Raw genomic sequence first — 58,279 nt, 5'->3', positions numbered from 1 at the left:
TGGGTGGTCACAATTTTGTTTTTTTACTACACTACTTTGACCTTTCAGCAATAGCAGAAAGCAAGTTTATTCCGTCTTCCATTTTGTCACTGTTCTCATCATCACGTGGACAAAGCAGAAGTTGCACGGAGAAGCTGCATGGCAGTCATATGGAGCATCTTTGGGGAACAATCTCTTCTGCAGCTGCTAAAATGTCCTCTCTCACTTCTGGATTCCTAGATCCACTTTGACACTTGTTGGTTTGTTTGAATTTGTAGCCTGCCGTTCACTATAAGGTCTCAGGGCAGGTTATGGACATCTCCAGAACACAATTTAAGCATAGCTATCAACTTTTCCCTTTTCTTGCGTGGAATCCTATTCGGAATAAGGGAATTTCCCTTAAAAAGGGGGGAAAGTTGACAGCTATGAATTTAAGTAATTAAAAATAAGTTTAAAACAGTATTTTAAAAGAGTTTTACAATAAAACAGAAGCGGGTACTCCATATCACTCAGCTGTATCCAAAGGTTTGGGCAAAAAGGTGCATCTTGACCTGTCAATGGAATTGGACAGTGACAGGGCCAGGTGCATCTTGGACAAGAGGGCTTTCCATGCACTGAGGGCCACCACTAAAAAGGCCCTTGCATATGTTGCCGCCCTGTAAACCTCAGAGGAGGACCCCACCTACAGATCTTTACAACTGGGCAGGTCTAAATGGTAGAACAGGGTCCTTGAGATATCTGGGTTAGACTCAATACTCATGTTGTTCTTGCAGGTTTTTTTTAGCGTATACTGCTACCACAAGTAGCTCCAGACCACATGGGAGGAGCTCGTAATATTGCTATTCTGCATCTCAGCATCATCCTTTGGACTACTGGCATGGGCTCCTCCTGAGTGGTCCTGGGTTTCTTGTGCTACCTGCAAGCACAATATGGAGCAGCACTGCTGTGATTTCACACTACTACTACAGCATAAATAGTGTGCCTTAGATCTGCAGCTCCCATCATCTCTCACCATTGGGCATGCTGGCTGGGCTGATGGAGTCCAGCAACATCTAGAAGACCACAGGTTCCCAATCTCTGCTTTAAATTGATAAATGACTCCTGGCTGACATAGCTTGCAAGAAAAAGGCTAGATAAAAAAACATGTTTGAAAAATAGATATGTTGAAAAGGGTTAGACAGAAGTGTGGGGAAATAGAGACTAGTAGTGTGAGGCACCTTTAATGTCTAAAATGTAACTTTCCTCAAGATATCAGATTAGAAAAGCATAATTTTGTAAAAATAAGAATGAGGTTTGAGAAGCAATACAAAGGACAGTGTGCATCTTATAACCATACCTACCTACATTCTTAGATTTTTCAAATTAAAGACAGATTTGATTTTGAATGGAAGGTCATTTTTTATAATGAATTTACATTTTATTCAATCCAACCATTGGGTATTGTTTAGTTGTACTACTCACCAGACAGTTTTCTTAAATTCAGTGGAAGAATATGCACTTAATTTTTTATTATTTCTGATTTCCTGTTGTTTTCTCTTTGAGATGCCTAATAATGTTGCAAATAAATACACTATGCAATATATATTGGTTCAGTTTTAACTTAGTTGGCCTAAGCAGAATAGCATCATCACAAAGACATGAACTCTCCAAGGCAATGTTTTCTGGCCTTTTCACTTTTTCTTGCTTGGTAGCCAATATCCTAAGAGAAATAGCTGGAGCATGTCAGCAAATTTGTGAGGTTGACGCAAGCAACGAAAAGATCAGTTACTTACCCTCTAGCACTGATTATGTTTTGTTAGGAACACACTTTTCATAATACAGTGTCCAGTTCTAGCATTGCTCTGTCATGTGGTGAGATTATTGCAGTTTGCACAGTAGGGAACATTAGGAAGTTTACAAAACAAGGGCTCCCTAAATTGTGGGAGGCTTATTTGTGTCATTGAATTAGAAACTGGATTACCAAGGAAATGAGACGGCTTTTTACAAGGCACATACAGCTCTATTCCCACCTTTGTTCTTGTTTGTATTAATTCAGGTCTGCCTTCCCCTCTGTTGCTCCAAGCCCAGTATTAACATTAGTCATGATAAATAAAAGAAAGGCACCCTGTTTCATTGGATAGCGAATGGATTTTTTTGCTCTGGCAGGTATGTGCCAGGGATTTTCATAGAACTTACAAAAGAGAACAAAATTGCTTGAGGCAAGTTAAGGGTGAAGGCAATGTGGTTGAAATAAACAAAGCAGCAGCAGCAAGGTTTATTACGTGACTTCTCTGGCTACTGGGAAATGCACAGGAAGGAAAAAACCCAAGAGCGACTGTTTAAAGTATTTACAAGTGTGCCTGAAGCTAAGCTTGTAAGAACTGGAGGATACACACGGGGGGGGGGGGAGTGTTCTGAAGAAATGTACAAAGTGAGCTGGGAGGCAAAATTTCAGGCTCTGTCATGATGGGTCATACAGCAAGATGATGGCACCCAGTCAGAAAAGATAGGAAAAGAATAAAATCAATAATAGGCACAATACAGCGTGGAATTTATTAAATGGATAGGAAACTCAGCATCTTTCAGCCTGAGGAAGGTTCCAAGTTAGAGGAGAAAATCAGTTCAGAAGACTGGTTCAGGCATAATAACCTTGGACTTATAAACCATGGCTGATCAACCCAAGAACAAGCTATATATAGTACCCCTGGGTATTCTTTTCTCCCCCTGACCCCCTCCCCCTGAGTGGGTGAGATCTGAGACCATGACTCTATTACATCCAAACCAGGAAATTGCTTGAGTCCCAGATTATTCACCAGGATATGAATCTGGGATTTGAACTTTGTTTCATATCCTGGTTACTAAAAAGGGATTGAGCCACAGTTTCCCAGTTTAGATTTACCTGAAGGTCAACCATGGTTTAAACAAGCCACAGTCTCAGCACCAACACTTCAGGTAGTCTGTAGAGATTTGATGTAACTAGGGTAAACTGCTTTTCTTGTGAACTACTTAGAGGTTTAATTACAATCAAGCAGTACATAAATTTTGTTAAATAAATAAAATGTAACTCATGGGCGTTAATCTGATTCATCTGCAACTAAAAATAGAATCCTAGACTTGCGTACCCAGAAATAAAGTCCCTCTTTCTTCAGGGGAGCTTACTTGCAGGTATGTGGGTACAGGATTGCAGCCTAAAATCCTTATTTAGAATTAAGGCTATATAAGTCATGTAGAAAGCTCCCTCTATTATTGCTTCCTCAGGCCTCAACCCTAAATGATGACTGATTTTTGTAAGCCACTCAGATATTTTTTAACTAAAGGCCAGTATATAAAGGCCATAAATAAATAACTTCAGTTTCTCCTGTGTTGTGAATGATTATTTGTCTGTGGTAGAGCAAGCAGCTGGGCTTTTTCTGGGGGCAAAATCTGAGTTTCTGAATGGGACAGATTTAGGAAGTAGCCCATTAAGAAGTGGGCAATCCCAAATATCTCATTGACACAACTTCTCCCTTTTAGAGGAGGAAGTGCCAATCTCTCTCTGGTTTTTTTACTCCCCTATTCGTATTATGTCCTATTAAGACATATTTGAATGAAATAAAGCACACATTGTATGGAAAGCAATTTTTGTTTATTTTCATAACCACAAATCATAGATTGTAAATAATTGGGACATGAGAAAAGTGCACCCATAATTAGGATTACACTGGTTTACATGTTTAATATGGAAAACTCCAGGGAATAACACATTATGCAAGCATTACATAGTATCAGTCCTGCCTTTTCACCCACCTGTGGGAAACTGCATTACCATAGATTAGGAATGGTATTGATAGCCACCTTTTTGTGCAATTATCGAGGTAATAATTTGGTTCTTCTGCTTGGAGTGTAAGAGGATCCAGTTCCCATTAAATTAAGGTCCCCTTGCATTGGGTAACATCCACACCATATATTTAAAGCATTTGGCTTTCCCCAGAGAATCCTGGGAACTGTAACTGGTTAAGGGTGCTGTGAATTGTAAGTCTATGAGAAGTAAACTATAGTTCCCAGGATTCCTTCAGGGAAGCCATGGGCTTTAAATGAGCTTAAAGTGTATGGCATGAGTGACTTTTGGAGGGCTTGCTAATACAATGGCTGCCTATTCCCTGTTGATCCAAGTTCAAAGTTTTGTTGTTGACATTTAAAACCCCTAAACAACTTGGGATCAGGAGACCATCTCCCCTGCTAGAGAGCAATCTAATCATTAAGCTCTTCCAAGGAGATCCACCAGCAGATTGTCACAGGTGACAACACAGAAGCAAGCCTTCTTGGTAGCAGCACCCATCTACTTAAATGCCCTCCCATGAGTAATTCGTGAAGCGGAGGCAGTAATGACCTCTCTCTCTCTCTCTCTCTCTCTCTCTCTCTCTCTCTCTCTGTTTACCCTGGCTTTCTGAATGCTTGATTTTTGTTTTATTTTGTACCCTGTGCTATTTGTGATGTTCAGTTGCATTTTGTCTTTATCTGCTTTAATGAAATGTTATCGAATATTGCTCTTTATTTATATATTTCTTACATTTCTATCCCACCCTTCCTCCCAAAGGAGCTGGGGGGCGGGGGGCAAACATCAGAAAGTTGAAACAATGCAATGATGATGATGGTGATTATATTAAGTGGTGTAAAACTTTCTAAGTAAATAAATAGGCCCATGGAATCTCTGTGAGTCTTACTTCTGGGTAAACATGCAAAGGATTGAACTCCATAGTCAATTCAGTTCACTCTTGAAAACTCCACAAACGAGCTTGTTTGCCAGCATGCAGCTGCATCACAGATAGCATGTGTACAATATCAGAGACATGAGAAACTCAGTGCGAGAGCAGGATTAGGATGGTCATAGTCCTGCATTAAAGAGGGTAGTGAAGGTGACCTATATGAGGAGGACGGTCTGGTCCCAAATGTGATTTGAAAATAATCCTAAAAAGGGAGACTAGGGAAGCCTGGAAGTTGCCCATCAACAAAGAAGAAGAAGAAGAAGAAGAAGAAGAAGAAGTTGTTTATTTATACCCTGCCCATCTGGCTGGGTTTCCTGGGGAGCATACTGGACACACACACAGCTCACCTGGCCACAGTCTTGTTCACCTCTATGGTGAGATGCATTTCTTTTGAAATTATAGCAATTATTTTGTATCTATGCATATACATTAACTCATGCAAATTACATACAAATTGGTGCCATCCTTAAGTCTCTCTTTTGTTGGTGATGCATTTCCTCTTTTTTGGCGAAAAATAACTGGCCACCTGAAGCATTATCTAGGCACTGCTTTTTATTATTATTATTATTATTATTATTATTATTATTATTATTATTATTATTATTAGCTGCCCATCCAACTGGGTTGGCCCAGCCACTCTGAACAATCTAGAATGGTTTGCGATGATTGTGGTTTGGACAAAAGGTTGGGAGGGGACCCAATCATGGTGAATGCTAGAAGGAAATGAGTCGTCTGCATGCAACTGAAGCAAAAAGCAAATCAGGAACCAGGCTGGAGTACAGTTGGCGGCGTCTTGGTCCAGAGAAGCAGAAGCAAGGGACAAATCAAGGCTAGAGGAAATGTAGGAGGCCTGAGCAGCAAGTAGGAGCTGGTGGCTTCTTGCCTAGAGAAGGGATCAAAGGATGATCTGGGAGCCAACAGAGAGGCTCTGCTCCTCCCTTTGCAATCAGGAGTTGTTATGAGCTAATAGTGCTGGGACTCTCCTCCCATCTGTGGACATGTTTTCATTCCCCAGTGGCTTAAGAGCTCTTACAAATTGGTGCCTGCTTTATTCTCCAGAGCAGTGTTGGTTCCTGGTGCTCCTTCACAATAAAATTAGAACTTGAGGTCTGTGAATTTACAGACCATATTTTGTAGCGCAGAAGTTCAAATGTGACCTGTGCGTGTATCCTCCGTAAAAGCAGGGGAAAAGGCGCATCCCATTCATTACTTTTATGGTGTATTCTCATTTGTTATCCATTGATTCAACATTCTTCCTCCTTCACAAGTTTCACATTCTCTGTTTCACACGTATCACGTAGGTGACCACGTCATTCACCTGATGAAGTGGGCTCCTGACCATGAGCAAGCTTACATCACAGTAAATTTGCTCGCCTTTCAGGTGCCGCAAGACTTTGTTGATACTCTTATTATGTCACCTCTATTGCACCTGGTCCTCGTTTCACTATTGACGCAGCAGCATGCATCACTATCACAGCAAAACTGGTTTTGAAAACACAAGTCTCCTAAAGCATTTCATTTACTTAATCAATGCTTAACTTACAGATGATGTCACTTTTATAAGGCCTGTCACATGTAGATATTACTTGTGCAACTGCATATCTCTGCCAACTGCTGGGGATCCCAGCCATGTGCAGATCCATACACAAATAAGATCTGCATGATGCTATGATGCAAACGACGTCTTTCCTGACACATGGGACCTCAGTGTCTGCAAGCATCTGCAAGAGTATAATGTGAGCATCAACCTGAAGGCTGATGGCAAATTTTGTTTTAAAGTGCACTTTCAAAATTGATCTTATGCACACAAAAAGTTATTAAAGCTGCAAACATTCACAATTGGCTTAATCAAATTAAACTTATATTAAAATGCAACTTTACACTGTTTTGGAAACAATATGCAAAGGTTTTATTGTCTCTAATATACATTTTTAAAAGATTCAATTGCCGTATTTTTTGCTCCATAAGACTCACTTTTTCCCTCCTAAAAAGTAAGGTGAAATGTGTGTGCATCTTATGGAGCGAATGCAGGCTGCGCAGCTATCACAGAAGCCAGAACAGCAAGAGGGATTGCTGCTTTCACTGCACAGCGATCCCTCTTGCTGTTCTGGCTTCTGAGATTCATAATATTTTTTTCTTGTTTTCCTTCTCCAAAAACTAGGTGCATCTTGTGGTCTGGTGCGTCTTATAGAGCGAAAAATACTGTAACTATTCCTTCATGCAAAACATGCTACTTTCTGAATAAGGAATTAGCATTGTTCTTTGATATATATTCCCTTATTTTACTTTAAACATGATCTAGTGCTTTTTTGGTAAAATTTCAGTCCATTCTTGTATCATTCACAGCAACATTTTATGCTAATCCTATGCTGTTAAACTGCTGTATGTATCGGTCAAACAAACATATGTGTTTATACTGGGAGAATTTCTCAAGCATTTAATCTTCTATTTTGTTTTATTTACACATATTGTTTTTATTCCTGTTTGTATAGACACACCTTGTTCAGAATAACACTCAGTAATAAATTGATTTTCACAGAGGATGGCAGAAGACCACATTTCCTTCATAGAATCAATAGCCAAATATTTTTATTTCAGTTCTGCCAATATCTCTGTAAGCAAGTCTGCCCAAAACAGAATTGACAAATAAACTAGTAACATGAAAGAATATTTTTTATCACTTCCCCTTTTAATAGGAAAATGCAACAATGTAAAATCAAGCCAGATATTATTTTAATAAACAGAAAGAGCAAAAAGGAGCTAGAGAAATAAAAGAGAGAGAGGCAAAACTAGTTTTTCAAAGGTAATGGGCAAGTTATTTTATTTGTGTTAGTAGAACAAACTTAACTTCAGAAACTGTTAACAGCATCAGATGGTATTACATTTTAGCTGCATAAGAAAATGATGTAGCACATGTTGAAAGATCAGAGTATCACCAGACTGATTCTGATGTGTGTGGAGTGCTCCACTCTCTCTTCACAGATCATCTGTTTCTGGAACGCCATTTACCTCTGTAGGGTGTATAGTTATCATTATGGGAATATTCTCAGAGGTCCATCCTTTAGGAGTCCTGTTGAAAGACCGCCTGGTAGAAAGAGGATTGGCAAGGACCATAAATCGTGGATCATTTAGCAGGAGGAAGTTGAAATCTGGTACCTTGAACTTAACCAGTTTCGATGCTCTCTCAAAACCACCAAAAGGAGTGGCAACTCTGGACGACGGGGACAAGAGTAAAGGAAAGGTGAATCAAAACATATACTGTACTCACTCTGCTTTGAACCTACAATTAAAAGGGGTATTTCAGAACATTCATATGGTTTTTCTTTTGAAGCACTTGTTACTGGTTTCCTCTGTAGTACTTTTTAGTAGGTAGGTAGCTGTTATCTCACTAATCCTCATGGCAACCTTTTGAAGTAGGGCACTAGCGTTCCGATTTTACACCTGGGGTGGAACTGTGGTAGAAGGAGTGTGAGCTGACCAGGGTGATGCAGATATCTCATCAAGTCTAGCAACACTGGAACAAACCACTTCACTGAGAGAAGGTAGCAGGAGTTCAGTGTGCATCAGACAATAAACCACTGCAAGAACTGTAGATGTAAGGGATTTACTATTCCATTCTCTCTAATAATAATGATTTGAATGGAAATCAGCATGCTACCTTACAGAAAAACCTTGAACAATTCAGCTGAATTGCTTTAGAGAAGTTAATACTGTAGTTGAAACTCATTGGTGCATAGGTGTGTGTAACTACAGTGGTACCTTGGGTTAAGTACTTAATTCGTTACGGAGGTCTGTTCTTAACCTGAAACTGTTCTTAACCTGAAGCACCACTTTAGCTAATGGGGCCTCCCATTGCCGCCATGCCGCCAGAGCACGATTTCTGCTCTCATCCTGCAGCAAAGTTCTTAACCCAAGGTACTATTTCTGGGTTAGCGGAGTCTGTAACCTGAAGCATCTGTAACCCAAGGTACCACTGTAATCTCTTAATAGAAATGGTCAGAGACGACAGTCCTAGTCTAGATGGAGCAATGCTTTGACTCATTTTAAGACAGCTTCATATGTAAGTTCTATTTCATAACATATTGTCATTGTTTCCTAATGACATTGCCAAAAATATACACATGAGCTGTCTGGCTCCTCATAACCTTCAGTCTTGGATATTACAGGCAGATTTCTGAATGGTCAGGAAATAGCATTCTAATATTTTAAAAGAAGTACCTTCTTAAAAACAAAATGTGTTACAACTAGATCAAATGTTCGGAATACACGTTTTCTGGACAGGGATCAACATAAAGAAGAGCAGAGTAATTAATTAGTTCAAGTTCAAGAGTAAATCTTCTGAAGCAATCATTTGGATGATGTCAAGGAGTTGTAATGCCCTACATTTTATGAAAGCAAAACATGTAATTTGAATCTGACTCATTGTATACAATCAAAACCCAGCATAATAAAGCTTGTTGATTGTAATAGAGAAGTGCAGGTCTTTTACACAGCAAAAAAAAAAAAAAAAAAAAAAAAAAAATTAGCCTGAGCTTAGGTTCATTTCCCAGTTTTGTGACTTGCGAAAGCAGGTGACCATACATATGCAATGCAGTTACACAACAACCAGGAATGATTAATCACATATAATTGTAGGTTAGAACACAATCATTGTTGTGTGTTTCATGAAATGCAGTTCAGTTCCTATGTTTCAAATCTAGCCCAGAGAGCCCCAGTGTTGGTCTTTGTGAACTGATAAAATATTTGAAGGAGGTGGTATCCAGTTTTAACTTTTTTCTTCTAATAGAAACATGGGAAGCTGGCTGATACAGTGGTACCTCAGGTTAAGTACTTAATTCGTTCCAGAGGTCCGTACTTAACCTGAAACTGTTCTTAACCTGAAGCACCACTTTAGCTAATGGGGCCTCCTGCTGCTGCCACCCCGCCGGAGCACGATTTCTGTTCTCATCCTGAAGCAATGTTCTTAACCTGAAGCAGTATTTCTGGGTTAACAGAGTCTGTAACCTGAAGCACATGTAACCTGAAGCGTATGTAACCTGAGGTACCACTGTACTGGATTAGATCATGGATCCATTTAGCTCAGCAATGTCGACAATGACTGGCAGCGGGTCTCCAAGATTTCAGACAGGGATCTCTCCCAGCCTTGTGTAGAGACGCTAGAGATGAACCTGGAACCTTTCACTTGCAAAGCACATGCTCTACCACTGAGCTACAGCCCTTCCTCAACACCACTATATTTCTTGTACCTTATTTCTGCCCCCCGCCCATCATTTCCCCCCTTCTTGGTATGGTCAACAACAGTGTTTAGCAGTTCTTGCAAAAAGCAATGGCTACCAAGCAATCAGTGTGGGGAAAGCAACTTTACATTGCAATAGAAGAAAAGGATGCAGATTTGGATAAATGACTATTGTGGAATCAGTGGCTTAAAAGCTTGTGGCGCATATGTAGTACATGGCAACCTGCAGGTGATGGTTTTGCAGCTTGAGGAGTTGGGCTGCTGCATTCAGTGCAGTAACACAGAACAACTTCCAGATGGACTGGATTCCTTCTAGTGCTTTGAAAACAATCCATTTCAGGAGGGGAACTTTGCTTCACTGACAAGGGAGGGAGGCATAACCGGTCAAGCCTGCTTCTTGTTACATCCAGGCATTCTGTGGTGCCTCACTTCTCACCAACGGTTCTTCTTTTGGATAGTTTTCCTTCTTGGGAAAAATGATAATAAAGGTGGAGGAAATTTCCTCCCCAATTCATTGCATAATTAAAAACAATGAGTCAAGAGAGTTTTGAGGTGCCTTAAGTCAAGGATAACACAGGTTTCCTATTAGGTAAAAGGCAGGGTAGTAGTAGTAGTAGTAGTAGTAGTAGTAATAATAATAATAATTAATAATAATGGCCAACATGATGCTTGTTCCCTCTGTCTGGGCCAAACTAGGCATCTATTAATTGTGTGAATGTCATTAACAAGTATTTTTGTTGTTATGTAACTAGCAGCAGTGGAGACAGGTGGGCAGCCTTCAGTCCATGGGGATGAAGAGTTTAACCCTTATCTTTTCCTGCCGCAGTCTCAACATCTTGTCTCTGATGCTGCTGTTTGGATTTCAAGGGAAGCTCCCACTGGCACCAGTGGGGGTTTCCCTTGACATACAAATATCAGAAAAGTAACTTTTGTCAGAACCATAGCACAGAGAGCGCTGAACTTGCCCGCCACATTCCACACAGTTCTGAGGTGACCAAGCTCTGCCAAAATTACTGCTGATGTAACAAAGGTGTGTACTAATTGTATTCTCATCATTAATGTAACATCTTGTTTCTCTCTCAGAGAGGATGGGTCAAATTCAGTGTCCATATGCTGGAACACTTGTCCCACAAATATCCACTTGAATTTTTATTTCTTTTTGCTGCCAAGTGAATAATCTTCTCACTTCTTGTTTTGTTTTGTTTTGTTTTGTTTTGAAAGTTGTTTCCAGGACTTTGAGTTACTTGGTCTGCAATCCTATACCCACCTAAGTGGAAGTCCCATTGAATTCAGTAAGACATTTCTAAACAAACATTTAGGATTACATAGTTTATTTACTTTTTTCTGCTGATGCTGCTTATCGGGTTTAGATCATCCTGACCTTATTTCAGCAACTGCTTTGTGTGTTTTGACTGCTTTATAGTTTTAGTGTGTTTTATGCTGCCTTTTACGGCTTTTGTTGTTTGAGGTGCTGTGCATTGGTTTGGGTCCTATTGTGGCAGAGACTGTGACTCATACAGTTTTTCAAAAATAAATAAATGAAGTAATAATAAATAACATTTTCCTCCTAGGTCTCTTGGATCCTTTTAGCTGTCTTCTGAATCCATTCCAGGTTTGTTATGAATTGTCACAGCCGGATGTGAACACTACACCAATATGGTAGTGCCTGATAACTGAGGGGATGTTGCAGCTGAATTCAGTCTTTTTATCTGAGCCCATTCTATTAAAGTCAATAATAGCAGCTGATTAGAAACACACATTGCTTTCCTGGTGTAAAGTTTTTGTTTTTTTTAACAGGTTCAGAAGTGGGAGTTGGCCTTCACAGTTCGATGATCAGGAATGAGTCTGTGTCTGATGTGAAAAACCCAGAATTACAATTCCTGGAAATATTTCTTCCTGCAGTGACACAACGCCAGCAGAAGGGCCTGACTCACTGAAAGAGTGGTGTCACTATTATATCACTAGGGTCTCTTGAAGGTGATGTCATTTTCTGCATTTTCCCCCGAAACAGTAATCAAATTAATTACTTACAATGACTAGAGAGTATAGAGCCTAAAAATAGGCATTTGGTTGTTGGACTCTTATATGCAGCCAAGTAGAAATCTGACAGAAAGAAATATATGTGAGGAGTTGTGGGTTTTTGCTTTTGTTTAAAATACTTGCCCTGTTTTCATCCCACCCCAATCATTGCTTTCAGTTTCTCACAATTCCAGCTGGGTTGTCTTAACTGTATGTTTGGTGTGTTCCCCTCCCTGCCCCAAATTTGCTCTGAGTTCCTTGTTGGGCTTCTTTACTCCCACCATTTCCATGATTTCAAAGTAGGCTCTTGCACAGAAAGACTCAGGTTATCAGTAAAATAATATCAGAGGAGTTGGGGTCTTGAGAACCACTAGGCTTATTACCATATTGGCCTGAATATAAGCTGCACCTGAACATAAGCTGCACCTTTAAAATTGAAGGGGGGGGAGAGATAAAAGACCCCAGAATAAGCCGCTTCATTCCTTGCTGCTCCTAACTGCATGCTGCCCGGGGGGGGGGCATGTTGTGTTGCTGGCGGCTTTTTCCCTTCCTCGCTCTCTTCCTTCCCGGCCTTGGGGGAGAGGACAGGGGACTACATATGGGGTGGGTGCTACTTCGCTGCGCTCCTGTTGCAGTTTGCCGCGCGCTCCTGGCTGCATTCTGTAAGGTCACGAATATAAGCTGCACTTAAAGTGTGGGAAAGTGTGGCTTATATTCAGGCCGATACAGTAAATCTTAGTGGCTTCAGTGAGGCCACCTGTGGTCAGGTTCGTAGCCTTACAGCACAACACAGCCGAGTTACACACTTTTCACTCCAGCTTAGACCCTATGGGAGATAGACGGGCATGTTCAGCATTAGCTGTGCTGTACCCTTTGCCTTTAAGTGTCACAGGACACTCAGCTGTAGCAAACCATGGTTTGTTCTTGTGAGAGTGTGTCAGGATAAGCCTCAGACTTGCTTGCTCCCCACTGCGCTTCTTTGTTTGTGTGGGGAATGGGGGTACGTGAGCTCAAGGTTCACCCCCAGCCTGGTCTTGTAACAACAACAAGCCATATCGTTTTGTTACATCTGAATGGGGCCTTTGTCTTGATTCACAGCTTATGCAATTATGAGATCACTTCCATCAGCATCTGTTGCATCATTTTATGAAGGGACCGTATCCTCGGGAAGAACAGCCAGTACCAGGTTTTGCCATATATGGCATCTTCCTCTCCCCCTTCCTCCTCCTACTGCGTGGCTCCAAGGTGGCAAAAAACAGCTACCCAACTTTACGCTGCCCATGTGTTTCCACCCCACTGCATAGCCTTCTGAATGAGGGTGGATCTTGGCAGTCTATGAGAGAAGTTGGTGGCAGCTGCAGGAGGAATCAGAGGCTCCCTGTTGATAATGGCTGACCAGATTGTCGTTATCTCTATGCCAGGTACAGTGTGGTAGGGCTCCACTTGCCAGCCACCTCACTCCTTACTTTGAGACATTTGCTTCTTTTGATTCTGCAGAATGGAAATACTAGTCTTGACCAGCTGCTAAAGGCATGCAGTGCCTGCTTCCTGTTTTCTGTAGCAATGGACTGCTACCTTTTGGCTTTCTGAAAGGATTTTTTGTGTTGTGTTAGTCACTTGGAATTAAATGCAAGCTATTCATTAAAGGGGGGAAAAACACACACACACCACACGCACTGTTTCAATAAATGAAATTACTGTATCAAGTTTGAATAAGCATGCGCCACAGCCTGGGTGTTTTGTAAAAATGTTCCCAAAATACTTCCAGTCAATGTCAACATGTCTAGAGCTTCTGCTAAAAGCCAAAGGACACCATTTGAAACGTAAACATTTTCTTTCTCTGTTTATCTCCTGCCGTTAGCACACTCGGCTCTTTGTATGCAATACTGTACCTAGATTTTATTTTCACAAGAATTTCACCAGCTTTTTGCTGGTTTTAAAAAGTCTGAAAATGTGGGGTTTTTTTAAAAAAGGTATAAACAAGCGCAGAAGTTCAGCTTCTTGTTGACGAAAGATTATCTAGTGACATTGTCAGCTCTCAGATTCCCTAAGGGACAGAGAGGAACATGTGTGGCAACTGCGCCTGCCTCAGATCTTTGTGGGATTAGATCCCAACTCCCAAACCACATTTTGCATATCTATAAACCAAGAGATAGAGGGAGGATATAATGCTTATAAATATATGTGTGCCAAGGTCTTAACTGGTCTTACTCATTGGCCTCATGGCAGACAAAATGGTGGTTATGGCACCTCTAGTGTAGGGGAATCTCAGCGTGCGATACAGCCTGTTCTGTTCATTCTAAGGCTGATGGTGTACACATACGAGTTAGTTCCTGAATTTAGTGTAATCCTGGATCAAAGGGTGAGGGGCTTGATACATTAATGGAATTAAATATACAGAAGAAAAGTTTTCAGTTCTCCCCGAAGCTTCTCTGGAGGCTTAGGGGCCCCCCTTGAACTATGTGTGATGGGGTGCAGTGTGAGGGAGGGAGGGAAACTTTCTTTCTGCACACTTTCTTCCATTCTTTTGTCTTAGGCTCCAAGCCACAGTTTCCACACAAATCCATCTCTTATAAAACTTGGTGTTTGTTTATTTATTTATTGGTCAAAATTACCTGTTAAAGCTCTTAAAGTCAGGCAGCTCTGGCTTTGCTTCAGGCTTAAAGAGTTTGGGGTATAAGGCCTCCAACAGCTCTGGGTCGTTGCTGATGGCTTCAATCCAAGGTGATTGATAGTACTTTGGCACAGATGTAGTGTTGAACCTCTCAGGAGGAATTGTCTTCAGTGGTCCAGAATATCCTTTGAGAGGAAAATTATACACAGTGTTTGGATTTTGCAGTAGCAACCTCCCAACTGTCTCATGCAACATTCCAACTCATTCTCACCATGTCCCCTAGGCACTGCATAAGACATTCTACAATAATTGTCACTTAAAGATCATTTGATTAAGATTGTGGTTTCAGCCACAATCCTCAATGCTGCTCTTCTAAATTCTGTTGTAAACAATGGATTAACTCTGGGAAGAAAAGTCTAAGGATTTAATAGAATTTCAGCTGTGGCAGTATTAGACAAATATATCTTGGGTGATGGAGAGAAAGGTAGAAGACTGTGAGTGGAAAACTCTCATCTCATGTGCTCAAACTTTTTTTTTATACAACACTGGCATATTTAACACATATTCAAAATACACTGTAAAACCTGGAGATTTACCTACAGTGATCTCACTTTGTAACACACAGGGGAAAGCAAACTACAAAACACATCAAGTAAACTTTAAGTTTTTTTAAAGGCTTTAAAAAGCCCACCTGTTTCAAATGGCTTTTAATTGATGTCTTTTATGATGGCTCTGGAAAAGACTGGAATATATTTTATTGTACTGTTGGTTGGTGTTGCTTCTGGGATTTAAAAAGTTTTTATTATAATATGTTTGTATTTTTATGGTTGTATTTTGTTCTCCACTTTGGGTGGACTTGTTAGGGACACGTGGCTTACAGATATTTACATAAGGAAATAAATAAGTGTATATACAGACACATGTAACTAGTGTGGCCAAACTGTTGTGGAACCTCATTCAGATCACATTGCTCAGATGTAAAATCTGCCCTGTAAGATCCAGACCAGGAGAAGCAGGTTTGGCTAGTTTCCAGCAGAAACCAACTACAGTATGCACAAAGCTGATTGGCTGGCTCCTGAGATGTCATGAAGCCACTGGCTCTTCACACCCCAGAGCAGTTTTTAAAGTTTTTTTTTTAAAAAACAACTTGTTGAGGGTTTTAAAATAATAATAAGGTGCGAAACAAATGTCTAATCATATCAACTTGGAAGATATTTGAAAAATAAAATTTAAAAGACAGGCAGCTTGCCTGAAGCATAGGGAAAGAAATGGAGAGAGAGAGAAAATCATTGTGGGATTCAGAGGAAAATAAGTGTGCAGTATGTGATGAGTAAGCAATATTCCTGCATAGTGGGGGGTTGGTCTAGATGTCCCTTGGGTCCCTTCCAGCTCTAAGATTCTATGAGTAAAGGCAACTAGGGAGGGAAGCCAAGACAACATTATTATTTTTTTTTAAAAATGCACTGACTCCTATTTATCCACACATCCTTGCAAGGCATGCACACATCTATAAGAGAGGGGAAAGCCCATTCAACACGAGCCAATCAAATTTTCAAAACATTTATGATGACATGTAGCCTCCAGCTATTTAAGCATGTGTTTGGCCAGTTAACATTGAGCTTCCAAGAGGGCATGCAATTGGTACAATGTACACATCATAACAGCAGATTCTTATGTGTGCTTTCTTGTGTGTAAGTTTCACTGTGCACAACAGAGTTTATTTTCAGGGAAGTTTGTGTAGGATTCCAGCCTTAATTAAATAAATCTATACATAAATATGGTGCTGAATCCATTATGCGGCAGTCGCACAAGTGGCGAAAAGGCTGTGATCAGTTTACAAATTATGCCCCCATAAATCTCTCAGCTCTTGTTTAGAAAAGGGCAGACAAAGAAAAGACTTCTTTGTTGCTCAGTGCCTCTAGATAAAGGAAACACGTGTCCTTGCTACTGTATAAAATGTTCTTGCTACCACAGAGCCAAATTGTCCTCCTATTTACTCTTGTATAAGGGTTTTCTTTCAAACATTCTTTCACGCTAAATATTGTATAATTGGTCAAGTCTGCATCCGCTGAAAGATTTCCCCTAACAACCAAAACAGACAGATAGATTTGCAGAGCTTTGTTGTGCATAAGATAACTCTGTTTGTGTGACCTCCTCTGACCTTTTTAATAAGATCTATTCATTTATGGTTGGTTTCAAATAAAGAAGCTACACATTTAGTAGATCCATGCCGAAGAACTTTGTGCCAACATTCTACAGATAGTAACTCAAAGATATAATCTCACTGAATTGGCCCTTCACAGGTTTTAGCACAATAAATGCAGAAGAATAAACCAAACCTCCTGCTTCAAGCTTGAACTTTTGTACCAGGGCATTTATATTTCCATAACAAGTGCTGTAGATTGTATAGAGGTAAATCCTAGTGTGACCTAAACCAGTAACTGCTGCTATTATGATGGCAACATGGGACATGATCTATTTTAATGCCATTTTATGAATTGCTTTTCATGGAAATTTCAAGGTGATTTAAAATCGTACAATAAAAAGGGCTGAAAAGAATTGCACGTACAAATGACTTATTTTGCACTCTGGACTATGAGTGAAAGGGTTGGGGAGAATGACCCTCATGTAAAAATCAACCTTGATTCACATGGGACTACTTCATATTGTGCTGCTGATACGCCATCAAGTTTAATGGCAGATTTATGTGTTGGAAAACAGTGAAGGTAGAGTTATCATGTGGTAACTTTTGCCCCTTTTGCCTTGGGCATCTCACAGAGGTCATAGGTGACTCATCTATGCTTCCACTAAAGATACCACACAGTAGGTCTCCTCTATGGAAGAATTTTGATTGTTTTTACTTTGCCCAGAAAATAAGAGGTTTGTCTGGCTGGGATATTCCACGGTGGCTTACCTGGGGCAAGGGTTTCGGGGTTCGGTGGACTCCGTGGATCGGGGGTATTAGGAGGTGTTGTTGGCGCATGCTCTTGAGCTGCCTCCATGCTGCTAGCATCCAACTGAATGCACTGTATGACCTCGCTGCGCTGCATTTGAATGATAAGAAATAGCACAGCTATCAGGTTCATAACAGAGACGCCAAAGGACTGCTGAAAACAGTGTCCTGGTTCCTTGGCGCTTCTTAACTGGCAAACTGATACACTAAATGCTTTGTTCAAGCATCTTCTTTTTTCCTGACCACTTTTTTTTCTTTTGGCCTTCGTATTCTGCTGTTTGAGCACCACATACTCACAAGCACCCCGTTGAACTGCTGAAGTGTTATTCTTGCTTTAGACTTGTGTGATGAAGATGCCACAGAGATTAATTGGCTTTCTAAAGCTAGAATAGAAAGTATCTGACAAGTTGGGAATGATAGGCCTCTTGTGCTCTAGGGAAACAAGTTATCTCTTAAAATATCCTTTTTCCTGAAGCAAAGGCTGTCAGATGGTGCCCTAATTTTAAAATGATGTACTCACTGTCCCCAACAAAACAAACAGACCTTATTCCAGAAACCTCACTACTTCAAGTGCCCTGATTCAGTTTGGATCCAGGTACATAATGGGGGGGAGGGGTTATAACCTTCCTTCCTTGACACCATGACCCTGATTCACACACACACACACACCCCACCCCACAAAGTTGCTATTAACTTTGGAGGGGAAAGCATTCTAGAATGGCCCCTCCTTCCCAAGTGCAGCAGCCCTGACCCAAATTGCCCTTCCTTGTTTGTCTTAGCAAAAGAAAAAATAGGTTGGGAGATGTATTAGCACATTTCCTGCAACACCTTTGTGATGTCAGAGAGCACTCTAAGAAGACCTTGAATTTAATAAAACATCTAGGCACAAAGCTGTCTAATAGCTCCAGCAATTGAGAGGGCTCTGATGGTTTCCGCCAAGTAGGACTCACACATAGAACAAATGGCGTTTCTGAGTGATGAAAGAAAATTGGGGATGATAAGTAACTGCTGTAATATTTAGGATGGAAATATCCCTCCAAGATGGAATTTGCCTGTTGGCTTGATTGGCAGCTTCCCCTCTCTCCCCACGCAGCTGAAATTCCCCATCTGTTAAAGAATTCTATCTTCCTTTGTGTTTGGTCATGCTTACCTCACTTGGACACCTAAATATTGGCTTTATCCCTAAGCAGTATCCATAAAGAATTCCCACAATGACACCTCAATTTGTAATCATAATAATAACCTTAGTGCAGGCCACTTCACAAAGATTAATGACAGGCTGGAGTGAGCCATTCTTTCTGCTGGGTCATTAGTTCCATAGCTGCATCCGAAGCCTTAATCATTGTTTCTTTAACATAGAATTAGAGCGCTCTAAAAAGTCAGAACCTTATTTTAGCCATGACATTGAAATGAGAAGGTTTGTAAGTATAGGCTGCCTTTGAGGACAATTTTCTGTAGGTATGGGGGGGGAGAGAAATACAAACAAGGCTTTAAAACAAGAGTCCTCGACTGAGAAATTCAAACAGATTTTGTCCACCCATAGGAGCCTTGACATAGCACAAGATTTACAATGCAGTTGTTTCCATGTTTACTCAAAATAGTGTGTTTTAATGTAATTTACCCCCTAGTTACCCATCAGGGCAACATCTGCACCATACATTTAAAGCCTTTGTCTTTAACACTTTAACAGTCATGGCTTCCTCAAAGGGATCTGGGAACTGTAGTTTGTGAAGAGTTGATTGTTAAATCACAATGGGAACTGTAGCTCTGTGAGGGAAACAGGAGTGTCCTATTTTTATTTTTTTAAAAAAATATTTATATACCATAGCATCATAGAAATGTGGTCTGAATAGCCCTAAAGGGTCATCTAGTGCAGCCCCTTTCAATGCATCTACTGCAAAGGAAACCATTAAAAAAATCGTAACAACTCTCAGCACCCTTAGCAAACTACAGTTCCCATTTCTTCGTGGGGAAGCCATGGTGACTGAAAGTGGCATAATACTTGTACTGCTTTAAATGTATGCTATGGATGTGGCTTAAGTATACTGTGGATTCCAGCTTTAGAATCCCTAGGCTAGTGCATGTAGTTATGATATGGGTTTTGGAGGTAAAACAATAAGGACTGAGGGGGGGAAATATAGCAGTCTATGCACAGAGTGTTAAGCTAGTTTTCTAAAATAGCTTCCACCTAAAAAAGGCAGCAAAGCAACCCCTTTGTCTCTCTGGAATGCAGAGATGTTTTTACTGGCATTTGTTTGAACTGACCTGAATAACTTGGTGCTTTGCCACTTGTGAGTGATGATCGTTTCCCATATATCTGGCAACGAGAACTGTAAGCTACACCACGTCAATGCATTTCAACTGACAGCAAAAGATTGAGCCCATCTTCTCGAGTCCTGGTATGGTGTCCTTTCCAGTTCTTAGATTGTCTCTGTAGCCCCCTAAGTCTAAGGGTGCATTCAGACATGGGGAAACATTGTGCTTGTTTCCCTCATTGTGATATTAGCACTTTTGTCCCATTCTCTAAGGTTCTTTTCACAATGCAATACCCATTGTGTTGTGGAATTGTGGCTTTTGGACAGATAAACCGGCGTGTCAGTTTCACTTTTTGTTTCAATTGATACTGTACGGACCCTGTTTAATACCCTTATACTGTCTAGATTTGATCATTATAATGCTCTCTGGCATAAGCTAATAATCTTCAGTCACTTTCCTTTCCTCCTATTTTAGGTTCCACAACACATTTAGTTTGTCTTGTACCCTAAGTTTACCCATTCTTCTCTTCTTTCTGCTCTTCCATTTTCTTATAAGACCCAATGTAATCTTCCTTTAGTAGTTTATAAATATCTCAAAACTCCTGCTTCTTATCTTTCTGATTGCATAGCTCTAGTCCTCATTCTTTATGTCCTAGTAGTACTTTGCTTCTTGTCAACCGCAAAATCTTATCTCTTATTTGTACCCCTTTCCTCTTTTTGTTCCTTATCTCTGGAATGCCCTGCCTCCTGATGTCAGAACACCTCCATCATTTTTTTATTTTATTTTAAACTACACCTGAATATTTGTTGTTTTCTCTGGTTTTTGCTTATTATCTCATCTCAGTCCCGGTTCCTTTCCTATTATACCCCTTCCTTTCACAATCTTACTTTGCCTTTTGGACTGCAAACTGGGTGCAGGACCCGGCTGCAATCTAATTTTTTTTGTATGAGGCTTTGCTTGGTAGCCTTTCAACAATAATAAAAATTTGTCATATTTTTGATGTATCCATTGCTCTTTCTTCCTATCTGTATGGTTCCTATCTCTTGCCCTTGCTTCTATATTATTATTATTATTATTATTATTATTATTATTATTATTATTATTACCCTGCCTTCTTCCCAAAGGACTAAGGGCAGCATATGCTTGTTTATTTTTTTGTGATTTAGTGTTCTCACCTTTTATTCTAGTCTACTTCCTTCTGCCCTTTGCTATCAGAGTTTCTGGGCTCTTAACTGTTCTCTGCTACCTCATATCCTGTCCTTCCATGCTGAAATCAGATTGCTTTATCCCTTGTCTGCAGTGGCTTATGATAGTAGTATCTTGTTTTACATCTCATATTCAGGACTGTAGTACTTCTAGCTATTAAACAGAATGAACGGCAGACAGACTTTTTTAAGCCCCTTGAGATTCTTGTTCTTGCCCCTTGAGATTCACTTTGATGAGTCACTAATTGTGCAGGCCAGACAAAAAAGTGATAGAGTGTAAAATACTCACATTTCTTGGCTTGCTGGATAAAAAGTGAAGATTTTCATATGTGTATTTGTCAGATCTCCGTTGGCGCATCTTGAATAGCCGCGCTCCTCTGTTACTTAACAATGACAACTCTTCCAACATGATGTCCCTGGGGATACTGACCTTTTTTCCAAGGTCTATTCCAGGTGATTCTGCAAAATAATATAAGTACACATTTCTTAGAAAAATTCTTCCAGGTAATTGGTATGATTCAGCTAAAGTTAAGCTCTAGTAAATTCTGTTGATTTCCGTGGGAGGGTTCAACAGAGGCAAAGCAAAGCTGGGTGTGATCCCTTAAGCAAGAGACCATCAGCGGACTTTTTCACCCATAGACGTCATGAGAACGTGCAAAGGGTTTTTACTTGCCACAGAAACCCAATGGGGATTTGGGAGAGAAAAGGCTGTTAATTCCATACAGCAACTCTCACTTCATAAATTCATGAAACCAACATATGTAGTCTAGATTAAACCAAAGATTCATGTTGATAGGATGCATGGGATGCTAGGATACACAGCCCACACATGCAAACCATGAGGGGAAAATGGCAGGGACTGAGTCACTCAGTGGTCTCTGGGCTCCAGAAAAGTATCAGTGGTGCACTGATGACAACTGGACACCTTTGTGTGGCATTGGTCCATAGAATCTCCATGTTCAGAGGCAGGATAATAGAATTGTAGTGTGGGAAGGGACCCTGAGGGTCATCTAGTCCAACCACCTGCAATGCAGGTATTTCAATTACATAATACATGACAGGTGGCCATCCAACCTCTGCTTAAAAACCACCAAAGAAACCGTCCACCACCTCTCGTGGAAGTTTGTTACACGGTCAAACAGCTCTTACTATAGAATAATATAGATCCCACTGAATTCCAGTTACCCCAAAGCAACAGTTAGGGTGGGGAGCTATTGCCTTCATGCTATGACAATAATAAAGATTTGGATTGGATTGACTTGTGGGTTTTCTGGAGTCATTTGGGTGGCCAATGTGGAGCACTCAATGGATTTTTTGTTTAACTGAATATCTCAGTCCACTGCTGACATTAATTGTGTCCACTGATATGTATGAGTCCTCAAAGCACTTAACTTTGACTGGATGATACTTGAACTGGGACATCCAGTTTCTACACTGTTATGGGAGGCCCAGAAGGCCTTGGCAGGTTGCAAGTGGGTGTCTCTGAGGGTACCCACTGGTGCCATATTGGGGACGCCAGATCTAGAAAATATGGACTGAGTTTTCCCACCTCCCAGTCAAAGAATGCAATCAGAGCTCTATCGGAGAAAAGCTCTTTTATGTACCACCTCTCAGGTACATAAAACTATGGGATCAGGGTCTCTGCCATTTTATTTTATAGGAGGAAATACTATTTTTCCACAGACAAATCCTCTTTATTTTTAAATTTCTGTCTCATGAATCTTGAATTATCCCCAAATGTTTTTCCCTGGCCAGCCAGCCAGTTGGTATTTTCCGCAGGAAAGTGGGAGAAACTCAAAATGAATCTTCCAGAAAGTAAGTGTGGTTTTAGTCTGGCAGTCCTCTTTCAAATGTAAATAGCGATGAACAAAAACTCAGAAAATGTGTTTTGAGTTGGGTAAGTTCAGACCTCAAAAACAACAGCAGGACATCCTGTGTAGCATGAAGAAGGTTAATAAGCTGTGTTAATTAATGTGGTGTTATGAAACTTGCAGGGAACAATTCTCAGAGTGCTGAAACAACAATGAAGGGTAATGTATTGTCTCTGCTGCCTAACAGTGCAAAAGCTCAACATTTAACTACATTCTGTATGCAGGGTGTAAGTGAGTGACTTTTGCTTCCCTTGCAGACCATACAGCACATGTTGCTCTCTAGATGGACTGATTTATTTATTTATAGCCTTTATATTCCACCTTTTTCTCCAAGGATCTTAAAGTGGTGTACACAGTTCTCCCCTCATTTACCGTATTTTTCTGTGTATAAGACTAGGTTCCCCCCTAAAAAAAATAATGTCAAAAATTAGGGGGTGTCATACACAGATACATCTTCCCCCCATTTTATTAAATCTGAGTCCCCCAAAATAGGGGGAATCTTATACATGGGAGCGTCTTATAGACGGAAAAATACAGCAGTCCCCAGATCAGCTTTCAGGCAAGTGAAACCAGAACCAGAGCCAATCTCCTTACCCATCCTGACTGCCTAACAGTTGACCAGTATTGTAAGAGCTAAGAATGCTGATCACAGATTTAGAAATAAGTTCAGAGAAGTCAGTAGCTCACAAAACATTTTACTAGCTTGTCTGCCTATACATACCAACACAAGTCATTTGTGGCATATCCACAGTCCTCCCTCATTCCTCAAATGACTGATTTCTCATACAAAGAAATTTCCCTGCCTGGCCACCTGGAGAAAATTCTTACTTGCCACTGACAAAGAGCTGAGTGATAAACTGGCATATGGATCTGGGAAAATGCATGTGCAAGTGTTGTTACATCAACAGCGATCCCTGATTTTCTGGGCTGGAGTTGGTGATTGAAGCCACTAAGCATTATTTCTGTGAATAAGAACCAAGCATTCATTCAAACAGCTTGACTATAGTTGGAAAACTATATCTTATTTCTTAAAAAAATGCTGCAAATCCTATGTGTGTTTATTTGTCAGTATATTCCACTAAACTCAGTAGGATTTATTTCTGTGTAGATGTGCACAGGGTTGAGGACAAGAGATTTCAAAAGTACTGGTAGCAGTCAGTTGCATATTTGTTTTTCTTTAAGAATTTGTGCTTATGCTATCCTTCAGTATAAGAATTTACATTTACACCATCAAAATAACTAATGAATAAAATCCTACAGCAAAATTCCCCAAGGTGATTTGTAACATCGTAGCATAAGATTACAGCAAATAAAGCATTGACACATTAGAATCCAGCTGCTAAACCATGGTGCCTATGAGAGATATGTATACTTCTGGATAATATTCTCTTTCTGTACCATAATCAACTTATTCCAACCGAAAATCAAAAATACTTTCAGATTTCAAAATGGCATTTGGGTTTAGGTCTGGACTCACTGCTTTAGGCTGTAATCCTAAACACACTTACTAGGGATTAAAGCCCCTACTGAACTTTGTGGGGTGTACCCTGGAATAAACATGCTTGAGATTGCACTACACAACTTCTCTTGTCTTAATAAAACAGGGTTTGCTGGCTTTTGCAGACTGACCTCTTGTACATCGCTTGCTAGTGAACGTTATATATTTGAACTTGATTAATCCCTCAAACACATGCTTCTCTCGGCCTTTCTGCTCCAGAACTTTCATTAGTCATCTCATGTTTCAAGTGAGGATTTAAACCACTTTGTGTGTCTAGGCAGCTTCCCAGAAATGTTAAGTGTGAGATTAATTTGAGCCTTCTGTCAATTAAAACATAATTCTGCAGTCTGTTTCAATTAAGCTGTGCATAGATCTTGTCTGATGTTAGCTAAGTGCAAAGAGGATGAGGAGAAGAAAAGGTGAAGACAAGAGGAAGCCAATCTCATATAGGAAATTCACATGAGAACCCAAAATAGAAGGATTCCTACTGACTTCTGTCAGCCATGGAGCAGTAGACCCAGTCAAATCAATGGGCTTGTTCAATTTAATTGGCAGTTCTAGGCACATATACCTAGGACTTACTCCCGGGTAAGAATGGGTGGATTTGTCCATTTTCATTTCCCTACATTTCTAATCTTTCCAACAGACAGTTCAGCCCTCTACATTTCCACAACATTTTGTGGGAGGGGGCAGGGATGTTATGTCCTCACAAAAATTTATCAGCATTTTATTTTGAATTTATTCTAAAATACACATTTTTGTATGCAATTTTCCTTAGTGTTTTAATTTTTGCATTTATATACAAGAATGCATTTTGTATGATTTTCTTTTACTATTGTACACATTTTTATACACACTTTACCCTAGTATATGCATTTTTATTTCTATTTTACATATTACCTGGCTGGGGAATTGCATTACAAAATTCAGAGAAGTGCAGATTTTGAAGGTTAGTTGTGTTCTGGTTCCCATATTGTTCTGGAAAGTGTAAATTAAGGAAGTTCATCTTTGAAAGCAAACTGCATCAAATTTCTTCTCCATCCCTACTCCCAGGAAAGTCCTATTGAACTCAAACAGGCTCATTTCTGAGTAGACTTATACAGAATTCTACAGTTAATTAAGCAATTCTTCAGGTCTAATGCAGTTTAAAGGTAAAGGTAAAGGTACCCCTGCCCGAACGGGCCAGTCTTGACAGACTGTGGGGTTTGTGCGCCCATCTCACATCTATTGGCCGGGGGCCAGCGCTGTCCGGGGACACTTCCGGGTCACGTGGCCAGCGTGACATCGCTGCTCTGGCGAGCCAGAGCCGCACACGGAACGCCGTTTACCTTCCCGCTGGTAAGCGGTACCTATTTATCTACTTGCCCCCGGGGGTGCTTTCGAACTGCTAGGTGGGCAGGCGCTGGGACCGAGCAGCGGGAGCGCACCCCGCCGCGGGGATTCGAACCGCCGACCTTTCGATCGGCAAGCCCTAGGCGTTGAGGCTTTAGCCCACACCGTCATAAACATCACACTATGTTGATGTTGTTTATCTTCATTCAAAAAAAAATATATGAACACAAATTTGTATGATGGGGGAAAGATGAAGTTTATGGTGAGAAATTCAGATTTTGCCAGAGGGGGAATGAATTTATCTTTCTCTGGAAAGATTATAGCACTTCCTATGTGAAACAAAATGATTTAGTGGATATAAAGGAAATAATATAATATAAAGGAAAAAGCCAGTCAACAGATTGGGCTTATTATAATATTTTACATCTGGCTCCTAAAAACAACACATGCATTTACTGAAACACATTGGACAGGGTGATTTTATTGGTGGAATTACTTAATTAAAAAAAGAAAGTTTCACATTAAAAATGTTTAAGATGTCCTTTTCCCTATTATTTTTTAAAAAACATGTTTTCTCCATTATTAAATAATAAAACCAAATTTCCACCATTATTGTTGTTGTTATTATTATTATTATTATTATTATTATTATTATTATTATTATTATTATTAAATCTGCTCATCAGATTAAAGGGACAGAACCAGGGTATTATTTATGGTTGAATTATAGCTCAGTCAGTAGAGCATGAGGCTCTGAATCTTAAAGTTGTGGGTTTGGGCTACCACGTTGGGCTAAAAAGTTCCTGCATTGCAGAGGTTTGGACTAGATGACTCTCATAGTCCCTTCCAACCCTACAATTCTATGATTATGTGATCAGAAGAAACTTCAATGTGTTCTGCCTTTCATTACAAAATTATGGCTTGGATCGCTTACTTTCACTGATGACTCCTTCCACTAGAGAAAGGGAAGCTTTTGAATTTGGACCTATGTGTTTTGCAGCACTAGAGAGCAACAACGCTTCAAAAGAGAGAGAATGAATAAGGATACTCCCCCCCCATAGAAATAGATGTGTTGTCATACCCATTCTGAAAATAAAATTCCTATGTGAACTAATAAGGGGCTGTAATAACTCTTAGGCACTATGATCCCTTTTCCAGTTTCGTATTTAATAATTAAAATAATTAACACTGTGTAACTAGCTGCACATGCTTTTGCTGTGGTCACAGTAAACCTCTTGATGGCCTAATTGTTTTGATCCATGGCTGCATGAAATGGCCAACTGTCCATAGGCATAGCTGTCAACTCCCCCCCCCCCTTTTAAGGGAAATTCCCTTATTCCCAATAGGATTCCTCGCAAGAAAAGGGAAAAGTTGACAGCTATGTCCATAGGATGCCAGGTTAAATGGTGGCAGCCCTAGTATGAGGGAGAAAAATTATGCAATGGGAGTCTCTATGAAGTATGTGTCTATCTGCCTTCAGTTTGCAAATTCAAAGGGAACTTCAGAGCTGTGTTTTACAATTTCTGGATTCATGTCACCCAGAAAAGTGGACTTTCATGTTCACAGGACCATTTTATATTACTAGTTTTAGGTTCTGTTTCCAGTCCACAGACAGTGCAAGCGAGGATCTGAGCATATGGAATTCAAATGACCACTTTCCCATGTGCATATCCTATCTGGGCTGAATGGAAATACATTCAGAAATGGGGCCATATGGCATTGCCCTAACATACGATGAAACCAGGAAATAAATTAACCACAGAACACTTGAAGTTTTTGGAAAACTTTTGCAAAACCCATCTCCCTGCCAGCTTACACTGGTATGAGGGAAGGAAAAATCTGAAAACAGACCAGCCCTTGAGATAGAAACAGGCCTTGGCTGAGTCTCCTGAAAAGGCAGGTCACTGGATTTTCTCCTGCTCTCTAACAGGGCTTATGATATCACAAACAAGCCAGTGGGGGAATGCCTAGTCAAGCAGATTTTTGTAATATTAACTTCAAAATGCAGGATTCTTGACCATTTCAGGAAACACTTTTTCACATTTAGCTGACATAAACTTGTATGTGATTATTAAAGTTTACGATCACACATCATCTTACTCCAAAAAACTAATAGCGATATTTAATAATAATAATAATAATAATAATAATAATAATAATAATAATAATAATAATAATTTTAAAAAATAATCAGGGTGTACTAGCAAAACTGGGAGCCATAGAGCTATGGGTGTATATGCCTTGGTTTCTAATAGAGAAATGTCAGACAGCAAACCCATCCAATAAAATGACAGACAAGTGACATTTCTGGAAGAGGCAGGGGAAAATCTTATCTAGCCACTAGATAAGAACAGCCTGGTTTTGCATGTGAGTGAATATGTGTGCATAAACTGACTGAAGAATGTTTGGGTGTTTAGATGTGAGATTCAGCATTTGGGGTGGGTGAAGAGAAGAGGGTGCTATGATCTGGGGGCCTACCCTCAGTAGCGGTCTTCAGATGAAGGCTGCTTAGCTCCACTGGTTTGGTCATCTCTATAGTAAGCCATATTTCCTACTGCTTCTTGTGGAAATGTAGATCAGTCAAACAAGCCTGTCAGAATTCTCCTCCAAAGATGGCAAAAAACCCTACTGCAAAACATTTCTTAACAGAGATTAGTTGGGAACTGCGCCTTGAATGGTTGGATAAGACTACAGACAGCTTTGAGTGGGTGGAGGCGGAAATTGAAACACAGCGTATATATTGCAAATATCCTTGTGGGGGTTTTTTTGTTGCAATTTTTGAAAATACAAAAGACAGCTCTAAAACTGAGGAGAGATACATCTTCCCTGCGTGAATAGTTCTGTAATAGGGAATCCAGACATATTAACCCCCCTCCCCAAATAATATTCCGAAAGTCAATCCCAGGCAGAATGTACATCAGCTGTTAGATTACTTCATTCCTCCACAACAGTTGTTCATCTGAAAATAGCTTTCAAATGAAAAGAGGCAACTACAAAAGGATTAGTTACCATAGGCAGCATGATAGCCCCATGAGATTATTTATGGCAGCACACCCAGAGGCAAAGCTGTAAGAAAGTTAATGCTATAAGATTAAAAAGAAAGGTTAGAGAGTGACAAGGGACATACAGTCATAACAGGGATTTAACGCTATACCATTTCTCTGGATTTCTTTCATGATGGCGGATGCTTGCTGCTTCCTCTCTTTGACCATGTCAGAATGTGAGAGCATTGTAATAGTCCGGTGCGATTTTCTTACTAGAAGGAGAAGGGAAAGAGACATTTTGATGCTATCCAGTAATGGCCTCAGGAGCTGAATAATATTCTGCGTTTTTAACTTCAGCTATCGGGAACTGTTTCTTGCACACAGAGGAAAGGATGCATGTTGTGCTAACACTGCATATGAAACCCCAATGAGTCAACTGTTTCTTGAATGTACAAAGCGAACTACGTGACACAGTGACACGGGCCCTCTTACCTCTTCGCATGCCTGCTTATCTTCACAAGGATGGGCAATCAGCTTCCATATTGTATATACAGTGGTACCTCGGGTTAAGTACTTACCGTATTTTTTGCTCTATAAGACTCACTTTTTCCCTCCTAAAAAGTAAGGGTAAATGTGTGTGCGTCTTATGGAGTGAATGCAGGCTGCGCAGCTATCCCAGAAGCCAGAACAGCAAGAGGGATTGTTGCTTTCACTGCGCAGCGATCCCTCTTGCTGTTCTGGCTTCTGAGATTCAGAATATTTTTTCCCTTGTTTTCCTCCTCCAAAAACTAGGTGCGTCTTGTGGTCTGGTGCGTCTTATAGAGCGAAAAATATGGCAATTCGTTCCGGAGGTCCGTTCTTAACCTGAAACTGTTCTTAACCTGAATCACCACTTTAGCTAATGGGGCCTCCTGCTGCTGGAGCACGATTTCTGTTCTCATTCTGAAGCAAAGTTCTTAACCCGAGGTACTATTTCTGGGTTAGCGGAGTCTGTAACCTGAAGTGTATGTAACCTGAGGTACCACTGTATAGATATATACTCATCCATGACTGACTTCAGTGTTATTTCCCTACCTGATGCCTCTGAAACACCACATCTTTTACAAACCCTCCAAAAATTGATGAAATAGTCAAATCTTTGAGCTAGCACATGTTATTCAGCAACCATCTAGAGAAATAAGCATTGCAAAACAAGTGCAAGAAATTGTATGTTGTCCATTTACTGTTCGTAAGTTTAGAAGTGGCCGGCTCATAGGACAACCAGTGTCAGATTATTTCAGGAAACAATACACTTACCTTATTGTTCTGGAGAACAGTGATGCTGATGCTTTGGGTGAAGTTTATGGAGTTTGTGATGAATGGGGATGACCTATCCGGTCCCGAGTGATTTCTATGCTTGTTCTTGGGTCTGCATGATGCCTTGTACCAAGACAAACTGGGGACTGACCCTCTCCAAAAAGATTGGCATCTAACTGACATAAAGTAACTATTTATAGAAGCAAACACTCCAGCCACTCATATCTTCCTGGCGAAAGAAGAGAACAGAAAGGATTCTGCCGCACGCACCACAACAGTGTGTGTATCTCTTCCACAGCTTGTTGAAATATTTAATAGAACACTTCTTCATAGTTGTACAGCTTGTTCCATCATCACTTTTGAGAATGATAATCTCCACATTATAATTTAGAAGAAAGATATTTTTAAAATACAGTCAATTAAATATATGGATGGCAAAGACTATATTTGATGGGAGTGGAATGGACTAATCCTTTGCTGAAAGATAAAACCATGCTTCTATACTCCCTAATAGCTAAAGTTAGTGTTGAACAAAGACTGCACTTAAGATTCTGCAGAGTTGTCTGCCCTGAAAAAACAATTTTCCCTTTGTTGGGGGTGGTGGTGGTGAGAATAAAGTCCTATATTACATGCAAATTTCTGGAAATGACAGTCCTAAACTTCCATTTTACACACTGCTTCTGTCCTTTCCTCCATGCTCAGGCTAAAGGAACACTTGATTATTTGCATACAGCTAGTTTTACCATGTTAAAGTGGTTATGCTTGTTGTTGTTTTTTGTAGCTATTGTTGCTTGATAAGACAGCATACTCCATACTTGGCATCTCATAGTGAGTTGTTCCAGCGGAATGAAATGGGAAATAGTTTCTCAAATATCCCAAGCAAGCTGTATCCAGTTATCGTGCAGCTATAGTTTTGGAGATGAACAAATCAGCCTCTGTCTTTATTCTTTAAAAACGGGCAGTTCTAGAGTGATAGCTTGATGTCTGAAAGCCTATCCTACTGATAAACACACAGCAATTATATAACAAAATCTATGTCGTGTTCCTCTACACTTTCCTAGAGCAACTGACCTGTGAAGTACCCTCTAGTGCAGTGTTTCCCAAACTTTTTTGGGCAACGGCACACCTGTTTAATGAAAAAAATCTCGCGGCACACCACCGCGGCACAGCCCCGTGACGTCAGCGCGCAGTTTTTTTCCTCCCCCTTGCCGGGGAACCTCCAAGCTTTGGGGGTGGGAGGAGGCAGCAGAGCGAGGGACTGAGGGACGGCGGCAACTGAGGCGGCGGCTGTTGTGGTGGTGGCGGCGATAGCGGGCGGCGATAGCGGGCGGAGGAGGGGGCGGCGGCGGGGCTTGAGGAGCTGTCGCCGGGAGTTGCTGCTGCTGTTGTTGCTGCTGCTGCCCGGACATGCCGGCCTCCTCCTCCTCCGCTGTCTCGCGCTCCTCCCTTTTGCACGTGCTGCCCCGCCGCTCGGCACCACCACCGCGGAGCCGCCCCCGGCTCGACGCGGATCCTCGCCGCCGCCGCCTCTCACCGCCCGACTCGCCCGCCTCCCTCCCACGGCACATCAGCCAATGTCTCACGGCACAGAAGTGTGCCGCGGAACACCGGTTGGGAAACACTGCTCTAGTGTTGAATGAAGATGAAATGCTTTTAGACATCACAAGATTTATATTCACTAGTCATGAAACTGGCCTTTACCTTCAGATAGATCACCAGTTAATGCCTTACCACTGAAAGCTTCTTATACCACTACTCCAGTGTCTACTTCAGCTTTCGGTGTGTCCCCCTGCCCAAGCCATATAATTCCAAGTTGTTGTGTTGACCTATAAAGCTCTGAAGCCCTTAAAGGCAGCTTCCACCCTTGTGTTTTGATGCAGCCCTTTAAGCTTAACAAAGAACTCACTTTAATTGTATAATTCGTGTGTTGAATTTGATCAGCAATGTCACATGAAGGTCACACACACCCCATCCATTTAGAGCATATATAGAGGACATATCCTCCCCACCAAATAACCCTGGGAACTGTAGTTTGCCCCTCACAAACCCATGATTCCCTGTACTCTTAATGAACTACAGTTCTCAGGATTTTGAGGGCTTTTAAATTATGGTCTTCTTGGGGACTGCCCCTCGACTATGGTCTCTTAACTGATATTCTTTACAAGGTGATAATTACCCTAGGGGTGGTGTTGAGGAAATTTACAGTAAGCAGCTTTGGGGTTATTTTAGCTTATTTTGAGTATATGTTTGTTATATTACACTGGGCTTTTTTAAAACAGTAGATCTCTCACCATACTCTATTGAGGGAATGGGTTAAGAATATTTAAAAATCTGTTTTGACCATCTGTACCTCTTGTTATCAAGATCTTAATGGTCCCTTTCCCAGAAAAATTCCTTAGACAAATTTTATTATGTTTAATGTGGAACTATACAATTAGTAGAGCAAATAAATTATATGCTGTATAATAGACGTTCAGTTCTTAGCTGTTGTGGGGTACCCGAGGGGTTTTCCTCCTAGTAAGCCTTTCTTTGGAATTCTGCATCCAAAGTGGTGTAATGTTTATTAAACAGCTGGAATTTTAAAATAGGGAGGGAAATCATTAGCAATTGTTCTAGCTGCAAAAAGGAAACCAGTAATTAACTCATTGATTAATGTATGGCCACTTCAGGAATGCCAATGCCATAAGAGTGAACAGGAAGAAACTAATTTAATGGGCAGAAGCCAAAACAGATAAGCAGGAAACTATGAAATTAAGTGACCAATTGAAGAGAGAAAAGCCACAGCAGCTCTTTAAGAGGCCACACTGGACAAGTGTTACAATTGTTTTTTATGGAAGCAGGTGGCATTGTGGTCTAAATCACTGAGCCTCTTGGGCTTGCTGATTGGAATGTCAGTGGTTCAAATCTGCACAGCGGGTTGAGCTCCCGTTGCTCTATCCCAGCTCCTGCCAACCTAGCAGTTTGAAAGCATGCCAGTGCAAGTAGATAAATAGGTACCACTCCAGCGGGAAGGTAAACAGCATTTCCGTGTGCTCTGGCTTCCATCATGGTGTTGCGCCAGAAGCGGTTTAGTCATGCTGGCCACACGACCCGGAAAGCTATCTGTGGACAAATGCCAGCTCCATTAGCCTGAAGTGAGATGAGCGCCGCAATCCCAGAGTCACCTTTGACTGGAGTCCTTTACTTTACCTTTTACCTTACCTTTACAATTGCCTTTTGAAATTTTTTAAAATCCCCCCCACACACAATTCAGGTGTGAAAAAGGATGGGAGGCAACTCAGACACAGCAGATTGCAATAGTTCGTTAGGAATGACCTCCAGGTTCTCCGTAAAACCTGAGAGAATGAGTTACCGGTATGTACATTCCAAAGAAAACAGTTAGTGTAGAAACAATCTACAACTCTCTGGAGTGTGTTCACTTTTGAACATCTCAGGTCTGCTATGTGTTATTTTTGAGACTCCTAGTGGAGTCTGGAACACAACAAATGGTTCCTCAAATATCTCTGGTGTCAACCAGATAATGTCCAAAACATTTTTAGCAATGGGCAACATCTCCACGACTGCACCATTTTATAAATGTTTTTAAAGGATTTATTTTTTTCCTCCCCTTTTCGGAAACAACAATATACCACTTCTCTCCAATGAAGAGTGCGTTATTCCCCCTCCAAACAGATTATTTGCCATGACTGCAACAGCATCCCCCCGCTGCAGCAAAGATACACTTGATTCATTTTGTGAGGTCAGGATAATGCACTTACTAATGCTGGCAGGGCTACTGCTACTGAACTAAAATCTATTTTTTCCGGTCATCTGAAAAGACCATAAGAAGCCATCTGCTGCTATGACTCAGCAGTAATGCCACTGCCTTTTCGTAGAACAGTGCAGCACCTGATAAGAGGATGAAATTAAGCTAGCGCAAAAGAAAAAGTTGCTGTATAAGACAAAATATTCTGTCCATGCAGCTAAACACAAGGACCAATTGGAAAATGCAATGCGGTCTTATAACATAATTATTTTTTTTATTCCAAAGTAAACAATACTGGTTGTCCTTTATTTTAAATAAAATGTGGTATTTTTTTTAAATTTTTTTTTAAGAGAATCTTCCTCTTCTTAAGCAAGCAGACCAGTTTTTGCAAGATCTGCTTCACAAAGCCAAATTATTTACATGAAGTTTGATATTTTAGCCAGCCAGCTATGATAAATGATGCAATTTATCTTTGCGCAGTCATTTGGCATTAAATATAAGAGCTGTTCAAATCAAAGAAAGGAAGAAAATGACCTAAGTGATTTTGAATAAGCACACCATGAATGACAGGGCAGGTTCACACCATACATTAAAAACATACAGTATTCTATGCACGTTTAAACCACACAACTTCTCTCAAAGTGCAGGGCAGCACTTCCCCTACACAGCCCCTGACTAGACACAAAGTCACATAGATATGCTAGCAGAGTTCTCCTGAGCAAGGCTTGAAGATCTCTGGGGCCTCATAGAACCAAGCTCAAAAGAAGTGAGTTTTACAAGTGATACAAAGAAGCAATAGATTCATATCTGGTCATATAAAGCTGTCTTGCCTGGCTCACCAGTCTGCACAACTTACTGAGATGCAACATTATCTTCCTGATTACCTGTGGAACCATCAGCAGGCCTCCAGATCACCAACCTTGACATTAGCTTATGTCAAGCTAATATGGTACCATCCACATATTGTTGGACTGCAGTTTCCATAATCCCTGACCGTTGGCCATGCTGGCTGGAGCTGGTGGGATTTGCCTCTGGAAACACAGTATTGGCTATCCCTGACTTGTGCTATCATAAAAGCCACCTGACATTGCAATGCTTTGGTACAGAATTTTGGTCCACATTTTTTTCCAAGCAGTTGCACAGACCCACTTTCTTCATCTGAATTTTCAGTTGTGAGTGTTGTGGATATCTTTGTTTTTCCCCCTATAAAAGCAACATCTGACTACTGCAGCTCCTTCAAGACATTTGTTCCAGTTTCATCACTGCTAAGAAGTTGGTAGTGTAGATTTGTTGGGTATCCCTGTGTTGGCTTGGGCCAGACACTTCCTATTGCCAAACTGCTTCATGCGATACTATTGGACCTAGATCTTCAACTCACATGCTGCATAAAAAATGGATGCCCGAGGCCATATTTTAAAAGGTGCAACATGAAGGAAACAAACATATATTTTTGCAAATGTACACATGGCAGTGATTTGCACATTATGACCCCATTTCATGAACTTCAATGGAGGAACAAAGGGGCCTTGGTGGAGTAGAATATTTGAGTTGCAGATGGGGAGTTATTTTTTGAATGCTCTCCTATATCTAAAAAAGCAGGTGATCACTACAATTAAATCAGACTAGTCTTTTCAGGGAGAAAAGTGCTATCCCAACCCTATCTTTGCTGTATTTGTTTTCTTATTGCAGTGACTTTTTTATTAGCATGGGGAACCATTCACAAATATTACTCTAGATCTGTGCAGTCTTAAGTGGTACAGTCCATTCTACCACCTCATTCTGCAGCAGGTGTCTATGAGGTAAAAAAATCAACATCTAGCAGAGTTGAGAAAATGTTTTTATTAGGTTTTATTGGAGTCATAAAAACTACAGCAGAAAGTCTGAAGGCCTTTCACCAGAGATTATTTAATGATAACCTTTTATACGTCAAGTCTACTGGTGAATGTTCTGTACTCAAGCTTCATGCTGCTCCAGTCTTAAGTTTTAGCAATTCACTTAAAGGCCTGTCTCTCAGGCCTAGCACTGTCTCTCACAGCTCCCAACTCTGGTGGAAGATGCAGGAGATTTCAGGTGAAGGCGTCCCCTAGTCTCCAGATGTTTCAGCTGCCACTCTGCAGCTGAATATGCTTGCCTGGATGTTAGTTGCTCACAGGCCAGGGCTTCTTCTTACAACACAGTAAGCCAAACCATGGTTTACTGGACTTCACTAACATGGGGAGTCTTGGAAAGGAGCTTACATCCCCTTTACTCCTCCACTGCCCCCTTTGCTACTGTGCCATGGTAAGCTAAGGTCTGGCTTAGCATGCCATTCAGACCAGGACTTATGGTTCAAGTCTTTCCTCACTAACAATGAGCTGTAGCCATGATCTTGCTGAGCGCTATGAAAGGGACCAGGGAGAAGGGATTGCTTCATCTTTCTATTGCCGGTTGCTTTTTGTAAAAAACAAACAAACTCTCAAATTCTTTCCCACTTCTGCCAGTGTTCCAGATTCATGTTTAACTCCCAAACATACTGTGGAATGACACTGGGATAAAAGCAGGTAGGGAAGAGAGTTCAGGCAGGAGAAGGGTTAAGTGCTTCTTTCTCTACTCTCCCTTCTCTGAGGCAAATCACCACTTTTTGAGAAAAGAGGCATCATGATCTGGTTAGACATGGCTGCTGCAGTGAAACACCCCCCCCCTTCCCAAAGCTCCCACCATTCTTTGCCATAGCAGAACACAACCAGAAACCAACTGGATTACAGTGAAAGGAAATATTTTTGAACGAATGGCAGACATTTGGCTACCCAGAGGCCAGGGCAATACTGACCTCAGTTCTTCCTCTAGCAGTTATGGGCTGAGTGAGCCAATGCTTTCCATGTTTGTTCTTATTCCTCATGGGATCGTTCATTTTAATCACGCAGTTTCCTCTAGTTTGCACAGCTGACCAGAACGGAAGAGCAAACTTGACGATGGAGCTGGAGCGGCGGGGTGGAACCAAGTCATATAATCCAGTTTTCTCCATTAATGCAATTTCCAGATTTCTTTTTCAGCCATGTCATAGGAACACGTTCAGCTTTCACAGCAGAATATAAATACATTTTAAACCCCTGGATGCATCTGCTCAGCAAGACTTTAAGCTTGTCCTTTAGTTCTTTCATAACTCATGGGAGGAGGGAACCTTTGAGGGTGACTTTTATTTTTTTATTTTTTTGCCTCATTAGGATTTGTCTCTTTTTTGTGGCACTAAGCACAATGTTCAGATTGCAGGGCAAATTAGGCAGTGTCTCAGCAAACACATGTTCCCAATCCAAAATGATGACATTTTTATGGTTTCTATCAGCAGAAAGAGGAGTCCTTAACTCTTTTCTCCCCACCACATTTTCACTTTCTCCCTCTCTGCCTGTGCAGAATCCTAGATGGGGCCGGTCCTACTCTTAGACAGAGCTGCCTCAGATGCTGGTGTGCGTGGAGAAGATCAGTTACTGGCAAGCTGTTATAGGACAGAGCTGTGTGTGTCACATGGTCTGCTGATTGCCCCTTAAGCTATCCTATTGCCCTAAGGCAGGGGTCAGCAAACTTTTTCAGCAGGGGGCTGGTCCACTGTCCCTCAGACCTTGTGGAGGGCCAGACTATTTTTTTTTTTTGGAGGGAAATGAATGAATTCCTATGCCCCACAAATAAAAGCACACATTCTACTCATGTAAAACACCAGGCGGGCCCCACAAATAACCCAGAGATGCATTTTAAATAAAAGGACACATTCTACTCATGTAAAAACATGCTGATTCCCAGACCATTTGTGGGTTGGATTTAGAAGGCGATTGGGGCGGCCGCGGCCCCTGGGCCTTAGTTTGCCTACCCATGCCCTAAGAGGTAGTGGAGAATGGTGTCCTGTCCCCAGCGTTATGGTAAGATTCAACTGTTGGTTTTTATTCATAGAATGGGAGGACGGGCACCATCTTTCCCTCTGCCCCAGGCACCAAAAATGTCTTGGTTTGGCCTTGATCCCAGACATATGCTTCCCTTTGCAAGCATGCATCTGGAAGTACCAGCGAGTGATTTGTGACAGAAAGCTGGCAGGGCAGGAAAGTGTTATGCAGTCTCAGCCACATCTCTGCATCAAATCACCACAGCTTTCAGCTCAGTTTCTTTTCCCTAAGAGAGGTGGCTGTCAGTGTTTTGTTATATGCATTTCCATGTATCGGGCAGTTCTCATACATTGTTTAAGCAAATCCACTTAGACAAAAAATAGACTATTTTGAAAGAATTTTAAAACATAAAATTCTGTAAGGAGTCGTAAGTGACATTTATGTTTCACCTGACAACAGAAAATGCCTAGGTATGTAGTTATTGCCAGTGCATCCGCCCAGCAGCGTACTTTTAAATTTAAGACATCAACAACAAAAATGTTCCTATGCCTGCTGCCCACACCAACTCCATTACTGGTATGCCTTCAGTGCCCCAAAGCCACATACTGCATCCATAATAAGAAAAGAAACTATGTTCTGTAGAGAGACTTGAAGAATGTTCTAGGCCACGTATTAAGAAATGAGCTTTCAGCCTGTAAAGTGAAATAATTTTGCCCAGTAGCTGCTCTGTTTCCTTTAATTTTTATACATTAATTTTTAAAAATTGCCCTTGGATTAGAGCAAAGTATATATGTGTTATGAGTCAGGGCATAGCTTTATTTTTTAAATTAATCAATATAAATATATATTAATTCAAAAAAACCCATTCTTGCATGGTATAGCTACCCTCAACAGTCATGCCTACATTGCTCATATTTATCAGCCCCTGAGTCCTGGTGGGTTGATTCAAAGAGAGGCTAATGCACACATATTTCAATATTCAAACCAATAATAATTAGGTAATAAAAAGACAATTCTAATAGGGCAAGCAGTTGTAACTGCTTCACTGTAGCACGTTGAAGATGGAGGTGTCAGTTACAGAGGCTTTCACAGTTTTTTCCATCTCCTTTTTGTTCTCAGATCTCTTAAATCATTTTCTTTAACAATTACTTTGGCTGTTAGAATATCTGCAAGCTTTCCTGGCACAAATTTAGCATGACCTAGATGTATTAAGTTTGGTTTTCTCAACATGAAAGGCACTAAGATTTTCATTTTCCTCTTTAAAGGGATTCAAAGTAGATAGACTGGCACCACTGTTTTCGTTTTCCTTGCAGGAGCTTACAAGAACAGTCTTTTCAAAACAAACTTCTCATTGTTATTGGGCAATGGTAGGATGTCAAAGTTAAATGGAGCTGTGTCACTTAAGGACTGTTGGTTTTTATGGTCCAGTAGAGAAAATCCTGGGCAGATTTTGGAGGCCTGGAAGAGTAGTCTGTTCCACGGTCAAACAGCTCTTACCATCAGAAAGGTGAGATTTTTTTTAGGAAGACCCCAAAATCCAGATGTGTGACAGCCCTATACCAATGTTTAGTTAGAATCCATCTTGATCCATCTTCCATACAACAGCCCTTCAGATAAATGGAGATTGGATGCAATAGATTGTCTTGGGTAAATCAATATGTGGCTTTCAGTGATCTGCCTCATGCCAGGGTAAACGTGACAGATATTCAGGCTACTTCAGTGCTGTATAAGACTGTACATAACACATAAAACAGGAATCTTACCTTATCTGTACTCCAATGTTTGTTTAGTCTCACTTGCACTAACTCCAGGGAAACAGGTTCCACAACTTTTCCTTTAACCCGATCATGCTTATGGTCATGGTGATTTGCTAATCTCAATCTGCCACCCTGATAGTGTGGCTCTGTTCATGGCTGGTTGCCCTTTCCCTTCATCCATGCCAGTAAGACCATTTACTCCTCTCTCTTCTTGGCAACCTTTTGGTAATTGTCAATATTCCCATTCCTAGAGCAGTCAACAGTTATTGACATTTTACCATAGGCTCCATATACATAAATCTCGAGATCCTTCTTATCTTTGTTACTGCCATAACATTTACAACATTTACACACTATTTTGCATTTCTGCATTTGGTTTTACCTCCTTTTAAAATGTGTCCCTTAATATAAAAATGTTGTGCACGCTACTCTTAAATTTCATTGCTTTCGGCGTGGTATGCTAAGTCCCACCTTGTCTTTCATTATTCTTTCCCCTCTCACTTTCTGTGTAATCAGCACATTTTATTAATACGTATTTCCCCAGATTTCTTCTGTGTATTATATTTGTTTGTTTTATTTGTACCATTAATAAATGTTGTAATATAAGAATTTCCTGGTTTGGGGATTTTTGATCCATTGAAGATCCTGGCAAAGAGTGTTAATCTCCCCAAAAGCATACTAGGAATCGCAGGGCAATTAAGGACATGTGTGCATTATTAGCTAGCCCTTGCTGTACTCATAATGTCGTACATTCACAACATGCTTAGGTGATGGAGTGTTGCTCGGTACTTAAAAGACTCAGGGTACAAGCCCATGATGCACATTTGCATACAATTTACACATACTAATTTATAATGTACAGATGCAAATTTAGGCCTCTGAGCAAATTAGGATGGTACATAGCTGGGGTTTCACTAGCCTTGTGTCATACTGCATGGAGAGAGAGAGCCACCCTGATTGCAAAGTAAACATATACCGGTTTTACAATTTTTCCTACCGTAATGCATTTTTGTATGTTACTTTCTTGAACACATGCATTTCTTTGTGCACTCTGCAATGCTATATTCATTTTGATACACATTGCTTGGTTGGAGAACAACTATGCAACTCAGCAAAGTGCAAATTTGGGAGGATGGGTGTATTATGGTTTTTGTATCACTTTGGAAAGCATGCGTTAGGAAAGTTTGCCTTTAAATGTGAACACAATAAAATGTCTCACCCATCCCTACCCCTGAGTCACCACCTAACAACAGCACTCTTAGATCATATCACTGGGTCACTCTTGACAAAATGAATTCTGTTGTTACCTGTTACAAATGTGTCTGAGCTTGCTTTGAACTTTAAAAAAATACGTTTTGAACCTAAATTTTATGGAATTTTCATGTTGCTTTTAGGACTCTGTGCCACCAATGGAAGTGAAATAATCACTGTGTAACAAAAAGGCCCAAACATTAGAGTTTTGTGACTTCCCTTGGCTGTCACGTACTATGGCCCAGCTGCAGCCAATGATGACCACTAATGAAAAGCACTTCTGCTTGCATAAGATGTGGCAGTCGGTTTTTGCCAGTCCCTGCTACCCACTGCAGCCCTCCCCTATACACCTTGAATTGGATAGCCCTCTGCAATGGCATTTGATACGCTCCTTAGGGCTGCTGTAGATTGGCAAAAATTGTGTGCCTTTGCTTGTGCGAGCACTTTTCCGCTCACATAAACACACCATTGGGTACGAACCTAGGTTTTGAAATTCGTATGCTTAATGCTCTATTTAACATTGCCTTTCTGTCACACTATCCCCAGTAAAAATAAAGGAAGGTAGCTCTGAAGGAGTCAAATACCTGTTTAATATGCACCAGCTTTAGATATTCGGTTTTCTTGTAGCATTTTTTTGTTGCGAAGAAATATTTCCGTTTCATGTTAGTTTTTCCGTTCCCTCATTCCCCGAGGGATGCATAAGTTCAAAGTAAAGTTTCTCAGAATCAACATGTTCTGCCAAGACTTCGTGCTTCTCTTTGGCAGGAACAGCCAAATAACTCAGCTTGCAACGACTGTGTATGCAAACTCTCTTCTGAGGTGCTGTGGAAGTTAAAGGTCACAGGGAGAGACTGTGTGAGAGACATGCTATTGTATTGAGGGCACCACGGACAGTAGGTTGTTATGAAACCCTTGGAGAGGTTGTTGAGGAGGAAATGGGATGAAACAGGTATGTGGAGGATGAAACTAGAATCATGAGAGAAGTATGCTTACATGTGGTATTTCTTTTGGGATATTTACAAGTATTGAAAATTCTGCCCCTGTTCTCACAGTGGCAAGCTACAAGGAGGGATTTTTGCCCAGCTCAGGGCTGACTGATTTCACCTTCTCTTGGCCCTTAAATATATTTATGACAAAATGCATAATTATCAATGGTTAATTAATGAATAACTCCATTGCCAGCTGAACAAAACAGACATGCTTCTACTTTATTAATCTCCTCTCATTATATAATTTTGGAAGGGCAATTTGGGAGCAAAAACACTTCCATTGTTCAAACAGATATTGTTTAGCTCTACTCCCTTTTACTTGGCAAAGGAAGTTCCCGTACTCTTTTATATTCCAGTGTCCCCAACACGGACAAGGTACACATTGCACCAGCAAGAAGCGAGTAATAAATGCCTTCCTCCTTTTAGAACAGCCACATAGTTGTTGGGTGTGTGGTTTTTAGAAAAACACATGCATTAATCATCCTGGCTTCTCCACCACCCCCTTTCCCTTGTGAATAATTTACTCTGTACCCTTCCCAAGTGAGAAAACACTTTATGGAAAGCAAATACAATGGTCGATCCAGGGAGGGACAATTTGAAGAATAGGAATGGTGAGGTTGCGTTGATGTGGGAAGATGAAAACAAAGTCTGTTTGTGTGTGCACCCTGGGCTGCAGTACTGCAAGAATGAGTAAACCATATGCATTTTGACACAGAGGCTGCAAAAAAAGATCCAGTTCTCATTAAACTAAGGTCCCCTTGCATCATGTAACACCCACAGCATACATTTAAACCATATCCCCCACCCTAAGAATCATGGGAACTGTTGTTTCTGAAGGATGCTGGGAATGGCAGCTCTGAGAGGGGTAGATGACAGTTCACAGGATTTTTTTTTTTTTGGGGGGGGGAGAAATATGCTTTAAATGCATGGTGTTTACACAGCCTTATTTTCCAGCTGGTGCCTGTGAACAATTTCTCTTATAATTGCACTATAGGCAAAGAAGTGAGACCATGTTGACCATAACATTAACTTGTGCCTCTTACCGCACTGAACAAATGACAGTTCCCAGAATTCTTTGGGGGAACCCATGACTCGTATGAGTGCTTTGAATGCATGGTGTGCCTGTGACCTTTGTTACTTGTAAGCTGCCTTGGAAGGATTTTATTTCAAAAGGTGGGGTATAAATAATGGTAATAAATAGTATATAATTAATTTCCCAGCCAAAAACAGAATATGGATAGAATACCCAGCCTGTCATCTGTGAGCTGCTCTCTCTCACACCCCTTTCCCCTTCATTTGCTGCAAAAGTCAAACTAATACACCTAATACAGCAGCTGAAACAATAATCATTTATAATGCCGCACCAGAAGACCCTTTCCTGAAAGGTAAAACATAACATATCTGCTTAGCTTTTTGTTACTGGCTGTATACATAATAGATCCATGAATTCATTTCCTTCCACCTTTGTATGAGCTACAAACGGAAAAGTAGGTACTTGGGGAATTTAGATGAGCTCTGTAATGAACAGCCCTTTCACAATCACACACTTTCTGGGGCAAGATAAAATTCTCCCAGCAACACTCAGATTCCTCTGGACAGAACATCTTCTAGGTTTGGCTCTGATACAATTACTGAAGAAAACGTACCCAGGTAGGTGCCTCGTTTGTAACAAGGGAGAAAGAAAAAGAAAAGAAAGAAAGAAAGAGGAGAGAGAGAGAGAGAGAGAGAGAGAGAGAGAGAGAGAGAGAGCAGTAATATGCCAAGCATCACATAATCTCTTCCATTGCTTCTGTTTCTGTATGGAAAAATAAAGTGAACCAACAGCTATCTGCTAGTGTCTGAAGTGCATTTTCCTGAATGGCTAGTGTCTTAACACACCCTAACGCAATCTGTTCCATAAATTCATTTCTGCTTTCTATTTTTCCAGATTTTTTGTGGTATAGAATATGGCCCTTCTCCCTTCTCCCTGCTTAATCTGCTTATTTTTTGTGTTTGTTTCTCTCCCCCACCCCTTTTTCCTCCATAGAAAAGACCTGGTGAAATCAGTTTAGAGAGACTTCACTATTCACAGCCATGTCCTTTTTAGATGATTAACAGAAAACAACCCTCCAGCTAGCACATGCTTTCCACTTTACATCAATCCAGGCATGCCACAAATATCTTCCATACCAAACTCCAGTTCTCTACAGTTGTGGAATTAAACCAGCTTCAAGAACTTTGAAGTTCATGCCAGTTATTAGAGTGTGCAGTTTCATAAAAACCTGAGACTATCCTGTGTCAAAAATGCATAAAGCAAGAGTATTTGTTCCTAAGTCATTTTGAACTGGTCACATGGTGAAGTAGCCCTTTGAACTAGTGCCGTCACAAAGCTCTGATCTTGCACTGGATCTGGCATCTGCACTAGGGATTTAGGAGGTATACTTTCAACACCACAGCTGCACCAGTGCAACTGCACTGTACAAGGAATTCCATGTTTCAATACTGAGCAGCAACAGGCCATGGGATGTATTGAACTATGGACTGATAATGTTAGTCAAACAATGGTGTACCAATTGTTTAATCAACCTATTTATTTATAACATTTCAATGCTGCTTTTCATTAGATAGCCTAAAGATGGAGGAGAAATGTTGCCTCTGGAAGAGAGAATATAGCTTTCTACCCGGCAACAGAAGTTTGGGTCAACTCCCTTTGCTTACCAATGGGGAGAAAACCATTTGAATTGGTGCCAGTTCATCATCAAGCAAGGACAGTGCCCCAAATTACATAGGATCCACATGAAGTGCAGAATGTCAAGTTGACATTTCAACAAAAGCTTGCTTGTACATTTATAGCCTTAAAATGTGATGATTAAGTCTACTACACAAAGAGGCTTTGGGTCATGCAGGGAAAAAAGGACATACATTACGACACGGCTTGTTATGAGATTAGCTGTGCAGCTATATTTACTGTGCAATTAGAAATGAAATGAAAACATTGAGATAGCATCAGCGTCATTATCTTGACTGGAAATGAAACGTAATTAAGCTGACATACATTTGCGGCAGGAATATGGGGCACATTCTTATCTGCCATTAGCTGTGGTGTTCTCTTCAGCTTGCTATCTTCTTTCTCATTAGCCACGTCATGGACTTCTTTCTCTTTTCTCTTGCACGTCAACATAAAAGCTGTCAGTCAGATAGATTTTGTTCCAACTTGTGTAAGGAAAAGTCCTTCATCAATCTATTCAAGGTTTATATGATGCAAATGGGGCCTGTAACAAAATGGTTCACTGTGGTGTGCTCCTGCAGACCAGCCTTTGCCAACCTGGTGCCCTCTGGATGTTGTTGAACATCATCCCCTACCAGCACAGCACAAGTGGAGTTCTGGTCCAACAACATCTGGGGGGGGGCACCAGGTTGGTAAAGGCTACTTTTAAGAGTAAAGTCATCCTTGCCATTCTCCAGTAGACTTGATACCATCCCCCCACAAGTAGTCATGGATGAACTTGTCAGTTTCACTTCTCTCCCCCCCCCTGCTTTCTATTTTTTTCTAGCCTTGAATTCTCCACATTTCTCAAGCAATTTAAAAAAGCCTAACTTCATGAAAATTCAGCTCAGTGAAAATTTCTCCAAATAAACACATTTGTATGCAAATTCTGTCTAATGTAAACATATTTTTTTTTTGCAAAGCAACTTGCCCTAGTAAAAAGCATTTTTTGCTAATATATATGTTTTTGCATGGTACTTTCACCAATATATGTGGAGGGTTTTGCACACAATGCTTGTCTGGAGAATTGCATTGCAAAATTTGGAGAAGTGCAAGTTTCAATGGATGTTCACATACTGTTCAGGAAATTGCAAATTTAGGAGGTTAGCTTCTAAATGCAAACTGAACAAAATGTCTCCCCCCATCCAGGCCCACATCTTGATTTTCTGTTTCTCTCCCCTCAGATAAATTCAGGATTTGACTGGAGATGGTTGAAACAGCCCTGGGTCAGATTTGGTCTACACGGCACAGTCTGGGGCTGTCAAAGGGGGAGGGCAAACGTTCTGATGGTGAAGTTAACAGGGGGGAAGAGACCTATGCACCTCTTTCTCCTAACTGCATGTTTAATTAGGGCCCCTCCCAATGCTACAATTCTATGGTTTTTAATCCTAATTAAGCACTTTGCAATCTACCCCTCCCAATCAGTTCAGGGCTTGGATCTGGGTTGGCAACTTCCCTGAGACCTACAGATGATGGGCAGTATACAAATTTGATGATGATGATGATGAAGCATCCTTGGTCAGATTGGGACCACCTCCAAGCATTGGCTTGGGCCCCAAATTGGAACCACTGGACTGTGGGTGGCTCTAATATATGCTGGGCAACTGGAAATCTGTTAGATGTTGACAGTGAGGGAGAAGGGCTTTGAACTGTCCCATTTGTGACCATGTGGTGGTGACAGTTTTGTTATTTCTTCTCCCATATTCATGAAGCCACTGACCATTTTCCATTTAGTCAGAGGAAATGTGACCTCTGCCCCTGATCATTCTCTCCATATGCCCGTGGATGGACTGCTGTGGTTTACAGAACATATGAAGATGCTTGTTGAGTTAACAAATACTTTGAGCAGTTTTTTTCCATATCTGAAGTTGACTCTCTGCTGGCACGCTGCTCTATTTTGCTGTTAAGAAAGACTCATTAGGAATGGGTGTGCTTTGCATTCTTTTCCTGCTCCCACATATTCTTAGGCCACTCCTTGCCTAAAGCATGTACTATTTTAGTTTATTTCTTGCGTAATTATTTAGGTTTCTGCTCTGAAAGTACAGGGTGCGTCACAGGGTATTTAAAAACCAAAACACAAAAGCAAACCCCAAAATATACTCAACAAGTCATCTTGGAAGACTCAAGACAGGATTAAATTCTCTGATGCAACCCTGCTCACTAAAAGCCATCACAAAATGTAATAGATTGGAAGTGAGTTTTGTTGCTAACTCTGTTTTGTGTTTGCTCTTTCAATATTTCGGCCTTAATGGCATTCATTATGCTGCCAAGCGATAAAGATAGAAGAACAGTCTGCAGATAAGAAGCAGTGGAGTTCTGGTGCCAATGCTGAGCTAGTTGGGAAAGAGTTGGCGTGGAGAAAGGTGGCGGTGGTGAATTTGGGGTCACTGCCAACCCAGAGCTTGCTCCCCACAGCTTTACTACCACTTTGCCCCACTGTATCCTGGCCCCAATGAGGGATACCACTGTAGCATCATACCCTCCAACACCCTGGCAGCAAAATTTGGGACGCTACCATCTGTGACACCAATTTTCTGTTTTTTTCTTGAAAAAAAGGCAGCCATTTTGGACATTGTGATTTCACATGATTTTGAACTGTGATTCCACACACACACCCCCCCCACACTTTTCGGGTTTGGCGCCTAACAATGCACATTTTGGGGTGTCACATGAGATTGCAGTCCCGGAGCTTTTTGCGGTGTGAAATTGCACATGATCACTATGTCCAAAATGGCCGCCTTTCTCTTGCAAGAAAAAAATTGGGACGCCCTGGTTTTTCCAGAACACTTGTGGGGTATGCAGTAGGGTGATGCAACATGCTTCAGATGGCTTAGATTAAGGCAGGAATCGGTCTCTGAATGGTGCAGCAAGACTTTTTTATGTTTTAGTCCTGGTGGTGTAGAGGGCATTGGGGAAATTTAGGCAGCAAAAGGTCTTGCCTAGCACAGTGTGGCCTAGCATCTAAGCATGGGGATGACTAGATAGGGTGAAGCCTCTGCTCCTTTATAAGCACTCAGCCTGATGTAAATAATTTCAAATGCTCCCAGCTTCTTTGAAGCTCCAGTTCTCTTGAAGCTCCAAGCTCCAGTACAAGGCTTTCCAGAAAACAGACAAATAATTAAGGCAGTCTGTACACATTTGAATAATTTATATTATCTACTCCAACTGTAGAAATCTGGCATTTTCAGTTGCAAGAATGCCAGTTGTTCAGACCAGACTACTAGAGTCGGTGGTCACGAACCTGTATAGGTTGTAGGTGCACACAAGCAACAGTAGGTGTGAATTGCTGTTTGACATGCTGCTTTCCATACCCACATCACTAGCACCTGGCTGGCCCAAGACATTTTCCTGCCTGAGGCAGAGCACAAGATGGAGTCGCCTGCCAATTTCATATCTACAGCACATGAGGACACCAGCAGGCTACTCGGAACACACCCACCCCTCTCTTCCAACACCTTGTTGCTGCTTCCAATGACCTCTCCTCCAGCACCTGCTGCCTAAAGCAGCTACCTCACTCTGCCTAATGATAGGGCTGGTCTTAAACCGCCTGAAGGTACATTTTCGATTTGTGACAGCACGTTCAGTGTGTCAAGTGATCGGAGGCTCTCATTGACAGGTTGCTGAAGAGGAAACAATTTGTTCCTAGTTCTTGCCTAAACATATTACTGTGAATTCTGATTCACAGTCACAAGTGTTCTGTGGAATATGTTAGACATGCCTGGATCACCTCCTGCTAAATAACTATTAGTAAGGAACTCTCCCATCAGTCTTGCAGCTAGGTCAAGCGATTGCCCAATGCCAAACAATGCACCAGTGTCAGAGAAGCCATAGTTCCTGACTCATTGTCGCAGGATCAATTGATGCTTGCCTCTTTACATGTTGGTAAAAGTAAAGGTAAGGGATGCAGGTGGCGCTGTGGGTTAAACCACACAGCCTAGGACTTGCCGATCAGAAGGTCAGTGGTTTGAATCCCCACGACGGGGTGAGCTCCTGTTGCTCGGTCCCTGCTCCTGGCAACCTAGCAGTTTGAAAGCACGTCAAAGTGCAAGTAGATCAATAGGTACCGCTCCAGCGGGAAGGTAAACAGCGTTTCTGTATGCTGCTCTGGTTCTCCAGAAGCGGCTTTGTCATGCTGGCCACATGACCCGGAAGCTGTACACCGGCTCCCTTGGCCAATAAAGCGAGATGAGTGCTGCAACCCCAGAGTCGTCTGCAACTGGACCAAATGGTCAGGGGTCCCTTTACCTTTGCCTAAGGGGGAAACTAGAGTTCCTAGGAATATTTCGGGGAAAGGGTGTCTCTCAAACGGATGGTGTGCACACAGCCTTAGACCTGCACTCTCAGAAGTTTCCCAGTAAAAACTCACAAAATTCACTTTGTTTGTTGACATCACTTCTGTGGGCCTCCCTACTTTTGTTTTAGTCCTCTAAACACTTTTTAAAAGCATCAATCATTATGGAAAATGAGACTAGAACAATAGCTTTAAGGGGAACATATGAATATGTGCATCCCCCTAGATTTTTAGGAATGCAATCCCTCAATCAAGCACAGCATCTGTTTACTGGCAGTGCATAGAGCAACACTGGAGGTAGCACTCTGTCCCCAAGTTATACTTTTTCCAATACAGTAGTCTCCTAGTCTGTAAACAATTTAAACTGTCTCTCTTCCTTACTGCCCAAAGTGGTATAATGATTTTGCTGTAATGTGTGCAGAGGAGTGGGACTATATTGTGATTGTAATGACCCACCCAGTAGATTGTCAGGTATCAAAAATGAGTTCTAGGAAAGCAAAGACTGGGGCAAGAGAGGAAGGATGTGAAAAAGGGGGCGGGCAGTTTTATCCAATCCTTCATCCATATATTATGCCTACTGGAAAGGGTGCATATATCTCCAGTGACCACATCAAAGCAGATAAATATGAGAGCTGACACAATGGCTCCCTGAATTTGATGTGAATACAATTGTGTCCTCTTTAGTAGGGACTTTTCTAAACAGTACTGTACATATATAAAATGCACCAAATAATCCGTTGGCTTTTGCTACTAGGTCTATCTGCCCTCTAATGGGCAGAACTAGAATTGCACCACTTTTCTGGCCTGCTGTTTGTTAAATTACTTCTGCATCACACTTTCTCAAGTAGTGTTCTGCATCCATCACAAAATATATTAAAATCCTGTTTGGCACATATAAGTATCAAATGCTCGTAATATTTACAAACACGGTGCCATTTCTGTATAAATTTGGATAAAATAAAATGTGCTTTTGCTCTGATCCAGTTGCCATTGGCGTAGGAAAAATAGCTAAAGAAGCTGAAAACCAAGACCAAATAAACCAAATGAAGACAACCTAAGAGATATATGAACCTTTTCCTCAATTTTGCTTTTTAATCTGCTCTCCTTTTAATTTGCTTCTGCCATTATTCCCCTCTTTCGAATCCCTTCTTTCCTTTCTGTCAAATAAAGCATTTTTCTTTCCTCCCTGCACTGCCTATTAACCCTATTTCCTGAATTTACCCTATCTCTATTTTTGTAATTGTATCCAAGTATTTTTTTTATAATTGTATCCAAGCATTTCCTTGTAATTATATCCAGGTAATTCTAAATTGTATCTAGGTATTTTTCTTGTAATTGTGTCTTTACTACTTGTAAAAGTGAATCCCAACTGTGACCCTTACGCACTTGTTACATTTGGGGGTCTTTGCAATGGAAATTAACCCCTTTGTATCCTTGTGCCTTATCAGTGTTTGTTCAACTTCTCAATGATTGTAACTACTTTCAGGAAAATAAGAATTGGAACCCATGTATTCAAATTGCATCGCTTTATTGTAACCATGAAAGTATAAACGTTATTTTTAGTCTCAACCTAATCACTTCCACTCAGCTCCCCTTCCTTCTTCTGTAAAGTGCCAGATGACCAGATCCATTTCCTTTGACCCTGCGGGAAGAGGAATTCAACTCTTAGATAAAACTCTCATCCCTATTCTTATTCTAGAAAAACGGGTAACCACATCATTTGCCATATCTCCCTGGATTTCTAGGTACTACCTTACTCATGTAGAAAGGATTGGGACCCCACCTTGTACCTTTATTCCAAACCTCCCTTTTGCACCCTGCACCCATGTACCTCCCCCTTAGCTTGTAAACTGACAAACAAGACCACCCACAATTGCGACTGTATAAATTTCTGGACTTACCTTTGGGCACGGTTCTGCATACCTTTTGTCACCTTTGCGTAGGGAACACGGTTGCAACAGAATAAAAAGCCTCTTGCTTCTTTCTCTCCTTGGTTGGACATTACCCATCTTCTCCAACCGTAGCAGACCCCTTTAGGCCCCCCGAACCTAATTCTAAGTTTTTTGCATCACCACCAAGAGCTCCATATTTGTACTGGCTTCTCTGTTTGTACATCAGCCTTGGGCTGTACTGTACCGGGAATGCGTCTGCACCAGAGTCTCTCAAGGTCCCCATATATGGAATGGAAGCAGCTCCTGGATCAAAGCAGTTGAATTCAACCGCGTGTCAAGATCTCAGGGAATGTCTTTTTAGGGGGTGAAATTTAATTTTTTGCGAATTTATTCAATGAGTGGTCTTAAAAATACATTGCGGGGTGTGAGGAATTTAATTTGGCTATAAGTTTTGTGATTGGACAACATTTAGCTTGGTCAATCTACATTTGATTAAAACACACATAAACTGCTCTTGGAAAACCAAAGAATTTTAATTTTACCTTCTGAAAATGTCAGGTAATGTTATATAAATTTTTGTTTCTCTGCCTAAGATATATACTACGAAGCATACAACATTACCTTGTGATCGTAAAACAACATTAGAAAGTAATGACATCAGTTAAGAAGAAATGCAAATGACAAGTTTCCCAAGTCATGTTTCAATTATTTAGCTTCCCTCATTTTTAGAATTTGAAAGCTGAAAAACTCAACACGCCCTATAAGTCACCTAATTTTTGTTTTATGTCAAATCTTTAGTTTTCACATAGCAAAGCTTATTTTTACAACCTAGAAAATTGGTTTGCTAACAGAATGACAACTTGATCTACTAGATTCCACATTTGAAGCCATCTACTGTGATTGAAAGTGTACCCGACCACAGAGAAAACCAGCATCCCTGCAAATGACACTGTCATTCTGGATTTTAGGTTACATTTAAAACAAAACTTGTGATCCACATGTCATGATACCAGAAGCATTGTGCATCATAATTTATATGGTTAAATTATTGGGCCTACAGATATTGCTTCCATCTTTTATCTGTCCCTTGAGACAAAGTGCATTAGAAATGCTTTGGGGATGAGCACGTTGGCTTTCTTTCAAATACGATGTTTTCCAGCAAACACAGAGTGATCTGCTCTGATTATACTAAAGCTGGCTATTAATATCAGGAAATAACAGATTAAATCTAAAAGGGATTAGCATCTTATTAACTACATTAAAAACTATAAACTTTTTATTGGTTTTGATGGTCCTGTGTGTTTATTGATGGAAGTGAAAGTATGTTAACCTGTGCATTATTGATTAAATTACACTATTTTCTTTTATTTCAGGCCATTTGTATTAATCTTGCTCATGTATGAAGACTGACATGGACTAAGACCACTCTTCTTCTTTCTTTCCTTTCCCCCCAACTCCTGACTAAAGAAAACTAGAGTACATAAAAAAAAACAACCCAGCTTAAATAAACCAATGTTCTGTGGATATTTTGCTGTCTGCGGAAGCAAGAAATGTAATTTCCCACTTCACCGGTAATTTACTGTGTATCTATGCAATCCGCAATGACCATAAATATGCACCTAGATTACATTAATTAAATATAGTTTACCATATGCAGGACTAGCTTGGATAAGAGAGAATTCTGCTATGTGAATTCCTGTCCAGCTCATTGACATGCAGGCCTAAATTATCTAAAGACCTCTTTGGAATTCAGGGGACATTTTTACATGCTTCTGAAAATGTTGGCAGGAGCAGCGTGAGTGGGGGTGGAGCAAAGTGATTTCAGCCTGGTGCACCAGCACTCTGAATGCTCACTTTTAAACCATAGGTTAGTTTAACGATGGTTTACAAAGATGTACAAAGCCACTGTCTACAATGAGCGGCAGCAGGTCGCCAGAATTCCAGGCAGAGGACTAAGGAGGCAGGGCTTGAACTGGGGTCCTTCTGCATGCGAAACGTGTGTTCTGCCACTGAGGCATCACCATTTCACAGATGACACGTAGGCATTAAAAATGGAACCCTGTGTTATCTGTGTCAGGGGCTGGTCTGGATTGGAAGATTGGGGAATGCAATTGCAGGAAGGTCAGTTCCTAACAGAAGAGGAAGGGAACTATTCACACACACCCACACACACACACACCCCGCTTCCAGTGTTTCCAGAAGCAGAGAGACAGGCAGACACAGAAGCTGCACAGTTGAGAGAGGAGCTACCCAGCTATGAGATAGTAGCTAAGCAACCAGAAGGGAGGGAGCAGCTGGGCGACGCATCAATTGAGAGTGGGGGGGGGATGACATCAAAAGTGACCCTTAAAACGTTGGTGGGGGAGGAGAAAAAAAAAGATGAAAAAGGACTAAATAGTGCTGCAGAAATTGTAATGCTATGTGTTCTCTGTAGTCTGTAGATGAAACCTGTTGTATCGGATATATTACCAGGGGACTTGCGGGTATAGGGCGGTATACAAATTTAATAAACAACAATAATAAAAAGATTTATTTAAGTTTGCAGAACCGGTGTCGTGATGGTCAGACGGACAGACAAACACAGTGTGGCACAAACTGAAGAAGTAAGTTTTTTATGAGTTTTATGTCTGGGCACACACAAATGGGGAAAAAATAAAGGTAAGTCTTTCATCTGATTGGTAAAATCATTTCTTTATTAGATGATACCATTTTACAACTCTCTCATGCATTCTAACAAAAGTGTCATTCCCTGGCAACCTAACAGCTGGTGAAAGTGAAAAAAACTTAAGAGTACAAATCTTACCTGTTATGCAAAGGCAGTGGTAATAGGTACTAACTTGCACTGAAGCAAAACAAAATAATCACAAAAGTAAGATATCTTTCTTCTAGTATAAACATGGAAAATTCACTTTCAGTCACATATTCAGAGTCTCTGGCATCTTTTACGCAGAAATCTCTGTGATGTAAGAATCTGTTGGAATGTCAGTAACAGCTACTTAATACTGCCAGAGTATTTTCTTCCTTCAGCAGATAGGATCTGTTCCTTTACACACAGGCACAGGGGAAAAAAAGTAAAGTACTTGAGTGAATGTTCAGAACTCACACAAAACTTGCACATACCTATTTCAATCAAAGAAGTGGGGCTGGAAGAAAGTGTACAGTGCAAGCAAAGCAAAAGAATGTGATTTTTCTTACCGCCCATGGTTTGTTAGGGGAAAACAAACCAGGAGTCGGCTTCAGATGTAATACTAAACCAAACTGTGCACTGCACAACACAAGCTACTTCAGTCCTTCTGATGTTCCACAGTTATTTCAGTAATAAATGGGATCCTAAGAGTAATTTCAAGAAAGCTGAGCTTCTATTTACCCATTCAGCAATGCAACAAATGTGCATCAGTTCCCAGCATTTTAAGAAATACCTGTCCAAACTTCCAAAGATTTCCTTTATATTAAGCCTCCTCTGAAACCTTTACTTTCATAGTCTATGACAGTCAAAATTCTTATCAGCCTGTAGTGATTTCAGGGCCACACACACTGGCGTAATGCAGTTGATCACTAGATGTATGGTCAGTGAATCTGCAAAAATGAGAAGTACACCACCAGTGTTGCCGCAAACCACTAAACCCATTCAAGTTTTTAAGTGGCATTCATGCCCCATCTGAGTCTGTATTCCCACTTCCTTTCCTGCTGTCTCATCTGATCTCCTCAAACTTTGCTTTTTGCCCCATCAGTTTAATCTTACAAAGCACAATATCTCTTCTTCCACTGCAGTTTTCTAAACAAAGTAATGGCATTTAAGAGAAGCTGAGTTGAATAGATCGTAGCGAAGCATGTGGCCATTCCTCACCAAGTTAGTTGTGACAAACCTTGCAAAATCTGAACTCCTAAATCATAAGGCATCCCCTCTGCACATTAATAACATTTTCTTCAAACACCCAAGCAGACATCCCTGCATGTCGAGTGAAATGGCAAATCCAGATTAGTTTTTTCAGAGCAGAATTTAAATTCACTCTCCTTCTATTGTAAAGCACAGCAGGAGGAAGCAGCTTAAGATTTTTGTTTGTAGGCTTAGCATACATTTTCGGAACATCATCTGAATCAATGCACATTTTAAAATATTTACCCTTCTTTTCCTTGTCTTACTTTTTTCATGTGTCATGTACTGGAGATAGATGGGATTTTAATTTTCAGAAGAGAGAGAGAGAGAAAAGAACCATGCAGAAAGAACAAGAAGGTGGCAATTCTGCTAAAGCCAAAAGGACTGGATTAGGAACTAGGTGCAAAAATCACACCTGCAATGAATTAGAAAGACTAATCAGTCATCAATATGAAATAGACAAATTCTTCTTATGGAGCATTACATGTGTGAGTGCAATTTTATGCATGTCTACTTGAAGCAAGTCTTGTTGGAGTCCCAGAGGAGTTTGCTTAGGTTTACAGCCTTAGAGGGGTCTAATCACCCATGTTAATGTATCCAGAGAAAGTTAAGCATGCTCAAATTCTACTGAATTCAATGAGACGTTAATACCCTTGACATTCTCTGATTTGTTTTCATTGAGAAACAACTGGGGCTGTGTGTGTGTGTGTGTGTGTGTGAAGACACACTGTCCATACCAAACCTCACCCACAACTGAACCTAACTTAAGATGACACTATCTAGTCCAGCATCCTATGGGTATCCTATAAACACAACAATATCACTGCCCTGCTTTTGTCCACCTAGTGCCTTTGTGCCTGCCTAGTCTGCCGTCCAGGTGCTGCTAACTGTTGAGAAACAACCCCAAAGCACTTGTTTCCCCTTCTTGGGGGTTCTTTGGCTTTAAAACCGAACTTGGATCATTTGAAGGGCTGCCCTTTGTGAAACAGGACATGCGGCCGCATTGTCCATGTATAGTTTAATTCTCTTTTAAAAACCCTCTAAGTTGGTGGCCATCACCAAATCCTCTGGTAGATAATGCCACAGTGTGAACAAGGCCAAAAGGAAAATGGGCTCTATATAATGCCCTGTTAGTCAGGTTTGACTCAACAGAAAAAAATTCAAGGCAGAGTCTCTTCCAAGCAGGATTTCATGTCATGACCTTGTCTGTCGGCACAACTAGCTTAATGGCTTTGGATATGGTTAATTCTTAAAACCTTTGGCCACGGGAAGCAAAAACTCCCATTGAATTCAGTGAGCATGTGGCTTGAAGCCAAAAACCAGAGTAGCTAGAGTCACCCTCACCATAATAGGCAGGGCTAAGGGTTTGTAACATTCCATATAAGTTCCATCATGTGTTACCTAGCCATACACAACCCCCTGATTGTCTCATGACTTCCCTGTGGTCAGACGTGTCATGATGGGTGCATCGAGGACAATCCTCAGGGTTACTGTTCTCAGGATTCTCAAGGAGCAGAGAACATCCCAGACAGAAAGACACAAGTCCTCTTTACAGTCCTTCTTGTAATGGGAAAATTCTTTGAAGGGGCCTCAAGTATCCATGCTCTGATCAGATATGATTTCATGCTTTTATCCGTGTCATATTAGGTTTCGTACAAATATTCAGAAAGAAAACATTCATGGTTGATTTTTCAATAGTGAGAAAGGGCAGGGTGGGTGTGTAGCTGCATTTGGCTACATTTATGTTTGGGGGAAGCTAATTAATCATGGTCCAGATAGAAAGGCAAAGCATTTCAAAACAGAAACCTGATCCCTTGGGACACATTCTGGCCCCCAATAAACCAGCACATGAGTCTCAAATCCACAACGTGGAGTTTCATATTGCCTTTTGCCCCAGGCAATAAAATGTCTCGGACTGGCCCTAACTTTGGTTAAGCCAGGGACAGCCAATGTGATACTTTCCAGATGATGTGAACCAAAACTTCCATTGCCTTTAAACAGCATGGCCAATCATGAGGGATCATGGGAGTTGAAGTTGAACAACACCTAGAGGCCGCCGGGTTGGATATTGCTGAATTGAATTAATGCATGTCTCTATACAGGTTCCCTTAAACTAGGCTCAAACCACTGAACACTTATCAGAAATCTACTTCTATACAAAACTGACTTTCTACATTGTTGATCTATAGTGGCCTTTCCCAACCTATTGCATTCCAGATGTTTTAAAAGCTTGTCCAAAATGCCTAGACTAGAGGCAACTGGTTGAGGAAAAGCTGCACTATATCTATGTTTTGATATCTTGATAAATCAAAAGTTCCATGACAAATACTCATATACTAGTGTCACAAGAGAATGTGAGCCACTGAAGGGTTGGTAAGGTTCACATTTCACAAACATTTGCAACTTCTGAAGCTCCAAAGGAGACATGTGCCTCCAAATCACTCTGAACAAAATCTAAGGCATTACTTCCCACTTACCTTATCTACCCTGTGATTTTGAGGTCATCCTTATCCCTGTGGTGTTCAAATGCTAGGAATAATTTCTTCATGCACCAGACTTTGCCACACGTCTTCAAGCAGATGGTCTTGTGAGACCAGCTTACCAAATTTAGCCATGAAACTCACAGGGTTGCTATTCTAAAGATTGGAGGGTTGGGGGATCTATGTATGTATGCCTGTCTGCCGGTCTGCACATGCACATACTAGGCTATGCGCAAGTATGCACATATTGGCAAAAATACCACACGAAGTTGCATTAGATTTCAGAAATCTGCTTTGCAAAATATGTATATTAATAAAAAGTGAATACCAAAATGTGTATATAAGGAGAATTATGTACTAAATGCTAGTGTATTTTCAAAGTGGTGGGTTTTTCTGCAGTGGGGGGGGGGTTGATATGGAAATGCGGAGAACTGAATTTAAGAGTGGAAAAATGAGAAACTGAGAGATATTGAAACTGACAGATTTGCTCATCCCTATTGACAACTGTGCATATATCACAGGGTCCGTTTCAGATCTGAAGAGAATTCTGGGGTACTATTTGTGGCATTGCACACGGCTGAATATGACTGCAGATTTGAAGCACATGCACATTAACATTTCAAGGGATCCTGGAGTACACATTTTGGGTTCTGCTGGGCAATCTCTTGGGACTGCACAGTATAATGGATCAGCTCTCTTAACAACCCATACCAAAATGGACAGCATCAGAGTTGTCACATGGCCATTTTAAAACAATTGCTTGGTCAGCCTCTATACCATGTAATAAGATGTTTTTAGATTGGAGAAATAGGAAACAGAGAGAAATCAAGATGGACACCCACCCCTACCTCTTCCTTTTGCAACACACTTATCTGCTTTCAAATCCTCCATGATTCTTTTCAATTGCTATTTTTGCTAATACTCAGCTTGTATATCTGATAAAAGGTTCAGTGTCAATCCTGCTGTTTATTTCACTATAAACTTTGCCCCAGCTGGTGGTGGTGAAGAGGGAGTGACTTTGTAATTGCCACAGGAGCAACCAATCCACATTCTGCAAGCCAGCTTTGGCTGGAAACAGGTGTTTGGTTATTTTAAGAAGGTGGCACAGCTATCGAAGATGCAATAAGCCACAACAGGCTCACTGTCCACAACATGTATGCCTGTAGAGAGACTATTAAATAGTTCTAGAGATCTGGCAGAACACAGAGCATTCTGTTTCTTTTCCCCCACACCATCAAAAACAACCACAACAAAAACCCAACAAACCATTGCCACACTTCTTCAGGCCATCTTATTTCCTTGCCATCTAGTTTGCTAGACTTTGAATGTCTGTGAAAAGTAGTATCACATCTTATTCACCTCCCTGCATTTCAAGCTGAATAACCTTCAAAGAAGGCTAGTCCCCAGCATAGCTGCCAATTTTGAACTGGTAA

At 40.9% G+C, this 58,279-nt stretch overlaps 1 protein-coding gene across 3 annotated transcripts; it reads right to left on the bottom strand.

Moving 5' to 3' along the window:
- Positions 1-7,493: 7,493 nt before the first annotated feature.
- On the bottom strand, positions 7,494-30,129 carry MYOZ2 (myozenin 2). 3 transcript variants are annotated; one of them, XM_082237090.1, is made up of 6 exons: positions 29,968-30,129; positions 28,842-28,943; positions 21,276-21,445; positions 17,487-17,616; positions 14,574-14,757; positions 7,494-7,914 (listed from the first exon to the last, which is right to left on the bottom strand). In XM_082237090.1, exons 2-6 carry the CDS (start codon positions 28,915-28,917, stop codon positions 7,680-7,682), a joined length of 795 nt encoding a protein of 264 aa, XP_082093216.1. In that variant the 5' UTR covers positions 28,918-28,943; positions 29,968-30,129; the 3' UTR covers positions 7,494-7,679. The 3 variants fall into 3 exon arrangements, with proteins under 3 accessions (XP_082093216.1, XP_082093217.1, XP_082093218.1); XM_082237091.1 differs by lacking the exon at positions 29,968-30,129 and adding an exon at positions 28,166-28,312; XM_082237092.1 differs by lacking the exons at positions 28,842-28,943; positions 29,968-30,129 and adding an exon at positions 28,815-28,839.
- Positions 30,130-58,279: the final 28,150 nt, after the last annotated feature.

Source organism: Podarcis vaucheri, assembly GCF_965113315.1.
Source record: "Podarcis vaucheri genome assembly, chromosome: 9".
Lineage (NCBI taxonomy): Eukaryota > Metazoa > Chordata > Lepidosauria > Squamata > Lacertidae > Podarcis > Podarcis vaucheri.
The sequence above is the reverse complement of the archived record's forward strand: the minus strand, read 5'-3'. Positions and strand labels throughout refer to the sequence as shown.

What these genes read in the sequence shown, in the direction of transcription:
- MYOZ2 (XM_082237090.1), bottom strand. Translation starts at nt 28,917, where the DNA reads ATGCTCTCACATTCTGACATGGTCAAAGAGAGGAAGCAGCAAGCATCC. An exon ending in GAAAGAAATCCAGAGAAATG is followed by an intron (nt 21,446 to 28,841) that starts GTATAGCGTTAA and finishes ATTATTTTGCAG; the next exon opens with AATCACCTGGAATAGACCTT. An exon ending in TATCCAGCAAGCCAAGAAAT is followed by an intron (nt 17,617 to 21,275) that starts GTGAGTATTTTA and finishes ATTCAAATGCAG; the next exon opens with CGCAGCGAGGTCATACAGTG.